Source organism: Phaseolus vulgaris, chromosome 8 (genome assembly GCF_051622355.1).
Source record: "Phaseolus vulgaris cultivar YP4 chromosome 8, ASM5162235v1, whole genome shotgun sequence".
Classification (NCBI taxonomy): Eukaryota; Viridiplantae; Streptophyta; class Magnoliopsida; order Fabales; family Fabaceae; genus Phaseolus; species Phaseolus vulgaris.
Window position 1 is genome coordinate 1,893,651 of NC_143505.1, and position 70,618 is coordinate 1,964,268.

General features: G+C 30.7%; 10 protein-coding genes across 18 annotated transcripts in view; 5 read left to right on the top strand and 5 right to left on the bottom strand.

Annotated features, from left to right (window-relative positions):
• Positions 1–3,227: 3,227 nt before the first annotated feature.
• On the bottom strand, positions 3,228–5,342 carry LOC137825858 (protein trichome birefringence-like 19). Its single transcript, XM_068631650.2, has 2 exons — positions 4,698–5,342; positions 3,228–4,073 (listed from the first exon to the last, which is right to left on the bottom strand). Exons 1-2 carry the CDS (start codon positions 5,166–5,168, stop codon positions 3,285–3,287), a joined length of 1,260 nt encoding a protein of 419 aa, XP_068487751.2. The 5' UTR covers positions 5,169–5,342; the 3' UTR covers positions 3,228–3,284.
• Positions 5,343–10,882: 5,540 nt separating this feature from the next.
• Positions 10,883–16,023, bottom strand: LOC137824047 (protein trichome birefringence-like 19). Its single transcript, XM_068629472.2, has 2 exons — positions 15,363–16,023; positions 10,883–11,817 (listed from the first exon to the last, which is right to left on the bottom strand). The coding sequence occupies exons 1-2, from the start codon at positions 15,864–15,866 to the stop codon at positions 11,011–11,013; spliced, it is 1,311 nt and encodes a 436-aa protein (XP_068485573.1). The 5' UTR covers positions 15,867–16,023; the 3' UTR covers positions 10,883–11,010.
• Positions 16,024–23,569: 7,546 nt separating this feature from the next.
• On the top strand, positions 23,570–24,098 carry LOC137826869 (uncharacterized). Its single transcript, XM_090294218.1, has 2 exons — positions 23,570–23,710; positions 23,807–24,098. Exon 2 carries the CDS (start codon positions 23,822–23,824, stop codon positions 24,017–24,019), a length of 198 nt encoding a protein of 65 aa, XP_090150344.1. The 5' UTR covers positions 23,570–23,710; positions 23,807–23,821; the 3' UTR covers positions 24,020–24,098.
• A 6,609-nt stretch (positions 24,099–30,707) lies between these two features.
• On the bottom strand, positions 30,708–37,349 carry LOC137824080 (protein FLX-like 2). Of its 2 annotated transcripts, XM_068629533.1 has the most exons (4): positions 36,512–37,349; positions 32,671–32,816; positions 32,472–32,569; positions 30,708–31,446 (listed from the first exon to the last, which is right to left on the bottom strand). In XM_068629533.1, the coding sequence occupies exons 1-4, from the start codon at positions 37,042–37,044 to the stop codon at positions 30,988–30,990; spliced, it is 1,236 nt and encodes a 411-aa protein (XP_068485634.1). In that variant the 5' UTR covers positions 37,045–37,349; the 3' UTR covers positions 30,708–30,987. The 2 variants fall into 2 exon arrangements, with proteins under 2 accessions (XP_068485634.1, XP_090150106.1); XM_090293980.1 differs by lacking the exons at positions 32,472–32,569; positions 32,671–32,816 and having other exon boundaries at positions 36,512–37,321.
• Positions 37,350–38,364: 1,015 nt separating this feature from the next.
• HBT (CDC27 family protein) lies at positions 38,365–48,361 on the bottom strand. 2 transcript variants are annotated; one of them, XM_068631247.2, is made up of 16 exons: positions 48,138–48,361; positions 47,119–47,191; positions 46,810–46,919; positions 46,470–46,516; positions 46,063–46,160; positions 44,175–44,476; positions 43,763–43,918; positions 43,138–43,345; positions 42,361–42,587; positions 42,152–42,217; positions 41,152–41,271; positions 40,295–40,371; positions 39,684–39,803; positions 39,375–39,594; positions 38,957–39,238; positions 38,365–38,770 (listed from the first exon to the last, which is right to left on the bottom strand). In XM_068631247.2, the coding sequence occupies exons 1-16, from the start codon at positions 48,240–48,242 to the stop codon at positions 38,720–38,722; spliced, it is 2,262 nt and encodes a 753-aa protein (XP_068487348.2). In that variant the 5' UTR covers positions 48,243–48,361; the 3' UTR covers positions 38,365–38,719. The 2 variants fall into 2 exon arrangements, with proteins under 2 accessions (XP_068487348.2, XP_068487349.2); XM_068631248.2 differs by having other exon boundaries at positions 46,285–46,516; positions 48,138–48,318.
• A 1,882-nt stretch (positions 48,362–50,243) lies between these two features.
• LOC137824390 (uncharacterized) lies at positions 50,244–54,896 on the bottom strand. Its single transcript, XM_068630026.2, has 6 exons — positions 54,653–54,896; positions 53,350–53,760; positions 52,790–52,935; positions 52,241–52,517; positions 51,362–51,634; positions 50,244–50,879 (listed from the first exon to the last, which is right to left on the bottom strand). Exons 2-6 carry the CDS (start codon positions 53,656–53,658, stop codon positions 50,394–50,396), a joined length of 1,491 nt encoding a protein of 496 aa, XP_068486127.1. The 5' UTR covers positions 53,659–53,760; positions 54,653–54,896; the 3' UTR covers positions 50,244–50,393.
• A 778-nt stretch (positions 54,897–55,674) lies between these two features.
• LOC137826260 (DNA binding / DNA-directed RNA polymerase) lies at positions 55,675–58,259 on the top strand. The gene is made up of 2 exons (XM_068632159.2): positions 55,675–55,757; positions 57,249–58,259. The coding sequence occupies exon 2, from the start codon at positions 57,251–57,253 to the stop codon at positions 57,968–57,970; it is 720 nt and encodes a 239-aa protein (XP_068488260.1). The 5' UTR covers positions 55,675–55,757; positions 57,249–57,250; the 3' UTR covers positions 57,971–58,259.
• A 1,047-nt stretch (positions 58,260–59,306) lies between these two features.
• LOC137826262 (uncharacterized) lies at positions 59,307–60,295 on the top strand. The gene is made up of 3 exons (XM_068632160.2): positions 59,307–59,553; positions 59,665–59,733; positions 59,977–60,295. Exons 1-3 carry the CDS (start codon positions 59,497–59,499, stop codon positions 60,049–60,051), a joined length of 201 nt encoding a protein of 66 aa, XP_068488261.1. The 5' UTR covers positions 59,307–59,496; the 3' UTR covers positions 60,052–60,295.
• Positions 60,296–62,128: 1,833 nt separating this feature from the next.
• Positions 62,129–65,346, top strand: LOC137825785 (uncharacterized). 6 transcript variants are annotated; one of them, XM_068631572.2, is made up of 5 exons: positions 62,129–62,320; positions 63,203–63,393; positions 63,956–64,054; positions 64,166–64,317; positions 64,851–65,346. In XM_068631572.2, the coding sequence occupies exons 2-5, from the start codon at positions 63,211–63,213 to the stop codon at positions 65,236–65,238; spliced, it is 822 nt and encodes a 273-aa protein (XP_068487673.1). In that variant the 5' UTR covers positions 62,129–62,320; positions 63,203–63,210; the 3' UTR covers positions 65,239–65,346. The 6 variants fall into 6 exon arrangements, with proteins under 6 accessions (XP_068487673.1, XP_068487672.1, XP_068487674.1 ...); XM_068631571.2 differs by having other exon boundaries at positions 62,130–62,320; positions 63,206–63,393; XM_068631573.2 differs by lacking the exon at positions 62,129–62,320 and adding an exon at positions 62,321–62,469 and having other exon boundaries at positions 63,206–63,393.
• Positions 65,347–68,783: 3,437 nt separating this feature from the next.
• Positions 68,784–70,618, top strand: part of LOC137823357 (proline dehydrogenase 1, mitochondrial) — a 3,012-nt gene continuing 1,177 nt past the window's right edge. Inside the window, exons 1-2 of one of the 2 annotated variants that reach the window (XM_090293877.1) lie at positions 68,784–70,383; positions 70,519–70,618. The exon at positions 70,519–70,618 is cut by the window's right edge and continues 546 nt beyond it. In XM_090293877.1, coding sequence (XP_090150003.1) covers positions 70,558–70,618 — 61 coding nt within the window. In that variant the 5' untranslated portion in view covers positions 68,784–70,383; positions 70,519–70,557. The remainder of the gene's footprint in view (positions 70,384–70,518) is intronic. The other variant, XM_068628459.2, reaches the window with a different exon arrangement.

Genomic DNA, 70,618 nt, shown 5'->3' on the forward strand with positions numbered 1-70,618 from the left:
TGAAATTTAATAAACCAATTGATTTCTTTATATGAGTATTCATGAATTTATGTGTTTTAATTGAAGTTCTATTTATATTAGAAGTTTTAAAAATATTTAGGTTATCATTTAATCAATATGATCCGTACAAAAAAAATAGTCATCGTACAAAATAAAATATGATTCGTTATTAATTAAGATTTTATTAGTCTTAAATTATTTAATAATTATAATTTTATTATATATATTATTGAGATAAATTAAAATGTACATATCAAATTAACAGTTTTGCAATATTATGCAATTACGTTCAATCACTTTCTCTTATATTATTTCCTTCCATTAGTTTCTACATCCAGTATAAAAAGGTAGAAAGAAGTGCGGGGAAGGCATGCAGAAGACAAGTGACCTTAACAACAGGTTTTCTTTATCATACTCTTTTTTCCCTTCTCTTCACACTAAGCTTACTCACCAATTCCTCTTATTACTACCAAATCGGTTGTTCAATTGTATAAATTAAATTAATAATTTAATCAATGTGATTATCGTACAAAATAAAAGGTAAAAAGTAATTAAAATTAATATGATTCAACTAATATGGTCATCATACAAAATAAAATATTATCATACTCCTATAATGAATAGAAAAAAAAAGATAAAAATAGTTTAAAGATCATATGATTTTTGAAAACTAACCATAACATTAAAATATACTAATTTTGAAGAAAAACTATTATTCTTAAAACGTGGAGATAAAATTACAATCTAAAAAAATTCAAAATAAAATTATAAAGAAGTTTATCCTAAAATATTTATGAAATTTATTTAAACAAAAATAGTTGGTAATATCTCATCACATCTATATGTTCTCACCAACTTTGATATAGTATATTAAGTTTTTAAAGTTATTAAAAATTAATAATATTTAATTACCTGTTAAATTAGTCAAGAATTTACATATATTTTAAACACCTTGCAATTTATTCCTACAAAGTTGACTTTACTAAAAAGATATTTTTCATTAAAACATGAGAATATTCCAACCAATCTCATTTTAAATTTAAGCAATATTCTAATATTCTAATATCCAAAAATAAAAAATAATATATATATATATATATATATATATATATATTACATAGTGTTGCTAAATTGTGAGTTAAATAATAATTTGATAGAATAATTCTATTAATAAATAAATTTATAATCGTCGAATACACGTGTAAGCCTGCTTGCGAGTTTTGTTTTATTCTCGCAATTTGACATTTCCTATTCGCATTTATCTTATCTCATTTACTTTACATTCTTTAAAAGAATAAGTTGACAAGAATAAATCATGAACTTTCACTTTCATTTCAAATTTGGTATTAACTTTATAAAATATCTTAAAATATTTATGACTTTACTTAAAGATTATTTACTGGAATGAAGTTCTTATCATTATCAATTCTTCCCCATAATACAGCCATTATAAAAATATCTTATTTGTTTAACTAGTGTTTAGTTATTCCAATTTAAGTACTGTGATGTTAAGTTTGAGTACACATAAAATTAATTGTAAGAATATATTGTTAAAAGAGTTTTTTTTTAATATAATACTGATAAAAAAAATTATAATTGAAAAGTATTATTTATATAGTCGAGTATTCAGAGCACATATATATATATATATATTAAATGAATATTTATTTTTTAATACTTCATTTCATATTTAAAACAATATAATTAAAATTGAAATCTGGAACTACTATCCCTTTTCTTAAATAGTTACATTCCCTTATAGCTTTTCTTTGGAACTTCACATTATTTTGGATGCCAAACAATATTTTTCAATTTTTTAATTTGAGAAGAGGAAAAAGGAGTGGCAAATGCTCCCTGCACCCAATCATTTTTAACCTGCACCCAACATATTTTTTAAATTTCCAAAAATGCCTTTAATTCTGGAAATAAAAATCCGGAATTGAAAATAATATATTTCGGAAAAATAAATCCAGAAGTAATTATTGAGTTTCGGAAATAAAAATCCGGAAACCAAAATTAAAATTTTATTTCGGACAAAAAAATCCGAAATTAAAAAATAATACATTCCAAAAAAAAAAATCTGGAAAAGAAATAATTGTATTTCGGAAATAAAAATCCAGAAACAAAAATAAAAAATCAATTCCGGATAAAAAAATCCGTAATATAAAATTTCGTTCCGGAAAAAAATATCCGGAACACATATTTTGGAAATTTTTTTTAAGGACAGTTTCGTCTTTTCCGCTAAGATTGGGTGCAGTGATATGGTGCAGGAAGCAATTGCCAAAAGGAGTTTGGGAAAATCGCAGCCCTTATTCAGACCAAGATGGGCCGGCCCAGGATCATGGTTTGCGCTTCTGAAGTGAAAATTTCAGGACATTTGCTTCATGTGCTATATAATTTGGGCTGTTTCTTCCTGCACCCTAATAAATGTCTTCCTGCACCCCATTTTGAAGAAGATTGTTTTATTCCTTTTAAAAATGACTTCCATAGTGTTATGGAAATCCAGAAATAAAAAAAATGTGTTATAAAAAAAATATTCTGGAATAATTTTTTGTCTTTCGAATTTCTTATTTGAGAAACACCCTACTTATGAAATCTATATTCCACAATCATTCCAAAAGAGTAATTTTGATATTTCAAAAAATGTAAAGTTATAGAGAAGAGACTCCCTATTATTTGGGACCTGCCCTACACAAATGTTTTAAATGCTCAAAAATTGAAATTTTGATTTGAAATGGAGTGTGAAGATTGGTTCTAGAAATCCCAAAATGATTTTAAAATGGAAAGCATGTTGGAGATCCCAAATCGGTCAGAGATTAGAATATTTCATTCTTTATAATTCCAAATCGGTAAGAGATTAGGATATTTCATTCTTTATAAGTGAGTGCAAACTTTATCTTAAGCCGATTTTATGAGGTTGAATTAGGCTCAAAATTCACTTCTTAACATAATATCAGAGTCATTTAAAGTCTATTACTAAAGTTTGTTAGACGTATTGTATCACCCGTTATCAGTCGTTATCGAACCATCCATAATATATATTTTTAGGACACGCGAGTTAGTGAGTTAGTAGTCTTGAGAGGGTAAAGAACAGGACATGAGAATTTGGATTTCTAGGAGAATTTTTTGAAAAGACTTATGAAGGTTTCTATCATTTTATCTCTGTTATATACTGTATGTTGCAAAGTGATATTGTGCAGAGCAAAAGCCAAATTCGAGACATCCATGATTGAAGGCTATGAGAAATAATATACCTTTTTATATTTTTGTAAATCTGATGTATCCTACACAAATCCCTGTAACGATGAAATAAAAGATTTGTGATTAGTTTTCAACTGATAGAACAAAAGCTCATTCCATGTGTCAATAGGGCCAGGCAAGCACCAATGAACACAATCACTGTGCGTGTTCTTCATTTCATGTCCCCACACATGGTTATTGGGATGTCCATCAGGCCTACGCAGCATCATTTCAGTTGTGTTCAACATCAAAAACTTCAAACCCCTCTTCCTTCCTTCCCTTCTCGCTCCTCTGAACTCCTCCACTTGAACCTTGTACGTCTCAAAAATGTAACCATCAAACTTCATTTCCTCCTTCCCATAAGGCTTTCTCCTCTCACAACTCCCTCCTTTGTTCCACTCAGAATTCTCGAAGTGTGCAGGGGAGAATGTTCTCAAAAATGTCACCCCCTTGTACCCTTTCATCTTTACTATGGTTCTCAGTGCAGTTCGGAACGCTTTTCTGTATCCATGGTAGTGACTCAGCTCTGTGATGTTGCTTTGCTCACACTTGTGGCACCCTACAACTTGTCCTTTTTCGTAGAACAATGCTGGCCGAAAGAACCACTGCCCAGCTGAGATAATGACAAAATCGAAGTTTTTCACCTCTCCACTCCACGATTCATCTGCCTTATCTAGATACAGATTCGTGAGGCTGCTGTGGACATCGCTGCTTCTAACCAAAAATGGGGACCATAGTGTTACAACTGTAAAGTTGTAATCCGCATAGAACCACCTTCTGAAATATATGGGATCTGTAGCATATCTACTTGAAATATCCTCAGGACGAGCAACCTGAAAGAGTGAATAAATCTTATGGAATCAAATTCTGATGAGGATTGTGACTTTTCTTTGCTTCAGATATGCACGTTTTGTGTGGTGAAATATGTACAACAAATATGTTACGTGGGTTATAACAAGTGAAAGAGAGTAAAAGTGGATTTGCCCAAAGGAGACACAAAAGCCTCTTTCTCTGGTTTTTGTTCCTCAAAAGCAACTAGTACTTTTCTTGTTCGTTAGGAAGTAGTTTTCATGCACTGGTCACACAGTAACAAGTATAATTTGTTAGTAGATTGTGATTGGAGAGATAGAGTTATTGTGTTTGGAGAGATAGAGTTATTATGATATAATAGAAACGGTTTTAAGGATTTTATCTTTACTTCTTTATATAATAATGTTATCAATGTCATTACGAGCTATAGAGTTACTATTAAACTTTTCAACTAACCTGTTCTGAAGTTGTTATCGAACCATCACAATATAAAAGGTTTAAGCAGCCATCGAGTTAGTATTAGACTTATAAAATCATTCGTTGTCGAGTTGTTATCGAATCATCCATAACATAAAGGTTTAAACAATGACTAGATATAAAAAATAGCAGAATTTAACATGTGGCATTGATTGATTGGTGATACTTACAGGATTTAGGAGGCACAACAAAGAATTCATTTGATTTCTTCCCACGGAGTCTCCAACAAAGGCCATGGACTTTCCTCTGACAATCTCTAAGAAAAGGGTTGCATCGAAGAGTGGAAGCTCGCATTCATCAGGTTTCCACCTCCATTTGAGGAACTCTCTGTCAGGTCTCCCAAACTTCATGCAGTTTTGCTGGTCTATTATCAAATCACAGGTCTCATTGTCATAATAAGCTCCTTTACTGTACGGAACCCACTCCCCAGAAAACACGTTGCATCGTTTTATCTCTGTCACGTTAAAATCATAGCTGCTTCTACTAACATACACCTCATTAGGAGAGGAAAAACTAGAGTTTATCGTAAGAGAAAACGGCAACATGAGAATGAGCAGGGTGAATGGAAGAAGGATAACAACACTCTTGAGAAGGTTTAGGTTTCCTTGTGCATACTTCCCCTTCCCATTCAGAACTTTCATGGCTGAGATAAAATCTGCATTCGAAGCTTTGTGAGATGGTTTATATATATGTGTTCATCTCTTGTATTTTGATGTGTGGTTAGCGTAAAGATAAAGAAACTGAGTAGCAACTATAGTGGCTTGGAATGTTCATATTGTGGATTTTATGATAGGTCATAGTTTTTGGGATAGAGTGATTATTACACATAGTGATAAACCCTTTAATTAAATAAATCTTTTTTTTTGTTAATTTTTTTAAATTCATTTAGGATAAGGTAGTAATATTTATTAAAAACATAAACAATAATTGTTGGGTTGGGTGACTTTTATCATTTAGGAAATATTTAATTATTTTCTTGGCTCCATTGAATATATATTTCATATTTACAGAGTTTAATGAATTGAATGGATATTTTTATGGTAGTAAAATACAGGTCCAAAACCTCAACAATAAAGTATTAGTTATTTTATTGACTTTTTTTAAGGTGGATATGAGAAGTTTTGATTAATCTAGGGAAAACTTGTCAACTATTTATCAAAATATAAATACTAATTATTATTTTGGATAATTTTTTACCATATAGTAAATATATTACTTTAATAGGTTCAATTCTCTTGAAGGAATAATTCAAAGCTTCAAAACCTAAGAGTGGTGATATTTATTAGAAGCAGAGCTGGCATGACATATTGAAGTTGCAGAGTAAATTGAAAAAATACCAGGTTCTTGTTTTCTTATTAAGGTAGGTGTGAATTGAATTTTTAATTAATGCAGTAATTATTTAATTAATTTTTTTCCTCTACCAAGGTTAGACTAGTTCTTATTATTTTATTTATTTATTGCAAAGTTTTGATTTTATTATCACCATTTTAAATTATTAAATTTTATCTCTTAATTTTCTAAAAAAATCAGCATTGACCTTCTATCTACAAAAAAATGGGAAATTACAAAGTCTTCATTTATTTATATATACTATATTTTTAGAAAATAGCATTAATATTTACTTTATATTATGTTAAGTAGTTCTGTTATATTAAAGTTAATTAGTACATTACATTAAATTAATGGTAATGAAGTAATTAAGTTCAAATGATCATTATTGTTAATATACTTTATCAACATAATATAATTTAATAATTTTATTGCCACTACTATTAGTAAGTATATTTCTTTTCCGTTAAATTTTTTATTTACTTTTAAATAAAAATTACTAAACTCAACACCAGCACTGAAATTTTTATTTTTTTTATCTTTAAAAAAAATGTAATTGTAGATTAAATTAGCTTTTCACTCTTCCTATTTATTTAGTCTTTTTTTTTAAATTGTTCAAAATTATAACGGCGTAAATTTAATTTAAACAAGTGAGTATATAGAAATTTTAAAAAATCAATTAAAGACCAAATTGAGTTGTTTAAAAATGGAAGGACAACAAAATAATTTTACCTTGCATTTAAATTATATATGCATTTTTTGTACTCTATAAGAGATGAAACATGCAAATGTGTTTGATGATTGAAAATGTGTTCTTAACATTTCCTATGATGTTTATAATTATTAATTACAATATACCTTTATCTTATTTTTTATACGGTTAATATAGTATTACGTCATTTAGAAATCTATATAAAAAACAATTTAAATATTATTTTTTTCAATTTATTAAAAAGTAAAATCGTAATAAAACAAGTTTCAAAACAAACCATACTTCAAATTCAATAACTGATTTTAACATAGAGTCAAAACAATTTTATGTGTTTTTTTATAAGCTCGAAATATAATTTATAAAACACATCAAATTATTAATATGAAAGTTAAGTGATAGAACATCCCAAATCTCATAAAAATATTTATGTCTATAAAAAAAGGGTTCCATTTTTTAAAGGTTAGTTACTTTCTTTTGCAAGTCTTTGTCGTTGTAATGGTAGGACATGGCTGGTAATTCTGGAAGCAAAAATTAAAACAAAAAAGAAATGGACATAAAAGAATAACCATGTGACACTAGACATCACCATTGAAAATGAAACATTAAAGCAAAATAATAATTTTTATATATTCACATGACAACTACTTGATAACAAAATGTTAAACTAAATAATAATTATAATACAAATAATTAACAAACATACTACAAAAAATAGTTATAAAATACTTGTATTGAATAATAAGTTGTCAATATAATAATTCAACATTAAAAAAGATGGCTGAAGAATTAAAGGAGTGTGGGTTCCAAAATTTCGACATTCATATAATTAAAAAAACTATGAAGACATATATAATATAAACAAGATATTAGCCTTAATAATTTGTGCACTCATTGAAATGAAATGTTATAAATAATAAACATAATGATTGGACCACATGAATAATTGGAAAATATTATGAAAAATAATTTGATTTACCATAGTTGAAAGTGTGTGGGTTCCTCTTGCAGACAGTAGTCAATTTATTGAGTTTCAATTTCCATATGGCATTAGTATGAAAGGAGTGGGTGCTTAAAAAGTTGAAAGAGATATTTAAAATATTATTATTTATAAAATTATTGTTTAACTAATTGAGAAGAAGGTGATGGAGTTGCCAGCTAAGGAAGAATAATGTGCAAATCAAGCCAAAATCCTAAACACAACTTAAGTGGTCCTCCATGGACAACAAAAACTATATCTTTATTTCACAAAAACTTCCAAAATGACAACCTAATTTCATTTAATTTATGTTTTTAAGAACAAATATGGTCGGATTTTGAAGGTGGAATTCGATTCAATCTTTTTAAATTGTCGTTTTTCGATGTTTAAATATGATAATAAGAGACGTTTCACCTATTGATAAGACTCTGACGATCAAGTTAGTGAGAACATTTAAAAGTATGAGTGTAGTGTCTATTGCGTGAAATCATGCTTACCTTTTGTTCGGGGTTTGAAAACCCTTTTATAAAACTTGTAGATCCCCTTTAACAACGACATAATAATTTGTTAATATATTCTCTTTATTGTAGAATTGTTGATATACAAAGTATTGTCTCCGATTATTTATATTTTTATTAAACTTGTGCCGATAAAAAACTTAAGTTATGCAGTTATATTAAATATTTAAGTTATTCTTTATTTCTTGTTATTTTAGCATGTGACATTAATATCTTCATTATCTGTTAAAAACGATTTCTTTAAAAATTAAAATTATCGGATTTGGTCTTGTTTGGGTCGAATCATGTTAATTGAGATCAAGTTTAGTAGACCGAAGGATCAGCACTAAACAATACAATTTACTTCAAAAAAAAATATTTCAAAATTAATGTTGTTGCATATAATTTAAATTAAGCCATAGTTTTTTTATTAGTTTAATCAGGATTAGTATGAGATCTTAGAAAAGTATACTAAACTTTACAACAAAATATTATTTTTCTTATTTAAACTAGTTCAATGTTTATAAAATGCGATAATTATTTTTGTGGTGTTAAAGGAGACACCTAAATTAATATTCAAAATAAAAAGTAATTAATTAACATAGTACCTGCAAAAAGAAAAAGTGATGGTTACTCCACATTTGCTTAGTGTGGCACATTAATTCTTCTCATATATAGCAATTGATATGATAAAAGTATTTGTGATGGATGCATTTGAAGGGGTTCAATCGATTACATAAAAGAAAGTGCCACGTTTTTGTTGTGGGTCTTCTTCTGTTATTATCAACCCAAAATGCAATCATGCAAAACTTGAACATTAGCCACTTGCTTTGCTTGATTTTATTGCACATCTACCACTCAATTTATGGTCCCCGTATTATTAATATTTAATATCCCACTTTATACTAAAACGCTATTAATATTGCTTTATTTTACAAAATATAAGTTTAACATCAAGTATTTATCTAACTAACCATATTCAATGACATGGAAAATTACTAGAAAATTATGAAATAAAAACTAAATTTAGAATTAGTTGTTATAGTGACTAAATTAGATACTATTTTCATATACTAAAAAAATGTTTAGTTTCTAAATTTGTTTCTAATTTAATCTCTATAACAACTAATTACTTTTTGTTTTTAAAATTAGTTTCTATTTTATGATTTTTTTAGTGATAGTTTTTTACCCTTTTATTCAAATTGGTATACGACATACAATAATTATATAAACAATTTTTTTTCCATTCTTGTAAAGTTTCAAATCATTTTAGTTTCTATAGTTTTTTATATCTATGTTTAATCCCCGTTTATGTTCCTTCATCAATATTAGATTATGTGAGTTTTTTTTTTTTTTTTTCCTTTTATCATCCATTTTTGGTTTTCCGATTAATATGGATAAATAAATAAAATAATGTATTGACACTATAAGAAAATCATGAAATATAAATCAATTTTAAGACGCCAAAATAATTAGTTACAATAGAAACTAAAATAGAGACCATTTTGGAAACTTAAAAAAAAAAAATTGGTTTCTGAATTATTTTCTATTATTGTTAAATAGTTTCTAAATTGGTATCTAATTAACAACTAAAGTTTTAACTACCAATTATTTAGTTTCTAAATTTGGTATAAAAAACATTGGTCGCTAATTAGATACCAATTTAGAAACTATTTAACAATAGTATAAATTAATTTAAAAATCAAATTTCTTTTTAGTTTCTAAAATGGTCTCTAATTTAGTTACTATTGCAACTAATTATTTTGGTTTCTATTTCATGATTTTCTTGTAGTGTGAGAAATAGATTTTTAAAAAAAAATATAGACCAGTAATTTAATAAATAAAAACATTTTTAAACTAATAGTATTTTTTAAAAATATGTTGACTCAGCTTGTACTTTCTAATAATTTCTCATGAATTTGTGAGGTTTGACAACTTAGTCTCGTAAAATATTTCAAATAGCTATGCTTGGCTTTTTTTTGGCCGTGCTATACAATTTTGAATTTCATATTTATTGTAATGCTATATATTAATCTGGTACCATGAAGTTCTCTCATTATGTTATCATGCTAGAAAACATTATGTAGTTCATTAAGAAGTTAACAAAGTGAATGATAGTTAAGTTTTTTAAACTAAAAAAATTGTGTGTACAGAAGATTTTATTGAAAACATAAAATTACTTTGGTGATCTATGTTTGATATCTAACTATTAATCATGCAATTGAAACATATATCAATATAATAAATAATGTTTAAGTAGTTGGATGTGCCAACTACCAAAGACTTCTTTAATTTGGGATCAAATTTAATCTCTTAAAAATATAAATTTAAATATAATTCATTCTTATAACATATTAAGAATTAAGTTAGGAACGTAACTCATCTTATTAAATTAGCTTGTAAGTGAGAATTATTTTTAGTTATATATTATCAATTGATGTTATCTTTAATTTATGTAAAATCTTTAACATAAAATAATTGATTGGTAGAGATGAATCTAGAATAAACTTTTTTACATTTACGAACAAGTATAAACTTTTTTAGTTCTACACTTTAAGCCAATTTTAATCATTTCTAATATATATCCTTTATTGTTTACACTGATTTGTTGCTTTTTTTTACATAAATACTGTGCATTATTCTTCATGGCAAGTATATATTTGCTTATTGAGGATCAAAAGAAACTAAGAAACAACTAAAACTACAAGGCAACATCTTTGAGTTTGTTCAAGTGGTCCTTCATTCTGAATTGTGCGTTCTGTCATTCAAATGGTCCTTACATTCTGAATTGTGTAAAGAATATTTCACTCATTTATGATAAACACCAAAAACATATATCAATGAACAAAAGGGGTGATCAAATTTGATCTTAATTTAAAAAGATTTACAATACATGTGCGCAATGAAGTTTACAATTACAAGCAAGGTTGCATAAATATCTGATAAATGTATGAGATAAAATTCATTTGTCAATGTGAACGCATATGAAGCCTCTGTTCTGCTGATCTCACACCCTCCATCTTCAACATTCCTAGCAGAAAATCACTCCATGTGTCTATAGGACCAGGCAAACACCAATGAACACAATCATTGTACAGTGTCACATTTTCATTAGGCAAATGACCATATCTACTTGGGTGACCATCTGGTCTCAACAATGATGCTTGTGTGATATCAAATAGCCTATATTTCAAGCCCTTCTTTCTGGCATCCTTTTCAGCAATCTTGAACTCCTCTAATTGAATCATATAAAACTCCAAATTGAGGCCCTCTAATTGTGTCTCATTGCTCCTAAATGGCTTGGTTCTGATGCAATTCCCACCCTGATTCCACAAGCCATTCTCAAAATGAGATGGGGCAAATGTCCTAAGAAACACTGTTCCTTTGAAGTTCTCTAATCTATTGATGGCCTTAAATGCAGTCCTGAAGGCCTTTCTGTAGCCATAGTACATGGTTAAGTCAGGGACATTTTCCAAGAGGCAGTAATGGCATCCAACAATTTTTTGATTCTCATAGAACACCATTGAACGTGTAAACCAATGTCCTCCATTGAGAATCACATAGTCAAAATCTTCAATTTGGGTTATCCATTTCTCATCTGGTTCATCAAGGTAAAGGTTGCATAGGCCAGTTGGGCCTGGCCCCTTTGAATCTGCTTCTGTGGATCTCACCAAATGAGTTGTCCAAAAAGAAGCCATGGTGAAGTTGTAACTTGGGTACCTCCACCTCATAAAATAATCATCTCTTTTATATGATACATCAATGGGCCATTCAACCTAAGAAGTTCAAAGAAAATGGTTGGAGAATGCTTGCACTAACAACCAAAGGAATATGTGCTACTTTGCCAAACAAAATAAAAGCAAACAACAAAGTGGTGAATGAGATAGCTTGTCAAATATACGTCATTGGCTACCAAACAAACATCAAGTGTCGTTTCTTTGAAATTTTACTATTATTTTACAATAATGCATGACGTGATGCGTACTTAATTCATATGTATTTTTTATTCATGTGGTAATCATAAAAACAGCAATGTATATATTCTTCTTTTATCAGCTTAAATCATGTACTCTGTCTACAAACAAAATTTTCAAACCAGAATAACTGTTATTTATTCAGATGCATTAACTAAGTGTAACGCTGTTTTTATTCTGAGAAGAAAAAGGTTTGTATTCTGAGAAACTATTGCAATATTGTTTGAAGTCGAGCCACATGCACTGCAGAAAGTTTTCACTAGCAGAAAAACTTAAAAACGACGGCTATTTCAAATGTAAAATGACAACTTTTTAAATGTTTTTTACCAACGTGTAATTTTATGTCCAAAAGTAAAGAAAAGTGCTATTGAACTGCATAACAAAGAGGATGATTATGGTAACTTTTACACTTCCTTATATTAATTTATCTCTTTGTGACATCTTGGAACTATATATGTACTACTAATTTTAAACTCCCAAGCAATTGCCAAATTCTGAAATTATTCTGTGTAACATCACCTTTAGAGGCATTCCTTTTAGCCTCCTTTATTATCCTAAGTCATGTTTTGGTGTTCCCAGTGAAAAGAAAGAACCCTGCATGTTACAAACTGGGAGGATCCAGCTCATAGGTGTGTTGTTTACATGTGAACTTTTCCGCAAAAGACACACAAATCGATGGCTAATCTCATTAATAATGCATTATGATATATTCACTTTTGTATTTGGGGTAAATAAAATAATTGAGTGGTCCCATCTGGTCTCTCATCTTAGATTCCCTTCAAACGCAAACTAATATGAAATTTTGTCCATGCATGAATATATGGATTTGGTTGGCCAAGCTTTAATTTGCCATTAATTTCATATTCAACCAACGACTTAGCCCAATGCCAAGTCTTAATGTTATCAAAGAGTATTTGACGTGCACCAAAACATCACTAGTTTTTCTAATTTCAGAAATGTGACCTCCCAACAAGATCTATTATTTTGGTTCAGCTTCAACAATTATTGAACTCTGCAGAACTTCTCCTCTCTCTCTTTTCTCCCTATCTTTCTTTCTAATAGTGGATAGAGTTTGGTGTTACAACTTTAACCTATAATAGCAACTCTTAATTGATTCATTTTGTTCATTTGTTCGGTAGAGGTTAAAGAATGATTATGTTGTTTTGTATAAGAGTTGGAACACTTTGAAACATCATAAATGATGAGTTAGGATACCGAAGTGTCCTTTTTACTTTATTTATTTTTTGAAAAAAAACTGCTCATTTTGTTACTTCTGTAACTACACTACACACAAGACCTCCATTTGCTAGAAACTTTTCAGAATTGTAGTACATCTCTACTTAAAAGTATTGTAAAAAGAAGAAGGAATATTATAAAAGAGGATCAAGACAAACTGAAAAGATTTTTTTTATAAAAACAACCAAAGGTAGTATAATAGTTATACTGATTCAAACCACCACATAGCTAATAGCCCTATGCAGATTGGTTGGAATGTCAAAAGACAATCTGACATAAAACAACAAGGAGATGGGGCACCTTGTGTTTTCCTTTTCCCTGTGTCACACAGGAGAAACGCAAGCAGATAGTACCCTTTAACACACACTCACCATAATTAGGTACATTCTATGTGTCATACACCAAGTTACAAGTTCTTATGTATTCTTCATTTGGTTTTCTTTCACAACCTAATAATTAGGTGTTAATTAACACCATCTTATAATTAAACGTGAAAGCTCAATTCTCAACCATTTCTACTTTTGGGTTTGGCAGGACGTGGAACAATTATTGCAGTCTGAAGTGCAACTTGACATAATACTGGTGTGTATATCTCAATGCAGAAGCAGATAGAATGTAAAGTACTGCTACCATCAACAGTGACTTAAGTCTTTTCTTGTTGAAAGTGTGTGACCAAGTTATAGCTTCCCACATAGGGTTATGGGGTGAGTACTGTTGAGTATCACAAGTATATCTGAGACGTCAAAATTTTCTATAGTGATTATACCGACACTTTGTTTCTGTATACAATGCTTAGTCTTAGAAAAACGAATTGCTATGAGTTGGACTGATAAACTTGGATGATTTTGGAGAATTTAGCAACACTAATCTAAGGTTATTATACATTTTTTTTATGTGGTAGCTAGAGCAGAAGTGGAGGAGTTGAATTGAATGTGATTGGCACAGTTTCCCGGGAAAAGATTCGATTCCTCGGCATGCATGCTCGTTGTTTTCACGCATGTTACTTTCCTTTGATCATTTACCTAATCCTTGAATTTCGTAATGGCTTAGGTGAACTAACCAGGGACAAGTAAAAAGTACAAGGTATGTATAATACAAATAGTATAAAAATGTGTACTATAAAAAAGAGAGAAGATGAAAAAAGAAAAAGATATTTGACAATTGTGATAAAAATGGTAATAAAAAGTGTTGCAAAATATTGTTATATGGATAACAACTCATCGCAGTGAGGCTGGGATAGAGACATTTGGAGAAAGAAAACCAAATACGAGCTGATTAATTGTATTACACAGCTTTCAAAAATAGTTTATAATTATTTGAGAAATAATTAAGATGAAGATAAAGTTAAGATAGTGATTTATTTGACTAAAAACTTTATTGATGTCTAATCTTCACGAGTCTGCAGACATTAGAAGAACAGTAGTAATTATGTCTGCTCATAGATTTGAAATCTCACCTTCTCCACTTCAAATTTTTTTAACTTAAAATATCACAAAGTTTAGATTTCCATAAAGGAAAGGAAAAGGCTACTATTATTTACTAATTATTAAGATATTTATTATTTGTGGCTCTGAATTTTAGGTAAGGATAAAGGCTTGCAATGTAATCAGATCCAAAACTATTTTTAAACTCTAGCTTTTCTTTTTAAGTATTATTTTGTCTGGTAGAAAAGTAGTCTCTCAAACTAGGGTCAAACGTTAAAATGTGATCCTTTCCACTAATATTTTAGTTCTTATTTTCAATTACTTATATAAGAAGTTATGAAAACACCAAGATAATAAAAATATATAATATCTTTATAAATTTAAATTAAAAAATTCATATTAAAAAGACTAACTAGCTGACAGGCTAAAACTTGCATCAGAATACTCTTGCAAAAGCTTAAAAGTTATTAATTATGAACCAATACTAAAGCATATATTTAGCAGAATACTCTTGCAGAAGGTTAAGAGTTGTTAATTATGAAGCAATATTAAAGCATATATTTGTGTATATATATGTATATAATCGGTTTAAAATGGTGGAGAAAACAAAAAATAGAAAATGGAAAAGAAAAGTAGTTGTAGATAGAAAGAAGCAGCTAATGTTCATCTGAGTAAAGAGAGACTTACCCTTGATAGGAGGCAAATCATGGACTGCATCTGGTTTCTGCCAACTGAGTCTCCAATAAAAGCCATGGATTTTCCCCTCATAATCTCAAGAAACTGGAAAGGGTTGAAGACAGGTAGTTCACATCCATTTGGCTTCCACTTCCACTTCAAGAAGTCAGAGTCTGGTCTACCATACTTCATGCAGTTTTGGTGCTCATGAATGGCCCAGCATGTTTTGTTTGTGTAATATGGAGCCTTTGGGTTTGGGAGCCATTCTCCAGTGAAAATGTCACACTTCTTGATGGAAGTTGAGGGTAAGCTTGCAGACTCATTCAGATCATCAAATGCTGAGGATGGCTTGGATTCTTTGTTCTTCAGTGATGATGAAGAGTATCTGAACAAAGGGTAGGACAGTGGTGTGACAGTGAATAGCAGTATGGCAAACACTGCAAGTAAAGTCACTTTTGGTATCATTTGTTTTGGGGTGCTTTTGCCAAAGAGAAGCTCTATAACTTGGAACTTCATTTTGGAAGGAGGGAGAAAGAGATGAGAAGAGAAGGGTAGGTAACAAACACATACAAACTATAGAAGAATGGAGAAGTTTTGCTTATATATAAAATATCTGTCTCTCCAAATTAACTTAGCTAGAGAACTTTATTTTATTCTTTTATATTTGGATTATGAAGTAAGAGGCTCGTATACTCCTCCCGTATAATTCTTGTAAATAGGGTAAATACTCTCTTTCTGTAGAATACACGTATCAAACATATAACACTTATAAGATATGTATGGTTAAAATATCAATTCAAAAATACTTATTGAATTTTTGATAATTTTAGAACAATTTTATAATTTAAAAAGAAAAATATATTAATTTTTAAAAAAATCAAATTTATTATATAAATTTTTATTATAATTATAAAAATAAAAAATAAATAATTTTAAACATATTTTTCTGATAAAATAAATTTAACTTATGTACATAAATATTTATTTTTAATTTATATATGTATCACGGGTGATTATGCAACTCAAGAAAGTTTCTCCATGATTAAGACTTTCTAATTACACTTAATTAAATTTTTCTATAGTTAAATACTTATTTTTCACATATGCATGAGATGTGTTTTGACAAAAAAAGTTTTTGGATTTTTGGTTGTCCTAATGTATCATCCCATGCGCTATGCGCAATGGTATATAATATTTGGAATTGTCTTTTTCTTTGTCCTACTATAAAACGTTATTAATTACCCAAAAACTGTTTATGGTAATTAATTTTTATAAACAGATAGTGTTTCTCTTCAATCAAACCATACCCCTTATTTCTAAAACAAAATATAATAGACATATTGAAATGTGTTCTACGTCCGTACCAAACCAAATAATAATTAGATGAGCAGGTAAATAATATCATTATAATATGTTCCAGTGTTGACTTATTGTGCTTTGCTTAGCTAATAAAAATCTGAAATCCGTAAAAGTGGGTGGAGAAAACAAGAGAAATAATTAATTAAATTAATTAATAATAAGCAACATGTAGTAAACAAAATATGAAAAATAAAAATAACTAACATAACTCTAAAAGAAAAAAATTAATTTCTCTGTAGGGTTAATTAATTTGCATTTACAAATTAATTACATAACTAAACTACATCGAGATTCATCATTCATCAAATCCCATACTTTCATCAAGGGTAAATTAGATAATTTAGTTTCTTAATTTGTTCTAGACATTCGAAGCATTTGACAAGTGACAATATATTCATCAGGAATATAATCAAGCTTGCAGATCAGAGTTTTAGATCCAGATCTGTATTTTTTTTTACATAATGAATTATAAATTCTCTTAATTTTATTCCATTGATTTTTTTTTATAAATATTGAATGGATTTTGTATTTGTTGGAGATCTCACATCGATTAGAAATTATGACATTTCATTGTATATAAGTGGGTACAAACCTCATCCTATCCTATGATCTGGTTTTATGAAATTGAGTCAGTCTTAAAGTACACTTTATAATATAGTATAAGAGTTATTTTTGAGTCTATACTCATTAACTTTATCAGGTTATCAGTTATTGAACTATTATTTACGTAAAATTAAATATATTTACTTTTGAATTTGATTTTTTTATTTTATTAAATAGAGGAAGATCACAGATTTTCTTTGGAAATTATGCAGGAAATCTTCTGCAATTTTTGCTGTAAATGTTATTATTAATGTTATTCTTTTTTGTATTTCTCCTAATTAATAATTTACACGACAAAGGTCAAATAGACAACCATAGATGATGAATGAGTTAAGAAATAATGGGTTCGTTAATCTTTGTCCATGCAATCATAACATATCAGAACACATGCACGAATCACAGGTCATGACCATAAACAATTATGCATAAGCTTGTATAGATGATAAAAATTTAATTTAATTAAAATTAAATGTTGATACTTTTCATATACGATCCTGAATGATAAATTTATTAATCAGTTTTACAATAACTATTTTAGAAACTTTCTGTATAAAAAAAATCACACAACTTTTCATTTAAAATCAAACTGTGAAAAGATATTAAAAAATATTATTCTCCAATCATTTTCCCTATTTTTTGTAAAATTAAGTGGGGACTAATTAATTCATAACTGATTTCATATTTAATTAATTGAACAATAACCTAATCAAAGCCAATTCCCCTTTATAAGCAGATCCAGTCATATAATTAATGTTTTATTAATTTGTCTATTTTTTTTATTAGAAGATGGAAATATAAGTAAAAACAGGTTTAATTAAATATTTGAAAATAGGATTGAAGACACAAGATTAAAAATATAGTGATAACTTTTGTAGTTTTGTAATATATTACAAATATTCTTCATTTAAGATACTGTGTTTAAACTAAACAAGATTATTATGAAGTCAAAAACAACTTTTTAATGGACTTAGACAAACAATTGAATTTTTTTGGTAATATTTTTTCTCTTTCTCTTACTTTCTTAACATTTAAATTTTAACTTTAATTGAGACTACATCTATAAAAGATTTTTTGACGTTCAAAAAATATTTAATATTTAAATGCAGTTAATATTGTAATAATGACGTATATTTATAACACATAATGAATTAAATCTAAACTAAGACACATGTGTAGCAATTAACATTTATATTATTTCATTTTCATACGATTTAATTATTCTTAATACATATTTTAATTAATACGTTTAAATCCATATTATTCATTATCAGTACCGACATATTTTAGCACCATTCGGTGATGATAATATAAACAAAACATATGCTTAAGAATATGAGTAATTTAATTTGGGAGTTTTGGAGTAGCAAAGTTGAAATAAGATAGTAATGGATATAAAAGAAAAGGAATGCACAATTACCTTCAATTCAATTTCCTCTGTAATTGATTATTCCCTTTGAAGTTTGTGTTCATCAATGGTGCCCAAGTCGTGTACAATTTATTACACCCAAACAAAATGGAAATTGGAAAGAACATGATTTGGATGGAAGAAGACATGAGTGTTTGGTTAGGTACTAGGACTAATCACAACACAATGTTTTACTCCTTTTTGTGACAACATTAATTCAAACAATAATTGGTGTTAGTAATAGCATAATCCAGGTTTAACGAACGTAGCTAGCTAGACAAGTACACTTGAGTTCAGTGCATGCACTTTCCAAATATTTACTTATTCAACTCTTTTTTTAATTATATTACAAATTTAAAAGTATAAGAACATTGCATGAGAGATAACTAAGCTATATCACAAAAATTAATACTTGAACTTTGTAAAAAAAAATTCAATCACTACAAGAAAATCATGAAATAGAAACCAATTTTTAGAGACCAAAATAATTAGTTGCAATAGTAACTAAATTAGAGACTATTTTAAAAACTATATAAAAAATTAGTTTCTAAATTAGTTTTTTGTTAAATAGTTTCTAAATTGGTATCTAATTAGCAACCAAGGTTTTAACTACCAATTATTTAGTTTTTAAATTTGGTCTTTAAAACCTTGGTTGCTAATTAGATATCAATTTAGAAACTATTTAACAATAATAGGAACTAATATAGAAACTAATTTTTTTTAGTTTCTAAAATTGTCTCTAATTTTGTTACTATTGTAACTAATTATTTTTGTCTCTAAAAATTGGTTTCTATTTCATGATTTTTTTTAAGTGAATCAAATATAACATGAAAAATAAGATTGTATGACTTTTCATATATATATATATATTTAGTAACAATTAAATAAAATATTATCAAATATTGAGTATGATAAAACTTTTGTATTGAAATAAAAACTATAAAAAGGTTTTAAAAGTAAAATTTAAAAAATTTAAATTAAGACATGTAAGTTAACACTACAAGAAAATCATCAAATAAAAACCAATTTTAGAAATGAAAAATAATTAGTTGTTATATTGACTAAAGTAGATATCAGAGACTAAAAAAAAATTGGTTTCTAAATTAGTTTTCATTGTTGATAAATAGTTTCTAAATTGATATATAATTAACTACCAAAGTTTTGCTACAAATAACTAATTTAGAAACCAATAATTTTGTTAATCTCTAAAATGATTCTTAATTTAGTCACTATAGCAATTAATTTTTTTTCTTCTTTAAAATTAGTTTATATTTAATGATTTTCTTGTAGTGGAGTTTTAAAAGTAATTAAAAAAAAATCAAATTTAACATTCACATTATTACAATACAGGTAATTGAATTTTTTTTGTGAAGACTTTTATGTATTTCTACAAAATTTATATTTAAATTTTTTTGTCCTGAAATTAATGTGGAGAAGGGTAGCAATAATTGAGTTGAGAAGGAACATGGTAATGAAGCTAATAATTAATGTGAGAAAGTTTAGCTTTAGACTTAAACTAAAGTACATGTTACCTCTTTCATTTCATGTCTTCTTTTTAGAGCCTTTTACGTTGGAACTCTTCAATATTCCATTGCATTACTCCTTTTTTTCTCACATCTTACCATAATCATTGTACCACCTTTTTCTTTTTGGTTTAGCTAGGAAGAAAGGATAAGGAAAGATACTGAAAAATAAATGACAAATAAAATATAAAAAAATTAGATGACTTTTAGGTTATTTAATTCTATAACATTTAAGAAAATTTTACTATTGTAGATGTTATTTTGTTGCTTGTATTGTAAAAGGATAAAAGGATTGGAACATCCTGAAGTATCCTATATGTTAATTTATTATGTTGCAGATGATTTTTTTTTACTAATATATTTCAAATAAAATTACATAATAAATACATTTTTTTTTATTTTTACACTCAATTAGCTTAAAATGAAACAAAAATTCATTTATTTATCATCCATTTATTTTACCTATAAATCAATTCATGTAATATATTTATTACTAAGAATCATATTCATCCATTTAATTTTGTAAAAAAAATTATTCTTATATTATTTTTCAATATTTAATAAACTTTGTTGTCAATAATTGACAGATTAAAATTAACCCATCAAATTTTCATGATATTATATCTTGAAAAAATTAAAAATATATATATTTTCAAAATTTTTAAAAAGAATTATTTGTAAAACTTGTTTCAGAGTTTTTTTTTTAAATAATCCTAATCAAATATTTAATGTGTTGTTCTCTTTCTCACAAAGTCTATAGAACTATTTCTATCACCTTTTTTTTCATTCACTTTCTTCAATTTTTCCTTCTTTACTTTTTTTACTATAGCCAAAAATTTTATTTCCAAAGATTTTGAACCAATATTCATCCCTTTTTCATTTTCCCAATCAGCAGTAAGGGCTTATGTTTCGAACATTTTTGTCAATCTTAAAGTGATTTTTTGAACAATTTTACCACCATTCAAGTCTTATATTTATCTACGTGTTTTTATAGAACAATGTTTAGTAAATTTGTGTGTATTCCTAAACTCATGGAATAAAAATAGAATAAGAGAAAGAGGATGAAAAGAAGAGAAATTCATTAATCTATTAAAACATATTATTTTTTGATCCTGTGCATGAAAATCAAATCATAGCATCTTTATATTATACTCTAATGATATTTGAGTCACTTTATCTTAAAGTTGGCCTAAATATCATATTATCTTAATGGAAAGAAATAAGGATACACAAACTTTAAATAAAAGAAAAGTGGTGAAAGAACTTTAATTGCAGTAATTTAAAAATTGAAAATGGATTTAATTTGAGAAAAACGTTCTGAGCAATAGAAAACCATATAAACTGGTTCATCTATTTCAGTCCACATATTACACATACTAGGCCCAATTGTTTTTCAAATGGGCTTCATTTCATAAGGTCACCATCCACATGGATCACAAGTGAATCTTAACTCTATAAAATTCTTAATTACCTCTCATTCATTTTTTAATTGATTTATTTTACATTTTATAAAGTTTATTTATATACCAAAAATGTTTATTTGATTTATCTATAATCTGTAATATTAAAAATACCTCCATTTTTTCCATCATCATTAGAAAAAAAAATCATATCGTGATTAAGTTTTTTCTCTACAAACATGTAAATAAAAATTCCCCCTCCTGTGGTACTATCATTATAATAAAATTCAAATTTGAATACTAATCATGTGATCACTATATTTTTTTTTTATGCAAATTATGCAAATTTCATATAAGATAAGTTTTTATGAGATTAAATTAGACTTAAAATAGAGTTTTTAATATGATATCAAAGTTATTTCGAGCTAACATTTATAAAGAATGCAAAACAGTTATACTTAAAAGTGCATTTTTTTTATATGATTTGATATATATATATATATATTATTATGACATAAATTTTCATTTGATACTATGATTAATATATAAAGTGTAAGAATCCTCTTTAGAGATTGGGTGGTTGTAGGTCAATAACTCATCCTTATCTTTGATTATTCAAACTAATTAACCTATAAAATACTGAATTTATGATGGTGACTTAACTACAAATCACACCGAATTTAATCTCCTATTTATAATTATGAATAATTGCCCACACTTTATAAAATTAAGAGCTTAATTTATGTATTAATCTGTTATTGTAAAATAATTTCATATAACAAATTTTTTATCATCATGCTGTATTTTAATGAATAAAATAAAATAGTTAATTTTTAATACATATATTTACAAAAATCTGTCACACTGATAGTATATATAAATTAAATTCTAAAACTAACGATTTTTTAAGAATTTGATAGTTAACCTTAATCTTTAAGATGTAGACAAGCAAACAAATGCCTTTTTTGGTACATATATAAATTTTAGGATTAAAACCACATATTTAAAGTATAGGAATATCCTTTCTACACAAACCAACACAGTCGCCTTTTTGACCACTTAATTGAGAGAGTTTAATAACTTAGATAATTATTTAAAAATACATTTATTTGATAATTTAATTATATAATAGAAATAAAATAAAGCAAATAAGAGATTGTTCATGTATTAAGAGACATTTTATTTTCAATTAAATTTTGTATTCTATCTTATTCTTTATCCACCTCACAACCTTTCCATCTACTTCTCCATGTATTTTTATATTAATTGTAGAAAATTTAGTTTTAACCTATTTAAAAATTTGAAATAATAGTAAAAAAAATATAATTTTACTTTTTTAAATAATTTTAGCTGCACTCTACTCTCGTATCTCTTTTTAATCCTATTATTTGTGTTCTTATAAAATCGTAATTTTTGATAGAGTAATTCCATCATTTAAAATATATGAAAAGATTAATAAGAATATTCTTTATATTTGACATACAAAAATAAATTGTTTATGTGACTTAAAAAAACAAAAAATATCTCAATTTATCTTAATCACCAAAATTCAACATAAATCATCACACTTTCTAACATAATTAGAAAAATATTATTAAAATTAAAAAAAAAGTATGAAGTTGCAATATTTGTCTCATCATCTTTTTAGGAACTTATTTGCATCATTTAAATATTACAAATTTTGGTAAAAAGAAGACTACTAATCAATTAAAACTTTTTTTAAGGTTCTGAATAATGATTAGTTAAATTATTATGCAGAACTTGAATCCATATATATATATATATATATCTTGACTGCTATATGCGTGGTTGGCCTTTCATGCTCTTAATGCTTAGCATTCCACACCAATTCTCACATTCACAACCAACCCCTTCAATTCATTCATTTTCCTTTTCCTCACTTCTTTCCTTTCCCCTCCAACACACAAACACACACTGTTTCTTCATTATTCCATATACCCTTTTATTCTTCTTTCTACAATAACTCTACTTTTCTCTTTTCAATCTTTTTCTGCATTCTCCACCAAGTGGGGTGGAAGTGTTCTGATATAAAACAAACAAGGCCACAAGGTTTGTTTCTCTTCCTCACCCTCTTGTTTTTTTTCACTTTTTCTTTGTGTTTATCAGCAGTGCTTAGTGTTTTTACATTTCACTGTTTTTGAGCAGAATTAATCAGCAAAGATGGTGATGATGGGTCTGGGAAGGTTGGTAGGGACTCTAAAATCCAAAATAAGGTCTTTGAAACTGAAGAAACCTTATGATAAGATGGAGAAAAGTGAGAGCATGAGAGTGGAGATAAGAAGCAGAAAGGCAAAAAAGCTTATTGAAGAGACTCTCAAAATTGCTGATTCACCAAAGTCCAGAACCTTCACCCTATGATGCTATGCTGCTACACTTTGTATTATTGTTCAGTGTATGTAATGGTAAAACTCTTCAATAATTAAGGTTCTTCTCTTCATATACATGTCTTTAACTCTTAGCCTTTTTTCCTTCATGCATCCACTAATTAGAACTAATCATGTTATGCATACAACTCTAGAACCTTTTTCTTGTCTTAGACTGGTACGAAGCATGCAAAGACTTTGCAGAATTAGTATGAGTTTGTTTTCTGAGGCACTTAGATAAAAATGGAAGGTGGAAAAGCAACAGCAAAATGGATTAGTATGAGTTTTTTAGGTCCATTTGCATAGATAAAAATGGAAGGGGAAAACACAGCAACAAAATGAAAATAAAGGTAAAAACTTAGGAGAAAAATATCTGTATTTATGCACTGTGTAGAAGATTTTCACTGAAGCTCCTTTCGTTTTCAAATTTATTGCTTATTAACATCAGGTCTGTTTTTAGGTGGCCCATCCTATAGATGAGTGCAGGCCAATTATGTCACCTTCACTTTTTTCCCTCTTGTTTTAAATGAACTCAGAAATTTTAAAGTATTTTACAAATAAATTTAAGAAAATATATATTTTCCATTGTGATCCAATTAGTGATTCACATGTTTGATATGCAAGTGTTTACATGGTTCAATCAAAAGCAAAATTTATATACAACTTTATGGGTTTTAATTATGTATTTGATGTAAAAGTTAAAAGATAAAAACACTATCAATCAATGTCTGAATTCAAACGCAAGAAAATCATGAAATAGAAATCAATTTTTAGAGACTAAAATAATTAGTTACAATAGTAACTAAATCAGAGACCATTTTAGAAACTAAAACAAAATTTGATTTCTAAATTAGTTTCTATTATTGTTAAATAATTTCTAAATTGGTATCTAATTAGCAACCAAAGTTTTAGAGACCAAATTTAGAAACTAAATAATTGGTAGTTAAAACTTTGCTAATTAGATATCAATTTAGAAACTATTTGACAATAATATAAACTAATTTAGAAACCAATTTTTGTTCTAGTTTCTAAAATAGTCTCTAATTTAGTTACTATTGTAACTAATTATTTTGATCTCTAAAAATTGATTTTTATTTCATGATTGTCTTGTAGTGAGATTTACATGTTAGTTTTTTTATAGTATTTACCTTAAAAACCACACATATCATGAATTTTGACTGGTGAAATTTTTTCATCAACTTATGTTCAAAATGTAATTTAACATATATAGGTAAGCTTTAATTTCTTTAAATAGAAAGAGTATATATTGGGAATAAAAAGCAGTCATGATTGTTAATTAAAAAGTTATATAATTATGATAAAATTAAATAAAAATGTTTAAATGATAAACTTTTTAATATTAAATAAGCATTAATGTTTTATTGAATTTATCCTCTAAAATAAAAGAGCCAAATCCGTGCACGTATATGGACTTTCTAAATTTAATGGCTGAAAATTTAGTTTCTTAAAAAGTATGGTGAGATTGATAGATAACGTGTAGCCATTCATTGAATATCCTACAAAGGATATATCATCTCGGCAGTTTTGTTAGTTAAGTGGATTTTTTTTTTCAAGAGATAAGGTAATAAATTTAGTGTAAATATTTAAACCATTGAATCCATTTTATATTTGATAAATAACTAATTATTTTTAGAAAATTTGTTTGAGAAGTTAAAATAACAAGAGTTTAATATATATGCAGAGTAAAAGTTTTCAATGGTAGTTTTATTTTTCCAAGAGATTTGTAGAGTGTGCTTCTGAAATCTATGCATAATAAAAAAGTTTAATGGGAGAACCCTTGATGTAGCTAACGTCCAACTAATAGATAAGATAACCCATCAAATTCAACCACCAATTCCCAAAAGGAAAACTCAAAAATAATTGTATATAAAAGTAGACCCAATAGTTCTATAACATAGAGTGTTACAAAGTGAACTTTAAGTCTAACTCAATCCCATAAAACCTGTTCATAAGGTTAAGGATTGCAACCACTTATATACAATGAAATGTCTTTATCTCTAATCGATGTGGGATTTCCATCAATAAAAAATTAAGAAGTCAAGATTAATAAGAGTTTATATAGATATTTTTTTAACCCATCTTTTTAGAGATAAATTTAGAGATAAAACTGTCACTGAACTCTGAATTTTAAAATACACAATACTCTATTTCAACGAACTTTCGGTCTGAATCATATATATATATGACCTATACACTGAAATATTTAAAGGACACCAAAGCATGCATTTTAACTTTAAAAAAATGGAGAATATGTCACAACTAAACACATAAGAAGTGTTTTATGAATATATAAACACAGAAGTTGAGTCAGCTAAAACGGTTTATTTTGACTGTAAATTGAAGTTGAAACTAAAAAAAGTGTTGAAGTAGTGTTTGTCAGTGTCTGGAATAAAATAGTTCTGAGATTTGTGGCGAGAAATAGTATATTAAATCTGTAAGTAAAACTGTTTATTGAAATGGTGATGTTAGAAAATTAAATAGCCGTGTTAGTAAGTGCAGTGGGTAGCCACCAAGAATAAAGTTGAAGGGTTTGTGATGTGGAATTTGGCTGCACGTGAATCATGAGATGTTGGTGTGACGAAGGAGAATGGATAGTAATTGAATTGCTTATGATTTGGCAAATGCTTGCCCATTAAAATGCCCTCTACAAGGACACCTTCCAAAGGAAAATGACTAAGCATATACTTCTTTTTTCCAAAGACTAACTCCAAATTTATACCAACCACAATCTTTTGCATTTACTTCCACCACTCCACCTCAACCCCTTCTACTTTTCTCCACTCTAATCTTATTCACACCTTCCCTTATAACAAGCCAAATAGTGTCAAGTCATGCTTTGTACAACATATTAAGGTTTCTTAAGTTGTGAATTTCTCCTTAATTTATGGAACGACCAATGAATCTTGATAACTGATTTATTGAATATATTTAATGATGGTCATTCCAAAAGTCTTGAAATTGTAACTCTCTTTTGAAAATGTGATAAACGTTAATTATCCACTATATTTTTTTAAAGAAGTCTTTTTCTCATTCTCTATATAAATGAGCAAGAGCAACATAGAGAGAAATGATATAATAGATATTCACTGTAGTGTGAGATTCGAAATCCTAGTGAGATGCAAGAGAGACATTGTATTACATCCTTGTTAGGTGAGATTAAGTGTTATCCTCACAGACTAAGAGAAACCAGCGTTGTAATCTTACTTTCATAGTGAAGACATTTTTTGTACTAGGTTCCGTAGGTTTTACTTCTCAAATTAAGAAAGTTTTTTACCTTAAAAATTATCGATGTTATTTTCTATTTTGCTATATTTTCTTCTATTTGTTTATTGTTTTTGTAAGTACCCATTTTGTATCTACATTAAAAAGGAAGAATTAGTTCTGATGACTTCACTTTTCTAATTCTAGGACTTCTCAATGAGTGTGTTTTTCTGCCTTTCTTCTTCAACTTCTTTCTCTCTTGTGCCATTGTAATTATGAACCCTGAAGAAACAAACAGTTATAGCAAAACAATCAGCAAAGAAACAGAAAAACCCAAATCAGGAACCAGCAGTGAACTAGCTAATAAATGACAGGGAAAGAAAACTCATTTTCATTGTGAATGTTCTCTTGGGATAGTGGGGGCCATGAGACCCAACCAACATGTTCTCTTGGTTGGAATTTGGATCATGAAAGCACAGCTCATGAAACAACGTTGGATGTGATGTAACTAAAAGGGATATATATATGGATATGATCACACAGGAATTCACACTGCTCCAACCTCAATGCATTGAGATCACACACTGAGATTAGTAATCAGACTCAAAACTAGCAACAAAAATATGCGACAAACATATACATCAAGTAGGAAGATTCAAACATTGAACATTTGGTTACTCCTTGTAACTTTCCTAATGCACCTTAGTTCTAACACTTTCATATGAGTAGTGATGTTAACATATATATTCACCAAAATATTACCTAACATTTTATAAATATCAATTCAATCTTATAAAATCGACTTATAAGATGTTATTTGTACCTATCTATAAAATATTTTTATTTGTTTTTATCTTTAATCGATGTAAATCTCCTAACTCTATAATTGTGATTCATATTTGCATGCATCAGATTCAGACACGTTGGATTAAGTTATCCATAAAGATATTTGATAGATTTGACAATGACAGAACATTAAAAACTCTTTAGTGAGAATCTGTGCAGTCTGAATGTATATTCTGTGCCTGTTATATATGGGCATGTACTTGAACTGAATAACAATCACAATCAATTGGAAGAAATCCTTATCGTAGTGCTCAAATGAAATTCAGTTTAACAACTCTTCCATTCATGTCATGATTTGCTTAATCTCATAACTCGAATACTCCAAACTGAGTTTCACAACAAATTAGAGCATCAGATTAATTAGGTACATCATGAGAGAAGCATAATGATGCTGCACACTTGTGCATTCATCATCTCTCATCAGCAAAACACATTTTCTCCTTAATGGATGACAATAACATTGCTGCTGTAGGAAAAGAGAAATCCAAACAACATATTTTGTTATGGATTAAACTTTAAGTAAAGTTGACCAAATTACAGTTTTAGTCCTTTTATAAGAACTTCACCAAATAATAAAAGAATATTAAAGGAACTATGTTGCTGTGATGAAAGAAAATATAATATGTTGTTGAAGTATCTTTTCTAGATTCTTCCATGTTAATTGCTAACAAATGTAATAAAGCTTATAACCTACTATATATCAATTCAGGGACCATACCTTACCTAAAATACAGCGTATATTTAAAGTGACAGATGCCATATATCATATCATGCCCAAGGTACAACACTGTTCATGTTGGGTTTATTTATGATTATATGCTAATTTTTTGGTTTCGCATTTAGGAGTTGATTCTAAATTTAAAACTTATTTTGGTGTGTTTATATGGCTGTTTAACATCTCCTATTCGCCACCATAAATGTCTCTGTTGGAAGCTTCAATCAAATGCATGCATATGCAACTTGCATCTAAACATGTGGTAGCTTTGTTAATAATATAGAGAAATTATGATAGATTTTACAAAGGCTCTTCCAAATCCACTCATAACGTTGAATGAAATGTCATAATCAGAAGTTGCCAACAACACATGTATAACTAAGTTATGAACATGCTAAGAACACCTATAAAGTAGGTGCTTGAGTTAGATGGTATTCTGCAGAACCGGATGCAAAGTGGCGTTCCTCCTCTCGATCTTCGGTGTCTCGGTCTTGCGATAAAGGTAATTACAATTATATTTTGATGTATGGGTCGAATAAAGAGTATATATAAGAGTAAAATGTCACAAATTCAGTATCCTTTAACCTTAGAGCGTATACCGATTTGTAAAGATTGTATTGGGCTCCTGGATTATTAAGCTAGATGATGTAGGTTCAAATATCAATCATAACTTTCTGGAATGTTTACTGTTTTATTAATTACGTTTTTTTTATTGAAAATGAAAATTAATTTTGGAGTCTAATTCGACATGCACAAGATGTTTTCAGAAAATAAGCTTTTGAGTTAATTTTCTATGGGAGTTAGAAGTCAACCTGAAAATGACTCTCTGATACTTAAGTAAGTAAGAAGACAAAGATGATAAATTCTTTATCAGATAATAGTTAAGAGTATGAGATAAAATATATTGTATTTCTTAAAGAGTTAGTATTTATAGATTGATCAGGTATGAACTATTATGAGTCTTTTGAATTAACTATATAACTATTATTTAAGATTAATTGATTAAAATTTATAACAATTATTAATGGAAAGTAAAGACTCGGTTAGATCACCCAAACTATTGATCATTACCAATTTATAGGCGAGCAAGTACAACACTACTTTTATTAATTACGCTACTGAATCATTAGTCATGAATTAGTCACGGAATTGGCCGAACACCGAAGAGATTTGGTAATTTCAGGAACCTCGGTGGGACAAATGTGTTTCATAAAAATTAAACTAATGATTAAGAAGAATCATACAGGTGAAACATCTTATGCTTATTGTGGTGCTAAAGTTGTTTTGTCTCATCGGTATTTAAAAAAAAAGTAATGAAAAAATACTTTATGAAAAATTACTGTATATATTATATAATGGTAAAACCTACTCGAAATATATAAAAAAATTAATGAAAATAAATATCACTATTTATTTATATTTACACGCAAGGAAGTTATATTAATAATAAATGGGCATAAATATGAGCAACGTTAAATAAGTCCAAATTATTCGAGAATCTATTGATATTGTTACGTAGTTATTTTGATAACCTGTTACGTAGTACGAAACGAAATGGTTCTGATCTATAAATAACTCTGTTGACCATAACTCTGGAAATGTTCTTTGGACCAATAATTATATACACAACATCCAACTCGGGATGTCAAGCTCCCTATTAATATAAAAAAATCCATATTAGACATTCTAGAGCTGTATTGCAATCTTAACAAAACATTCAAGTAAAAAAATTACACAAAATTCCCCAACCCAAGCATTGTAACTTTTTTTAAGGCAATTAGCTAAAATATAAAAAAGTATAATTTAAAAGGTAAAAAAAGGCTTGAAAATTGAACAAAAGTAGACAGGAATATGCATGAAGTAGATTGAAAAAAAAAAATTGAAATCATTTAATCGAAGGTTAAGGCAAGAAGTTAATAAAATTAAACCATCCCAAATAAATATATAGGCAAGTTAGATTGGTACTCTGTTACCAATTTCATGTACAGCAATTATACGCTGTGAGAATGCATTCCCAATAATGACGAACATTTGTTTCCCCTCTCGTCCACTATGCACATTACAATAAGATAGGACAAAACCAAACGTTCATGAGACAGACAGATGTTCCAACCATTCAGATTTGAATGACACTTTATAATTTTGAGTGCCATGAATGGCGTCTCCCAGACTCAAGGTCATCATCTCCTACCAGGGTTTACACCTCGAGTAGCTTCATATCCACCTCCACTACGAGCAGGCGGTGTTGCGGATCCATAGGGCATATTGTTCACCGGTGGAGCATGGCCATGAGGACCACCAACCCCTCTTGACTGTGCATCATAGCCAGATGCTCTCGATGAATCGTAAGCAGGTCCTCTCTGCATATCATATCCTGAACCTCTCTGTGGATCATAGGAAGTTCTTTGAGCATCAAAAATTGCCCCCCTCTTGGAATCATAGGTAGATCCTCTAAACGCGTCGTAACCAGTCAGCCTCTGTGTGTCGTAAGTAGGCCCTGCAGATGAACCATAACCAGGTCCTCTGGGAGCATCATAACCAGTCCCTGCAGGAGCTGGACCAGGTTGAGCTCCAGCAGAAGCAAGTGTAGTAGCACTGCCACCACCACCCCCACTGGCAACAGGGAGGGGACCACGTCCCTGTAAAACAAAAGCATTCGAATTCAAAAACAGAATCAACCTAAGAAAATGGCCCTCCTAATTAGTAAATCTTACATTATCAGCCACGTTTTTTGATACACAACACGGACATTTCAGATCAGTATTGGAACCGGAGTTTTATTTTTTGGCAACTCTATCTATAATTATCCCCAATTCAGGGCACAAATGCAAATGACCCTTCACCATAAATATGGATGCCTAATGCAAGATTAGGAGCTACAATATATTTATTTTAATAACTGGTTGTAATATAGAATTTGCATTCATGATTTTGAATCTACATCAGATTTTAATATCAATTTGAAATTCTAGTTTTATACCCATTGCTTGTGCCCAATCTAAATGCAAATTAAATCTTTCAATAGTTACACTATATTTAGCACTGTTTTTAGAGGAGCAGATGTTAGAATGTAGCAGTTGAACACAAAGCATCTATTGCTACCACTATATTATTCCAATTTTGTCTGCACACAAATAATACACTAATACATTCCCAATTGTTATCATGCAAAGCACCTACAGGCATGACAACGAGCATGATAATCCTATAGATTTTGAATTTCTTTATCATGGTAACAAAAGCTACTGTTTATGTTAATTCGGTACCATCAGAAAGGTGATTATCATAGATTAATGAGTAACAAAAGCATAGAGAAATCAGATAAAAGTTTTTGAATTCAGGTTTCTCCGTAATGTAGGAGACAAAATTAAACTCTAGCTAGGCATTTAGTTCAAAAAGTTCATCACACAGGTAGTGTAATAAACCCAGGAACACCTCATTACTTCCTGATACAAGAGGCAGATACTAATCAATTACCATTTGCAAGCATTATTTTGTTTACTATATTTAAGAACAAAGAGTTTAAAAAATAAATAAAAACAAGAAAAATCCACAGATTAATTTTATTAAAAGATTTGAAAATTAATAATATTAGAGAATGAACAAAATTACTGCACTCCCCCAAGAAACCCAAAGCAGCGTAACACAGGGAGGCATCACACACCTGCATAACAGAATAACCATCTTCATAAGCATTTTGTCCCACAGGAAGACCAGAAGCCTCGTTCTCATTAGTTCCAGAGGTGCCACCATATGGCCCACCTGAATTTTTATTACCAGTGATCAATCCACAAATCATGAAAAATTGAGGGCCAGGGGCTCTATTCTAACACAGAAAACAGGTATGAAAAGGAGATACGTACTAGTTCTCCGATCCACATTAGCAGTGTTTGTAAGCTCGGCTCGAAGTTTTTCCACTTCCCTACTCATAGAAACATAGTTCTTTTCCATCACCTGAAGTGACTCAAGGTGATCATTGTATAATTTTTTTTCATAGTCAAAAGTGGCCCTGCATGACCAGAACAAAAGATTATCAAGGGCACTAAACATAGCGGTCTGACACTATGCCAACATGCTGTAAGGAGAGAGTGGGAACAGAAATCAAATTGGTTGGCTTTGAAGTTGTCTTGAGAGAATTATGGTAAAAAGAGGCAGATTGAAAGTTCAGAGTAAATCTATGGTAAGAATCGACTGGAAATGATAAATGGGTTGCTGTTGGGATTCCAAATAGAAAGGCATGAGAATGGAAGCTTCACGATCAACCAAAACAGGAACCTACAGCTGCCAAACCCGTTTTTAACATGTATGTATGCCTACCACATCCTAATCACACTACCTGAACCAAGCCGGCCTAAAAGGTTAAGTATGGCTAGGTGACTCAGTATCTCTTGGTTGAGTAAATGCCCTGGCTAGTAGGTTGCTAGGCAAATCCATGGATATTGCTATTGAAGAGACTCCCAAGAGTGTCAATCAAAAAAGACAAGGGAAAAGACCTCAAGATTCAAGTTCAAACACTCAGTTCAAAACGAAATAAAACAAGCATTGTCTTCATTCATAATATACAGATTCCAACTACGGAAGTCATGCCATCAGAATCTATACTCAAGAAATTAGGATTTTCAGTAAAACAGTCTCCCGGATAAATTCAAACTAAAGAAATGTAAGGTATTAATATTGACTTTAATGAGATCCAAAGTACTCAGCTTCGATTAACAAAAAAGAAAATTTACCAGAGATATAAATTACACTGAGGAAAACTTGGGGAGAACTTTAGTGACTGATTAAGTTAGATAAAACAGACTGCAAAAAGGATGCTCAGTGACCAAGTCTCCACCATCATATGGATAAATGAAATGGAAACAGAAGGTAGATCAAAAGCAAGAAATTAGGTATCAACCTAGGGTTTGATTGTAATATACAACCAAGATTTATGGCAGATAAATAATACAACACATCTTGGAATAAAGTATTGCACCCTACTAAAATAAATCCTAATCTTATAAGAATTGAGTGAGTTTGTTTTACAAAACCACATTAAATTCCCAGGAATCATATTTCCTAGGAATATTATAGCTAGGAATGTTTTCTAAAATTCAGAATAATTTAAATTAAAATTCAGAATAATTTAAATTTAAAATAAGAAAAGAATGAAAGTTATAAGTATAATAGCAAATAAATTACCATATTCCCATGAGAATATCACTTTCCCAACCCCTTTATCATAGGAATAAAAACTACTAAAAACATGGAAATACAGGTTTCCTGAGAATAAATAAATTCCTAAGAATCACTTTATAACCTACTAACAAATATGGGAATAAATATTCTCACATTCTTATTCCTGGGAATAAAAGAAGCAGTAAAACAAACCCCCTAAGAGTAGCAGGGAACCCATTTCTAAAAGGTTGGATTCTTTAAACAAGAAATTTTATTATAATCCCAGCTGATGTGCAATCCACAGACATGAATCGAATCAGTTAGATTGGAAAGAACACAGCAATAATAAACAAACCAGGCTCAAAATTAAGGGGACACACTCGATGTTATTAAAAAAATATAAACTCCAGTTTTAAAAAAGAAAGGCGTACTACAGTTTATGAGGAGCTCAATGTAGCACAATTTATGGATAAATAAAACTATAAGAGAAAATGACTGTCATGGGCACATCTTAATCACGGGGAAATGGAGGAGATGAAGGATGACATGAAAGGAACACTATAAGATACACATACTACAAGATTACCTTATAAAAACAACAGAAAGGAAAACAATAATAGCAATACACACTCATTGGAGTGCATGAGCTGTCAAAGCTCATTCAAAGTCTGCGGAAGCCAAAGACAGATGACAGAGCAAAATCCATGAAAATATTTAGTTAATCATAACAACTGTAAGGGTAACAGCCCCATGAAAAACATAAGCAGGCATCGTAAGGTTTTTCTGTGCATTCATTTTTCTTTTTGATAGAACAAATTTCGCAAAGAAAAGAATCCCTCTAAAACTGATAAGAGACAAGGTTAAATATAAAAAAAAAACTCTTAAATTAGTCAACATAATTACTCCAGAGTAAGGGGACAAACAATAGATTAATAACAATATAAACACATGTTCAAAAAAATAAAAATAAATAAAAAATGAGCTATAGCACAATATATAGGAGCAGGGAGCAAGTGTTAGCTGGCATACTAAACACACATTTCAGGATAGAGGCTTTAGGAAGTCTACAAGCCTCTTTAATATTACTAGTACTAATCCCATATTCTTATTATGTACCACAGTTCAAGCAAAAAAGACTGCACCCTTGAAAAGTGAGAATTGATTCCTGAATGTGGTACAAGCTACAAATACGTTCTCTAGACAAATACATAATAACATTTTCAGAAACCATGTTAAAAAGACCCGAGGCTCTATCCACCTTTGTGTTGGATCTTCAAAGGGGAAACACCAAGGAGAGTCGCATCAATGAGCTATGAGTCAACCCATAAAGATACTGTAACATCACTTCCTACCCAAAACCGTAAGACAATGAGTTTGTGGGTCTTCTTTATATATTGCTCAACTTTGCATTTCATCTCAATGTAGAACTCAAACTTTGGTTCCCTAATACTTTGGACTACCACCTACAATGAATCTTCCAAACATGTACGTGGCCAGATGTAAATATCGAGAACAAAATCTCTATTGCTTTGGGGCACGAAGCTTAATGATAAGTTATAATAATAGAGTTCTAAACATTTGACAGAGCACAAAGCTTCAATCATAACACGAGGACCACTATTGCATGTGGCCTTTCACTTATCTCTGATTTCAAACATGGAAAACCCATCATGAGTTAGCAAAAACCCTCAGACATCAAAGAAATGTTTCTATCCTTGTAAACACAGGCAAAACAAGATTTTGGAGGAAGGAGAACCTTTTATAACTGTTAGAATAGGTACTAAATGTAGTTAGTAATTGTATTGGAAAACAGCTATTTGATGTACCTATAAGTTATTTACTTATTAGCATTAATTACCTAGATATTGCTGATGTAATTTTTTCTACAAATAACAAAGATCAGCTGAATGATAATCAATCTCTTAAGCTCTTCTTCTCGTATTTTAAGTCTTAAGTATAACATTTTGGTGTAACAAAACCTGTCCAGTTCATTGGTTCCTTATATTATTACCCATCTATCAAATAATTTAAATGATATTCACTTTCTCTAATAATCCCAATTCCTCCATTTGCTACCACTCTTCACAATATTTTCCACTAAAGAAAGTTCACACAAGGAATTTCCCATTTTAACTACCTTATTTGTTTTTTTTTTCACTACTCCAAAGATATGTTATGTTATCAGGTTATATCTCCATCAAATGTTTATAAATGTTAAACAAATAGACACAACTACCTCTAAACTTACCAATTGCCACATCTCTACAATATCCCACCCTCCGCCACGACTAACAAAGAAACAAAAAACCACATCGTGAATTTTACAGGCATAATTGCATCGCATCCCTTATAGAGACAGCTAGCATTCCAAACCACCTAGTCCGCAACACAAGAAGAGATGTCTGTATAGAAAACAACATTTAACCAATGCTTTCATATACGTAGTCGCTTCTACACCATCATCACAACACTTTTTCTAAGAAGACCCGTTACACACCACAGCATAACTACACATCTAACCCTAAAAAAGAGGCAGAAGAAGGATACCTGCAATGCTGATACTCCTGTCTGAGGCATTCAAGTTCAGAGATAAGCGCAGGGATCTGAACAACATCAGCATGAACCCTCTGCAGTTCCTGAGTCAAGTGCTGCGCTTTTGAAACAAGCTCATCCCTCGACACAACAAGGTTCTGCGCCTCCCCACGGGCCTGTTGCAGCTCCAGTTTCACGCCCTCTGCGCTCTGCGCCTCGCTCTCCATCTTCGAGATCTTCTCCAACTGCGCGCGCACCTGCTGCTCGCGCTCCCCCTTCATCGCCGCTACGTGCGCGTGGAGCATCTGCAGCTCGTGCTGCGCGGCCGCTAGCTCCTGCCGCAGTGCGCCGTGCGTCGCTGCGAGCCGCTGGTTCTCCGTCGCCAGGCGCTGCATCTCCGCGTGCTGCGACGCAAGCTTCTGCTCCATCACCTGTGGCGGCGGGAGTAGATCGAACGGCGACGCAAGCGGGTGCGGCATCAGGGCAGGACCCGTCGGGATCGATCGCCGCAGATGCGGGGGCGGCGGCATGCGGCCTTTGCTTCCCATTGCTGAAGATTACGGAGTGATCGTGAAATTAGGGCACAGAGAAAATCGAATATGAAGAACTAGGAAATTGAGGTGATGAAGAATTGAAAAAAGGGAAATGGGAATAATGAAGAAAGATATAGAGTGAGAATAGGGGCAGAGAGAATGTGAATCGAAGAGGGTTTCGAAATGAAAGAACCGCAAAAACCCTAATCCAATTACGACAAAGGTATTAAGCAAGATGGTTTGGTCACAACAACCGGCCTCTACGGTGTGGCATGGTTCCAAATTTTCGCTTTCATAATCCACATTTTATTTCTCAATATTTAACTGATTAAAATTTTGTTTTTAATTTATAAATAAAAAATTATTTAAATTTTAAAAAATATATATAATTTAATTCTAAGTTAAATTTGAGAGATTAAAATAATTTTTAAAAATGATTTTTTATCCTTCAAATTTTCTCTATAAAATTAATGAAAGAGATTTTTTTCTTTAATGTACATAAATTCTTTCCGTTGTAACATTTGAGTAACTGCATTTTAAATTAAAATAGTTGTCTTTAAAAAAACAACAACTTACAAAAAAAAATTGTCTAAAAACTATAAAATATATTTAATATTATTTTCACAAAATTATATATTAAATTATATTATTCTTAAATTAATTATTTATAAAATTAATATAATTATATTTTTTAATATAATAAAAATGTAAATACACTAGCAGTGCACGTATTTTCCCTAAAATTTAGAAAATAAATTATATTATTGTTAATTTAGTCAACTAAAATCATATTTTCCTATTTAAAAGACTGAAGATTATAATTAAATAAAAATAATTATTATTTTTAAATTTTTATATGAATCAATTAACTCAAATTTTCCCATAAACCGAAACCAAAATTACTTATTTATTGTCTGTGGATGATTAATCAATCCTTAAACCACTTGGTCAACCTAAGGCCTGTGTCACTAATAAAGTAAAAAATCTATCATAATGTACATAATAACATAAATAATGTACATTTAACAAAGTTACATTATAATTATTGACTATAACTAAAACATAAGATATTATAACATAAATTTCTACGTGTAAAATCTAAAATGAAGAGTGTCAATGACTGAATAAGTAGCACGCTTTTTTGTTCAAGTTTAGTTTAGAATGTGTGCTAATAATAGGACATTCTGTATGTAAATATGTTAAGAAATATCATTTTCTGTCTTGGAAAATGTACCCATTGAAAGCGATTACTTAACTGATATACTTTACCCTACATTTTGCAATTTTTAAAAATGAAGAAAAAAAAACTACTGAATTTGCTGAGAAGTAACAAAATGGCAGTCCAAAATGAACATTGATTTATTAACAAATGAATGGATTGACTAAAGATACATGTAGATTTCTTTAACACAACTATTCGTACACGTTAAATAGGAGCTTCTTGGCACCTCTGTTACATCATGTCATCTCCTTTTAGTATGTGAATCTCGCACAAAACTCTGATCACTTAGAGAGATCCTTCTTTTGGATGGGCGAGATGGCTGCATTTATAAATACTTCTCAAGTAGCTGTACTGCTTCAACGAACAATCTTGCCGAAAGCACAAGCACAGCCAGCCAATTCCTTGTATCCAAGGATTCAAATGCAGGGTAATTTACACAAGCTAGCATTATGCACTTCATACATCTAGCTACAAGTTGTCTTCCATCTCGTCTGGTACATGTAATTTCTCAATGGCAGCCTGTTAAAGATGAAGTTTCCAGTTGCATAAGAAAATGTGACAGCAAGTTCCAACAGTGTAAGAAAAGAATACAGACATAACTGAATTTTCGCCCAACCAATCAGAAAGCATAAAGATAAGTTAATGCAAATGTAGAAGCTGTTGACCGGTTTACAGCAAAACTATTGATATTAGAAGCTAAATCACCTTGATTGAAGCAGCATCTGTTGCAGATGGTTTCAAATCCAGAGATATACCGTAATGAAGCATAGCTCTCTCATGCATGTTACGCCTTTTGTAGATCCTGCCCATCAAAGCATAAACACTGCTTTCACGAGGTGCGTACTCTTTAAGCTCCTCTAGGACTTCCAATGCCTCCTCAAACTTTTCCAAGCTCAAGAGTATATTGGCCTTCTGATACATTGGAAGGGGATTCTTTTTATCCGCTAAAATAGCCTTCTCCATTATCATCAGTGCTTCTTCGCTTCTCTGTCGAGCATACAAACAGAACATAATTTCAGAGTTCTCGAGATACTACAAGATACAAGCCAAGGACAAACGGAGTTTTTATTTTTGTATGTACTAAACCCTAAACCCTAAGATCAGTAGAATAAGAGGCACTTACCTTCAAAGCATGCAAAGCAGTACCAAGGTATGACATTATTACAGACGAACGTTGATTGATTTGAAAAGCCATTCGAAAATGATGTTCGGAGAACTCAAACTTTTCTTGGCGTAGATATACCATTCCAAGTCCATACCAAGCATTATAATGCCTTGCATCAACCCTGAGCGCACTCTGGTAGCATTTGATTCCATTCTCAAAATCTTCTAGTGCAACATACCTGTAAGTAGCGATGAATTAGAAGACCACAAAGAGTTGCAGAAGTTACTCAGACTTGGGATATAATGTAAACAAAAGCACTGGTCATACTCGTGTCCACAAAGGGTGTGTGCATACGCAAATCTGGGATTCAGTTGAACAGCTCGCTGAAAATTCTTCAGTGCAGTTTCATGATCCTTTTGCAGGCTGTAGCAATTACCCATTGCACACCTGCCAAAGCATTCAACCACAATTATAAACCCAGATAAAATGATAATAATCATAATAGAAAATCCCAAAAAAGCAGAAACATCTACACACTCACGGTTGTCAAATAGCAGGCAATGACAATAAGTATACTTCATGAAAAGGTTTAGAAAAAACATAGGTCAGGTAAGAAAAATAGTGATGTACACAATTGGGCTAGATATGGAAGAACTCGTATGTCAAATGGAAGTAGGTAAGAATATAGATGCTAAAGTTATCATATATGTCTGAAATGTGGCATAAGCCGACAACAAATGCACTTGCAAACATACAGCAAAGTTTTCACTCACCTCACATGGACATTTGCCTACACAAAACCATGCAATTTAAAGCATTCTGATAAAGTAAACATGGATGATAGCAAGTAGAAATGACTTCTAAAGGAAATAATTTAAAAAAGAAAAATATATAAACCAGTACATTTTGAATAATCAGCAAAAACATATGAAGCCTACCAAGACTGAGGAGCTAAACGATCAGTGGATATCAGTTCCTGAGCCAGGTAACTTAACTTCATATCCTCCTTTAGGTGCTGCACCGGAAATAACTTAGTCACTTGGTCAAGCAATAGGCATAACAATTAGACATTAAATAGAAGCATGAAGCTAAGGAAAGACAATAAAACAAAATAGCTCTAGCAGGCTGGCTATGTCACACAGTAATTTCCATGGTGCTTTTGTAGCTCCTAGATGAGTGCCATTAAAACAAGGAATTGTTTATATAAATAGCCCATAACATCAGAGAAGCGTTAGACTAAAAAATTCGCAGCATAATTTTACTGCAGGCTGATATTATTAAATATAATACTTTTCTCCAAATGGTGCATCAGACTAGTAAGCAAAATTATCTCTCTTTGGATTTCATCCTCAGCTCCCTAGTATCGTGAATTTGCTATCACTAATAGTGGCATATTTTTCTACCAAGAGGCTCTATTAATTGAACCACCTACTAATCCAAGTCCCAAAGGCAAGAGAGGAAATCAAATCACATGCTTTATTCATACTAGAAACTTAGAAACTGAAAAAACGTCTCATTGTATAATTATTGTACCTTGGTATATTTTAGATATATCAGATAATCTCTCAAGAGTGATTTTCATATCTATCTTCCTTATTTAAGGATTGGGATAATTAGCATAAATATGGGTTAGTATATTACGTTTTGAAACACACCACCATCATTCAGATTTTGTTCTGGCTTTTCATTCTTCTCCTCCTAAATCCCTCCAGGTTCATCAATTCAAAGAACATCTATTATTATTATTATACAATATATGATATTACAGAAACTAATGAATGTAATATAAACTCACATAAAGAACTGTTGAGTATACATCCATTCCTTCCAAACTATAAGGCATAATCTGACGAGCAAGGCCAAAGGCCTGCTCAGCTTCTAAGTAATCAACCAACTCAAAGTACACTTTTCCAACCTGGTTAAAACATCCAAGCATCATATTAGGAATAGTTAGTAATGTGCACCGTAATAAAATATGAAAAAAAGAATATGATAAATCCCTTGTGTATATTGAACACAAACGGTTATATTTATATAGAAAAAGAAACATATGGGCTAAACCCATTACATAAATAGAAATATCTAACAATATCTATAATATCTCCTAATATCTAATAATAAGAACCTCTAGATCAAAAACCATCAAGAATAGAGCAGGTCTGGGCTTATGTTTCTGAAATAGATGTGTTTGGTTTGCAGATGTCAACTGAAAATTATGCATCTTGTTGAATTATCTCAAACTGCCGTTTCATCATTTTCAAGATAAAAAGAATGTGTTTGAGTTTGTATTTATCAATACATCCAATCTCATTATTTATCCCTTTTCCTATTCTCTTACTTTTTTTCCAACTAGACCCCAATTTCAACATTATTTAACAACCTTGAAAATATCAAATAGTTCAAGTGCAATGAAGAACTACGCCAGTAAAGAAATTGATTGGAACAAAGAATTTAAAAGATGCTACAGAGCACAATCAGAAGGAAAACGAAAATAACTATGAAGAGAGTATAACTTTAGCCAAAATTTTACTCTATTTGAAACCTAATTTCCGGTATATTCTACAATATGTCAGAAAGATTACAATCTCAACGACTGTGGATGAGAATATAAGGAATCTAGAAAAAAAAAATTAGTTGGAAAATGGAAGTAACTCCATGAAGGAAAAATCTTTCTTTTCTAGGTACAGCCAACAAAACATTGGAATATAGCTTCATAAATCTGAATGTTGTATAATGCTAAATCAATACACAACCTATAAAAGACCAGCATTTGCTAGCAGAGCAACCAAAATTACCTGGGAAAGAACCCACCCAGTATTGTAATGCTTATGTGGAAGTTTCATGTAGGTATCCAGTGCATCCTGTTTCACATACAAATGAACATGCATTAGAAAACTAGTTCTTCTATCATTATTCCTTTCTTTGTAAAACCTAATAAAAAAATTAACAAATAGATAAATACAAATTTATATATCTTTTAACCAAAATGATAATGAATTAATACCTGACAACTATATGAGTAGGCAAGTCTACAGCCTTCACCAAAAATTCTGAGAAGGGTCAGAATTTCTGAAGCACCAGAAATGACTTTTGAACCACTCACTGTTTGTCCACCAATTGGAAAATTTGTTGCTTCTTGTTCATAAGATTTAGCATCCATGGTAGGAGTAGAACTAGGTGTTGATGATGTGACATTTAAACGAGAATCATCAAGAACATCGTTTCGAGTTCCTAAAGATAAAAAGGAGGATATGTTAATATTAGCAGTTCAAAAATATTTTATATATAAGAAAATTGGAATTAACATTATGTAAGAACTTGGGAGTCATACATTAGGAGAGCAAGTATAACCAGTACAGCATCAGTACTAGTAGAATAAATAGTATTGTTACCATTTTATAATAGATATAGCATATAATACCTGAATGTCACGATCAATATCATTATTTAATTATCTATATCTATACTAATTCAAATTTGGTAATTATTAATTATTGCACAGTATACTGGTATGTCTGGTATTTGGTGTAGCCAGTGACCAACTATAGCCCTTTTGGGTTAGCCACTCTGAACTGCTACCAAGGATTGCCAGCTATGCTTATAAATTTTTGAAAAGGCAATAGCATAGAAGAAAATTGCATAAACAAACACAAAATCTTTAGCCGGGTTGCATTTCTTCATGAAAAAATAAGTTCCACAGTTTCAAAACAATCATCTTCACAAAGGAAAACGTAAATACAATAGAAAAAGTTGTCTTCTATATATAGAGGCTCATCATTACCTTCGTCAGCATTTTCGTTGGCCCATGACTGCCCTTTACGAACTGCCATAGAACGAAAGGCCATACTGCTAAGCTTTGACCCTCCAAGATACTTAGAAGAATTACCAGTTCCATTTCCAGATACAACTGTCGCATTAGCATTTAAACTTGCATCACTGGATAGTCTTGAGCTACGTCGACCAGAATCATTAAACAATCTTCCCGAAATCTGAAACAATTAAAAACAGAAGAACAAAAAATAAAGTACTAGGAACAGAACAAAATGGAAAAAAAAATAAAATGCAATCTATAAAACTACAGCAAACAACTGAGAGTTTTTTTTCTAGCAAACATAAAAATTTCTTTAACACCAACAAAATTATTTATTCCATTAACTCACATCATGTCAAATATACTTAGAAGTCTACTATTACATAAAAACTAGAATGTATAATATAAACAATAGAAAACATAGATACTGAGGAGTTGCAGATAATTTAAGCAACCAAATCACGTGCATGCTTGGTTTTTATTATGTCAGACTGGGGGTGGGAAGTGTTTTGGTCAAGATCTCTTAACATGTTCTCAGTCAAGTGATGCACAGGAAGCAGACAGCAGAAATCTGTGTAGCAATAAGGTCCCCAACCTTACGTAGTTTTCCTTCATCCACAACCTTTCTTCGAGGGACTTGAATGATAGAGTTCACCAATGACTTAGGAGAACTGTCAGTATTAAGTGTGCTCAGATTTTGGCCATTGGGCTGCATATTCCTACACAAAGGGGGTGGAGCAACACCTGACAACTACAGAAGAGGTGAAAAAAAATATCAAATGTTGTAAAGAAAATTGGGCATGAAACACATTCAATAAACCAAGAAACATCCATTCATATTTACAGAATAACAGGGCACGTTTTTACCAATGTTTCTGATTCTGACTTATTAACTAACCATTTTCAAAAATCAAAATTACAACAATGACTCAAAAAATTGGCAGTTTATCCAAAATATTGAATAAAAATTAATATGTATATATGATATGAAATTAGATGCAATTTACCTGTGTTGCCATTGGAGATGGGGTGTTATAAAATGATATGTTGGACAGACCACTATTTATTGGTTGAGAAGTTCCTCCTAAAATAGATGCCCCATGATGATTTCCAGGAATATCCTTCAGGCCCTGCATAAGTTTCAGATGCCTAGGACTTGTGTCTTCTGAGGCAGAGTGTTTAGTGTCAACTACATTACAATCCTCGGCTGATGACTGCAACTTAGGGGTGGTCAAGCAATGTAGGTATTGCTTTTGTACACAAAGAGCAGCTGCTTCACCAAAAACTGCAGTCGCATCTTCAGCAGCACCTAAATATTCAGAAAACAGTATAGTGATAATTGATGAGGACAATAACATAATTAAGGACAAAAAAAGACTAGAAGTCTACAACTCAGATATATTAAAAATTTAATATAAACAGACATTAAGTCTAGTTTTGGCTTTTAATTAGATACAATCAACCTTTACAATTATCCATTTGTAGTATTTTGCATCATCACATAGAAACTGTGCAGTTTTTAGAAAGTTATAGCTATTCCAAACTAGTCCAGAGTGATAGGTAATTTGGTAGCAACATAAACATTAGTCAACTTGAAAAACAACCTTTTATGTGAAGTTGTGAAGTCACATTCATCACTAAAAAAAGTTTAAGAAAAAACAGAGAGATTCATTAAATTTCAAAGTAAAAAAAATCAATCCATCTAACAAATTATAGTAGCCAGCAATTTGCAAAAACAAACACTTCCAGACCTGGCAAAAGAAAGGTAAAAGTAAACTTAAGTTTGGCCCAAAAAAAGCAATTAAAAACACAAGTAAATGCATTTGATCAGAAAAGTGGAAAATTTATTCATTTGCTAAGTTTAAAATGAAAATCAGAGTGTTATTTATTTTAGAAACATATTCATGCTTGCTATGCATATATTGTGAAAAGTTGAATAATGTGTTAGTACCAACCTCACACAATCTAGAATTCCTAGGCAAGGCAGTGGGGTATAGATACGCTCATAAAATCAATTATAGCTATCAGAAATCAAATAATGAATAGTAATCATTTCAATGCAAAGCTATACTATTGCAATCTTTACAGCAAAAGAACTCTAGAAAAACATTAAAACTTCAGTTTGAATATCAACATAATATTATCTTTATGATTATTGGATATCACTTGCACACAAAAACTCAAATTTGAAAATTTAAGTTTATATATACACACATGCACACAGATTAGTCCACAAATGTACAAAAGGACGCAGGCAATTTTTTTTCTCACAATTATTTAAATATCTAATCTAACAATAAAGTTTAACAAAAATATTTACCACTAATTTTAGGGGTAAAACGAGATATTGAACCACCACCAGAAGGAAATTAAGCAAACATCAGCTCAAAATTCTATTTTTTAGTTTTTGTTTTCTTCAAATTTATATATATATAGGTCTTGATGAAGGGAGACAAGGTCCACACCTGCCCCCCCCCCCCCCCCCCCCCCCCTTCCTTGGATCCATCCATATATATAAATATAGATATATAACCCGGAAATCTTCCAAAAAGTAATCACAAGCAGTTCTGCCCATCAGAAACATCTATATATTAGAAAGTGCATAAAATTGACAGATCTCAAGAGTCAAAACAAAGAGCATCAAGGTGGCACTAAAGAACATAAATACATTTTTAAGTGGTTATGTTGGAAAAAATCAAGAGTTAAAAGCAAAGTGGGATATAATGATTTCTAAAGCATTAAGATTCCAAGGCCACTTTTTCTAGGTTTCCAGATCATCACATGAACAGAATGCTTAAATGATAAGCATTGCGTTATTCTGATACCATATCATTGCCTATTTAAAGGAGGGTGGCAAGCTTTCCCAGAGAGCAATTTGAATATAATAATACAGACCTAATATGCACAACTCCTCATAAGCGGCCCACATTAGAGGATCCATTGATAGTGCCTGCTTAAAATGATGAATGGCACTTTTCCTTCTGTCAGTGTATCTGAAAAGAAGAGTACCAAAGAGAATTTAGAAGGGTGAACATATCAAATGTGGCATGCTTGCACATACAGAGATATGTGAATCATACACACAACTATATAGATATGCTTGCACTAATCTTGTACCTTTTGCATAAGCCACAAAGAGGCAAGATGTGAATATAAATTTCAATTATGTCTGCTTTAATGTTAAGGATGTACAATTATAATCTGCTTTAGCCAGGATCAGACCATTCCCTTTTAAATAATATAAAAAGAAAATTTCAGGTAAACTGATAAAAACTATATGGTAAGTAAGACTGGTTAGCAACCTGTAAATCAACCCTAACAGATAATGACCAGCTGCCCCATTTGGAACCTACAAAGAAAGCAACATAACATAAGAGTCATTCTACTTCTCCTAGCAAATGTATTATTGACAAATTATAAATAATAAACAACTTAAAGCCAAGCAGCATGCTATAACTAACTCATACACGAATAAAGAATTCAAGAAAAATAAATTTGATAAGGAATACACAAAAATAAAAAAGATAAAAACATAACCAGTGATTTGAGACAAAAAAAAAATGCTAAGACCTCAAAGACACCATTAAAAAAGTTTGGAAAATCATTCTCAATTTAAAATATATTCTGAATAATGTTTTGTACCTCTACACTGGGCTCGCTAGCAGGACATAATGCTGTTTCAGCTTCACTAAGAAGATCCATTTGAAAGCAAGATATTGCAAACAAGTACCGGGATTGAGCCATTTGTGCCCCTTCAAGCATTAAGACAAAATGAATAACAAGAGATACATAATGAGAAGCACAACTATGAGGTGATAGCAAAATGAGGTAAGAAAACATTAGCTATTAAAAAAATCGGGAGAAAGACAAGGAATGATTATATTTCAACCTAACAGGATTAGGAATGAGATTCCAAAACTGGTCAGTGCATATATATTGAAAGAAACATACCCTTTAAGATGTGATATGCAGAATAAGCTTGATTATTCTGCAAGTAACATCCCGCCAACAACTGGAGATTTGTCTGTACAGTATCCAAAAAAGATAGTTATCAAACAAAACTATGAAGAGTAACAATATCCTTCCGAAAGCAACTTTGAATATATACGCACACATATTTCTAAAGAAAGGACCACAAGTAAACAAGAAGAAACACTTAACAAAGTTAAAAAGATAAAAAAAAACTTCAGTTGAGCATGCCCTATGATTCTTGGGCACAAAAAATAAGAATACACATCAATTCAAAGTGAACAAAGTCTAAACATCGCACTGGGACATACATAGATATAAATATAATATAACACATAACAAGAACCAAGTCCAAACTTCATAATGACTTTTTTCTATTTAACTAATTTCTGCTTCAGAGTTATTGTAAGGTAAGCAATTCAAGGAACAGGTCTCAGTTCGTAAGGGCAGCACAAAATATCTCCTCACCCTAAACCCTTTCCTAAAACAGCTACACGTAGTAAACAGTCCTCACACGAAAAGAAACCCTTTCACTGTTACCAAACAGAGCGAGCACACACGCAACTTCAAACTTTGGAAAAGGGAAAGCCATCATGTATAAATACACCACTCTCACAAAAAAACATCAAGTATAAAGTATAACGAAGAGCCAGATAAACTATAAGCTTAGAATTACCAACGCGAACCCAATTTAATCGTACTAGTGCACTGTGAACAAGGAGGGAAAATTTTTGCAGTCCACATAGATCGTGAAGCTAAAAGAGGAAGTCGAATCCAAATCCAAATTCCACCAAAAAGAACCAAAAAACCAACTACCACTACATAAACTACAAAATGGACTTGAATCAAATAAATAGCTAGGCATGAAACCAAGAGTCACCGATCTCGGAGATTACAACGGTGAAGTTTTCGGAGCTTATAACAGAAGTAGAGAATCTTCCATTTCCCTTTTCTGGAATTTTGCGAGGAAATTTGAAGGAAAATGAATAGGGGAAAGGTACCTCGGTGGGGAACTCGGCGCAGAGACGGTGGCAGAGGAAGATGGCGTTGGCGGGTATGAAATGCCGAAGACTCTTCTGCACGCAATCAACTAGTATCGCTTCCATGGCAGCTTCCGAATTCGATTCAGAGAGAAAATGGAGGAAACTAAAGGGAAAAAAGAGAGGGTTTTGGTTTCGGTTCAAAATGAAACGAAATGAAAATACGAAATTGGTAAGGCACGTGCCTTGTCTCCGATTTCAAAATAGGTCACGTGACGTTGTTGATTTCAAATGTTCCGTTGCTAACAGAAAAAAAAAAACAAAAAAAAAATGAATATAGAAAATTAAATAAATAGGAAATAGAATGTTAACGTTTGAATGGATGGGTGTGTGATGTTCACAACCCAATTAATTAATTATTAAAGGTTGGCACCACAAGATAATTTTGGACTGCACTAAATATATATAAATAAAAAATCAAAATATTCTTAATGAAATGAAAATTAGGATTTAAGTAAAATGTGCACTCAACTCACACCCAATCCAGCAGTATTACATCCTTTTTTCTGTGATTATTGTGAGAAGGCAGCGCGCAGAGAAGGAGACTAAGCCACCGGAAAAGGATTGAAGCGAGCACGCGCTCCCTCCTAATAGTGATCACACAAAAAAAATGTGCAATATTGTCGGGTTGGATGTGGGTTGGATGTGAGTTGGGTGCACATTTTACTAAACCCTAATTTTCATTTCATTAAAGGTATTTTGGTTTTTTTTTTATGTATAGTGGGTGCAATCCAAAATGATCTGGTGCAGATAGAATTTGCCTTAATGATTTACTTTGCAGTTGCTTTAAAAATAAATTTGGTGACATTAAAAAAATAAAACAAAAAATAAGCTCATTATGTTGATTATTCAAAGCTGATAAAAAAAATTAAAAAATGTTGTTTATTCAGTAAAATAGTGCAGTTTCATTTGTTTATTACCGCAATATACAAATAAATATTATTTCTTCTGCTGCCTTAAATATGATTTTCACAACTTTATCAAAATGATTTCAATTTAAATACTAAAATATATATTAAAGTTGTATTATAATTGAACAACATATAAATGTCACCATCACAACATACAACTATTTTGTTTTTCTCACTCACCCACTTTTTTTTTCTGTATACAAAGAATAAACTTCAAGAGTAAGAAGTCTAAATCATAAAATCCCAAAGAGTAGAAAAATGTTATTGTTTTTTTTAATCATCTCTTTCAGCCACTTCAATTGATCATGGCTTCATCAAAATCATAAAGAATCATCAAAATCATGGCTCACATTTATAATCATGGTTCACACTTATAATCATGGCTCACATTCATTTATTAATCAAAGTTAACAAAAAAATAGTATATACTATTACATTAAAATCAACATTTTAACAATGGATTGGATAGTATCAGAATCACAAAATTGTGTTAATTAAAACTTAATGTATAATGTAATAAGTTAAATAAAATAATAATTTATTTTAAATTTGTTTATAACAATTAAAGAAATTGATAATTTCACATTAAGTCTTTAAAACAGTTTGCTAATTAATGTTTTATTTACTGAGAATTGTTTCCAATTTTATTTTGACCAGGGTTTGTACTAATTCGAACCAAAGCACTCATTGCATTTTTAGTACTTTTCAAACCCTGCACTTAAAACAACAATTATGTATCACCTAACTAAATAATTCTTTAAGGAAAGTTTCTTCATGCATTTGAAATATCAAAATTATTCTTTCACAGTTTTAAGTGATTCTAGAATAGGAGTTACATAAGTAAAAAATTATTTCCAGAATAGATGTTAGAGTGTTTCCAGAATCTGGAAGACAAAAAACCATTCCGGAATATCCTTTCCGGAACAGATTTTTTTGAATTCTAGATTGGTAAATCCAGAATTAATAAAATGTGTTTTAGAAAATATGTTCCAGAAATATCCCCAAAAAAACAATCCGAAAAATATTTTTAAAAGGGATAAAATAGTCTTCTTGAAAAATGATGGGTGCAGGAAGAAATTTGTTAGGATACAGGAAGAAACAACCTTCTCTGAGTCATCCAAGGGCTAAACCTCTAATTCTTAACCCAATATACTCATTTATAAAGTCCACACCCTTTAAATAAATAAATAAAACTGTTTATGCTGAGTTTACATTGTTTTCAAAACAAAACTTCTTATTCTACATAGCATAAAAGTTTCTGAAATCACTAGATGTCAGTGAGAGAATAACACTCCTAAGTTCATGGCTAAACAGTTTCCTCATCTAAGCTGATGAATTTCTTTATGATTCCCATCATTTCTCCCCCAGGGAATCGCCCCAGACACCCTCTTGCAGCTGCCACTTCATTTAGCTCATAAACTGAATCACCACTGTGAGGTTCACAACATTTGTCTCTTCTCTCCTTTGTGTCTAGATCATTAAGCAAGTCTTCACCAGACCTGACACTGGGAATGGGAAATGGGTCAAGAGAAGTTTTCTGAATAGTTGATTCCCCAATAGCACCAACAAAATCTTTCAGCCGACATATGGTGAATGGAACTGATTCAAAGCTGTGATCACCATATTCTACTGGAGTAGAGTGATCTCCTGTGACACAAAGGGAAAACTGATATTCTCCAGATTTTTCTGTTTCCCAGAGAAGCCTTGCCAGCTGCCCCACTGCTGTATCCACAGCTTCTAATGCTTTGACCTTGAGGATGCTTGCCTTGTCGTGGCCAGCATCATCTATTGCCTACAATAACACATAAAGTCTCATCGCATAATCCAAAAAGCTAGAACTAACTATGGCTCACAACAGTATAAGAACAAGGAGAAATGAAGGAGCAATGGCAAAAGATAGAAGATTTAACTCTGATATTGAATTGCTGTGTGATGTAGTCTAAGAGTCTAGGAATGCTTAATATTTGTATTTTCACTTAAATTTTCCTGGTTTCAACACCATCTTTCGATAGTTTTAGCCTTCATCCTTCAAGAGGAGAGCATGCAGCAGCAGCAGCACTAAACAGGAGGTATTTTGTTTGCAATATGCATCATACCCTTTACATTAAGCTGGAGATTCAATTACAATAAACACTTCTTAATTTCTTTCTGCATCGCAGCAAAAAGATGGTATACAAAACTCCCCATCTATAAAGTGGGATTCTGGAACAGATAGGAGGAAAATTGCTGAAAAGTAAAAGCAGATAATAAAAACAAAACTAGAAAATTTATGACCTTAATATGAAGAAATCCAAAGTCATAGCCATCAGAGCGACCTGCTTTAAACTCATCCTCCCCAGGTACAAACACTTTGGGGCAGGACTGCAGAGGAGCCGAGAGTGCCTTAGCTATTGCAGATGCTTTTGATGTTAGTAAAGTTCTATAGTCCCCAGTTGCTCCAGGGGCATCTAGAATATCAATTCCGAGTGATAAGCCCAGGCCAGCGATTATTTTCGTCGGAGCTACCATGCATGGCCGCAGACCATGTTTGTTTAAAAATGGTGTAACCTGTAATATATAATTTAAACTGGTAAATGCATACAAATGGACACACATTAGCATTTATGACCTGGATCCAAGCTCATCGTTTTTTTATCAACAAGAAATAATAAATAAATATGATTTACTTAAGGGGTGACCCAACCCTGTAATATATACGATGATCCAAGCTCATTGTATTATAGTTTCTGCTTATTGTCTCAGACAGGATATAATCAACAGACCAACTGTCATTTAACTTTTTGTCCAAGTAATAATGAAGACTGTAGCACATTCAAGGAATTGAATAGAGCACTAGAGTTAAAGAAAAAACCCACTTTAGTGGCCAAACTCAAAAAACATCACAATTGCCTCCTTCAGAAAGTCAACAATATTTAAAGACTGAAAAGGCAACATACTACAAAAATAAAAAATGAAGGAAACTCAAAACATACAAGTCAATATTGTTATTTATTTTATTTCTAATGATTCTTTAATGATTGCCACATATTTGATGGGCTTTCCTTTAAAGAAGCAGAATATTTAAATGGATTTAGATGTACCGCTTTTTCTATGCATCACTTTAATGATTGAAAGATAAATGAATCAACTATGAAATAAACTGAAAGAGCAGACCTCAATTCGAATGCCACAACCTCTTAAAAGGACTACATTTGCTATATTCTTCCCTTCTGCAAAACGTTTAGCATTCACAGGATGAGAAACCAGAATTTTTGTTATTTCCTTGGACAATTCATTAACAACAGCAGCAGTATTCCTTGCTTCATGAGAATCATCTAAAGCTTCTGCTTTCAAAAGTAAGCGGTTGTCTTTTAATGGGTCCGTTCCTGATATATTTCCACTCAAATTTGGTCCTTTAACAACTACTCCACATCTATGTTCTGTTGCATACCTAATAAAGGAATAGCCAACACAAATACAGAACTGTTAATTCTTTTGGTAGATAAGAATCATTAAGTTAACTATGCAAAAATCTTGAGTTCCCCAACTTGTAAACATTTAGTAGCCAATTTTACTTGGAGTTTTTAAATTTGGGAAGAAATCTTCAAGTCAAATAAATTAGAGCGCAACAACTAACCCTTGAAAACTTAATTACCCAAGATAAGTGGTAACCTACATTAACAATTAACCATTAAATGCTAAAGCAACCTTAGGCATCTTCACCTGACTCTGACTTCATATTGAGGGAAAGATGGCAATTTCAATCCATCCAGGGCAGCACAAAGTACGGGGCCTTCTTCTTCAAAGTGCCTGTCAGCTCTTCTACTGGTGACTATTCCAGTTTTCTCATCAAGAGTAGCAAAGTTTGACTGCAGGAAAATGTTGTATGAGTGATTAACACGAAATAATGCAAAACAAAATCACTTTTAGATAAGGTTAAGAATTAACAACTTCAACATAACATAGAAAGAAAGCACAATCTATGAAACAAATTTATCAGTAATTTTAGAAACTTGATCAGAATACTGATGCCAACAAACATTGTATGGTAAAGCATTTTGATAAAGCTGCAAAACTTCAGACTATTAAGGTCTCTCCTACATTATCTTTGAAAAGACATGAAGTACCACCTTGTACCAAAAAATAGATTTTGAAGTAGAATGTCAATATGAAAAGTTAGGTTTCCTAGCTTTCCTAAGAATTTAGAGGACTGCACCCACCATTATATTCCAAAAGAAACCATGATTAACTTAGAAAAAAGTGAAATAGGGTTCTTAACCAACCTTAAAAGCAATATCACCAGGTGACATGGCCAATCCTGCCCCCATGGATTCAAACGCTCCTCGACCGCGATAATAAACCCTAGGATCATAACCTAACAAGGACAGATGAGCAGTGTCACTTCCACAAGCTAAGCCAACCTCAACAGGGTCCATTAGTCCATTAACTCCAGCAGATGCTATGGCATCCAAGTTCGGTAGTTTTGCGGACTGAAGAGGAGTCTTGAATCCAAGCCTTGGCAGTGACACATCAGCCAACCCATCAATCAGCACAAATGCCACTCTTTTCTTTGGCACCTGTGGACTGCTCATTCTGCTCCTTTTTTCCTTGCTTCCCTCGGGTTATAAATAAGTAGGGTTAAACAGCAAATAACAAATCACTCCAATGATGTCTTCACTGCCAATGCCAAATCCCTGCGACAATAGTAAGTACCATATACACAAACATTTAATTTTTCAGCAACTTGGCTTGACAACTCAACCAATAACATTCAACCATGAGTCTTTTCTTTCTCTCAAAAGGGGAAGAACAAACTTTGTGATCTGCTATAGAAAAACAGGAATAAAACCCGAGACAAAAAGAGAAAAAGAAAAATCCAGCAACAAAATTGAAACTTTATTTCAGTTTTGTGTTCAATGTTCAAATTGGAAACTTGGACGCATTCCCTATTCGTTTCAAACATTAATAAGTACAACTGCATCAATATCACACTTATGAACTTGTCGTGGTGGACATGCAGAGAAATGAAATTCAATCACTGAATTTTTATTAACTCAAATTAATCTTAATTTATAAAGAACATCTTTTACAAATATTCAAAAATTCGTCCCAACATTATAATAACAAAATAAGGGGTTCAAGTGTCAACAGTTTCCATAACAAATTTAACTAATTAGAATATGAGTATTAGAAGTATATAAGCAAACTAAAATATCATTTTACTGTTTATGTTTTTAGTAATTTCTATGTTTAAAATTTTTGTTTTGATTTTTTAAAAATTAAAAGAGAGTCAATTTTATGTTCATCCAATCCAACTAAAATGAGTCCTGATCCAGTAGCATTAAATGCATTCCCAACAAATTAGGTTGTGAGCATCCAGCGTAGGGTTGAAGAAGCCCAGATAAAGAGAAGAAGAAAAGGTAGCGAGATATTGGAGGTGGCACAAATCAGGGGCAACCCAATAGCAAAGAGGCATAACAGAGTGGAAATTTGTAAGCTTTGGAGCAAACAAAGGCGCAGATAGAAAGAGAGTGATCTACGATTGAAATGCGAAAAAGAATAATAAGGAAGGAAAGAAGAAGGAACCTGAATACAAAGAGAAAAGTGGGCAGAATCAACAGGAGAAACGCTTTTGGGAGATGAATTGAAGAAAGAAGACGGAGACGAAGATCTGACAGTGAAAGCCTAAACCTTAAGCAACTGAACCGAATCAATCAAATTCAAAGTTTTTCTTCCCTTTCTGATTACGCACCGTTTTGATGCCTCCTTCTGAATCTTCTTACCCAAGATACTAGTAGTTCTATCTACTGTTATTTTTTTTATTTTTTTTGAATAATAATAATAATGTATAACAACTGAATTATAGAAAATTGGTTTAATAGAAAACAAATAATGATTTTAATGAAGATGATAGCAACATTAATTGCATTCTTTTAGTAATTTGCATGTCACAGCCTTAAAAACGAGAGGTAATAATAGAAAATTGTGAAAACTATATTATATTAATAATTAATTATATATAATTGACTATTGTTAATCTGTTTTTGTTTAAATAAAAAATAATTGTTTTAACAAAACAAAAGATAAATGTTTTTTTTATGTTTTTGTTTACTTCCTACCAAACATACTTGGTTAAATTATGTTGTCTTTAATTGACGTTATTATGTAACAAGTAAGTTAATTTCAGTATGTAAAAAAATTAGATATTCCAGATTTTCGGATAAATGATTATTTTCCTAGATATAATATTTTATTGAAATTTAAATTAAATAAATCTTATCATCGTTTTTTTCATCAAATTGTAATACATGAATGCTATTTTAAGTTAAAACATTCACTTGTTATTATTTTATTAATAAACTTGATAATAAATTTTTAAATGAAACTATTTTAATTTTATTCTTTTCGTATCGACTATATAATTTTTTAAGAATTTTATTACAAAATTTTAAAAATTATGAGATTTAAATAAATTGTTCCATTTAGTAAAGATAAAATTGCTAATATACAACACAACCAGTCATAAAAATATATTAAAAATAGTTTTTCATTTTTTTTGGATAAAATCAAAAAGGAATTTTTTGGGTGAGTTGTTATAAACATAAAAAAAAATATAAAGCTTGAATATCTTTTTCTGCACTTTCATTCTCCATTGATGCAGAGTAGCAACCTTATTCGTCCAACCAAGCAGGTAATGAATCAAAACCACCTTAACCAACCATACTTCACTATTACTGTCTCTACCCACTTGCTCCTTGCTGACGAATTTCTTAAAAATCTCTACTTTTTAATGTTTTTCTTCTTATTCTGTAGTTTCATGAGCTGCAAGAGCCCAAAAGATAAACCCCAATTTTTTCATCTGCTGAATTCCTTAAACTTCCAGGGTTATCTTCATTCTTGTCTGTGTATCATTAACTTAGATTATGTTAGATAGTTAGAATAGGAAACAATTGTTTGTGCTGCCTAACACTCTCAATCACTGGGCTCTTTTTTCATCCTCAATTGAGCCAATGAACTATCCGCACCTAACTAGACTTGGACTTGGTATTTTTTCCTTTATGTAACCCTTTATGAATTATAATTGGATTTGGACTATTTCATTCTCAGTATAAGGTGTTCATTTTCTAGCTGAAGAATGTGGGAGGTGTAATGATTCGCAATTAGGCATATTCTGAGATACATCCTGAGTGTGATTAGTCCAGCAAAATTGTTGCTTCGAAGTTATAACAGGCAAACATTTCTTTTTCATTTCACCATGATTTACAGGCACTGGTGTTTTTAGATAAAAAAGATTTCTAGTCATACTGTCAGTTTCAGTATTGCCTGGAAAATGAAAACTGCTTGACAGATGCCTTATTATGAATTTATTCTGCTGCTTGGAGTTGTAACTGTGTTAGATGTTATTGGAGATCTCATAATAACTAGGGATATGATCAAAATGGTGAGTAATTGTGTATAAGTAAGGGAAGGGAAATCTTCTCTTCAAGAGCTAGCTTATGGGATTGAGTTAGGTTCAAACTCAAATTTTATGATAGTATGAAAGTCTTTCTTAGTGATTATTGTTAGGCTTATTGGGTCACTTGTTATTTGACCATCATAAGTCCATTTACACATGTCTGGTCTTGTAAAGTTTATGCTCGAGATGCTTAATCTTTGATGTGAGGGGAGATAGTAAAAATAATGTATATAAGTGAGGGATAACCCTCACCCGAAGAGCTATTTTTTTGGATTGAGTTAGATTGAAACTCGAATTCCAAGGAGATGTCATTTTGGCTGCAAATTTTATATTGATTTTCCTGCCGTGCTTATTAACTTTTTACTATTTTTGGAAACTGATGGTGCGAAGTGCTGCATTAAAAGTCCAGGTTCATGGTTTTCTTGATTCAGGACTAGTGTTTACACTTAGGGAATTGCATATGTATTTACTCTTAATTGCAGCGTGTGTGTGTGAAATCTGCTGAGTGCTTTCTTACTGAAGCAATTCATCAAATCTCTAGTCTTTAACTGTTATGTTCAAAAATTTAATAAGATCCTCTACCACGATCCATGCAACTTTTTTAATTTTCAATTTGCTCTTCTGAAAAGTATTATTCATTTCAAAATGTGAAGTACTTTCATTTTTCAATGAACCGTTTGAGTAATATAATTACTGACATTGTACTTGCTAATTTTCTGTTATAAGGAATGAGTCAATTGCAAGAATCTTCTTCACTTAAACGCAAACGACAAGACTTGGCTTTGGTGTCGGGATCTATGACAGATGGTGAACGTGTACTGTATAATCTCATACATAGCAAGAAAGACATGGGAATCTGGACAGGAGACATGAAAAGAGAAACGAATCTACCTGACAGCATAGTAAAAAAATCCTTAAAGTTGCTTCAATCCAAGAATCTGATAAAGGAGGTTGTTAACATTCAAAACAAAGGTAGAAAACACTACATGGCAGCAGAGTTTGAACCTTCCAAGGAAATCACTGGTGGGGATTGGTATACTCAAGGAAGTCTTGATACTGATTTCATAAACCTTGTAAAGGAGGTGTGCTTGAAGTGCATTTTCAGGCAGAAAGTTGCCACACACGATGGAGTTTTGGAGTGGAGCAGAAAGAGTGGTGTCTTCACGGTTGAAGTCACAGCACAGCAAATAGATGAGATTTTGCGAGCTTTGGTTTTGGATGATGAGATTGAAGAAGTGAAGAGCACTGGATTAGGGGATTTTTCATCTGTTCCTGTTGGCAGAATTTGTTACAGATGCAAAAGTAAAGGTGGCAACAGAGGGGAACAGAAACCTGGTGCCATGGCTTCCATTCCATGTGGAGTTTGTCCACGAATAAATTTCTGTACCCCAGATGGCATTATCTCCCCAAGAACTTGTGTCTATTATCAGAAATGGTTGGATTTCTAAAGGATTCAAACAACAATTCTTAGGTTAGATATGACCCTCCAAGCTTTCACTCTCATCTTGCAGCTGTTGTATTTGTATTGTAAACTTGTATCAAAGCTCCTGCATCAAAATCAAAGCCTTCAGTGAGGGTTAAAAAGTTCTGCATATAAGGAGTGTATTGGTTCCTACAATTTTCTGAACTCATGAAAAACAAAACAGAGAATGAAAATTTGATCATTAAACCTGTTTGTACCAATTTGTAAGCATGTTATAGTTCCCCCAAGCAAAAGGGTGTGTTTTGTTTTGTCCACTATAATTTTGATTCATCTTTCTCTCTGTTTTTATTTGTTAATAGTTGTTCAGAAGAAAATACATGGTGTTTGTTGGTTCAAGTAATAAGGAGTTTTTTTTTTCTTGTAAGCCTAACATCAAGTTCAAACTTTGGCAGGATGTGTCTGAAATAGTTGCTGAGAATTAGATTATTACGATCGACAATAATCCTTGTCAATTTTCTTTAGGTAATTTTGTTGAAAATTATTAATTATGTTTAGATGCAATAAAAAATCTTTTTTCACCTGAGAAGAAAGTATACATTAAACTAAAAGAAAAAAAGGTTAAAAAATAATCATAAATTATAAAATAAAAGGTTTAGATTAAAAAAATTATTTAAGAATTTAATAAAACTTTATGCAGTAATGGAATCTTTAAAGAAATCATTAAACAAACAAAAATCTACAAGATTTCAATTATAACATCTTAAAATATCTTTTTCTATTTTAATTAAGCAGTCATGCCAGATTGAGATGATTTTATTTTGATGTTTATATATAGTGCACCCATTCATATATATTAATGTGTTCATGATAAATCAGAACAACAATGATTGTTACTAAAAAAAATACATACAAACAATAATTGGAGGAAAAAGAAATAGCACAATATACATAACATAACCCTTGGTTGGTGTATTATATCTTCATGCATAAACCCATAACTTCCATTGAACGGCAACAAAAAACTTCCACATTTTAACTAGAGAGAGTGAAGAAAATAAAGTGAAAACAAGGAGATTTTGTTATGCACTTCTATAAAAAAATTCCCACATGCACCCAAATTTTGATTTGAGACAGTTTAATCCTTAATATTTGTACCAAGTTTCTTCAGCTAATTGAATGTTTTCTATTTGCTTGATTAAATTGCATTTTATCAGGAGAAGGTACGTTTAAACTTTGTCCTTGAAGTTCATGTACCTTTGCACATTCAACAGTTATATGCTTTCTATTTAGCACCATGGATCCATTCCAATTAGCCTAAGTTTTAGGTTCCTGACTAATTATGGTTTAACTGTCAATTTCAGAAGCAAATGAAGTGCCTGGTCTTGAGCCAAATGTTTCTCACCTAAATGGTGCATGTCATTACATGTGTTAGTTTGAGCCACTATATATACATGCACCCCACCATTGTAAGTTACATCTCATATTAAGAAGTATTTGCTAAATTACCTTCTGCTTTTTCAAGACCAAAACTCAACACAAGCAAACTGAAAAATGGATCAATCTCAGAACTTGAGCCATCAAGCTGGTCAAGCCGTGGGACAAGCTAAGGTGAGTTTTGCACTTATACCATGTGTTCAATATATTCATATCCTTAAATTTTTGCAGTACTTTCTCAATATAGTGGCATGACAACTGGGAATAATGTTATTGATGATTCAGGAGAAGGCAGGTAACATGATGGACAGTGCAAGCAATGCTGCTCAATCTGCCAAAGAATCATGCCAAGAGGTGAGAACATTTGTTTGAACAATTCAGTTTTGTTGTCTGTTTATAATAAAGTATAATCAGAACCACTCTTGAAAAGCAGGATTGAGGTAATTTTATGTTGGTGCAGTCAAATTTATTTTACAAACAGTTTGGTTTTTTATAGAAATAACTGAAGTTTAAGAAAAAAGTTTTCCATGATGTTGGATTCTTTAGAACAAGCTCAAAATTATGGAGGATTTTGATGAAACTGTTATGGTGTTGTAGACTGGCCAACAAATGCAGGCAAAGGCACAAGGAGCTGCTGATGCTGCAAAAAACGCAGTTGGGGCTAACAAATGAATCTAATGAAGATCTCTCCAAGTGGCTATTTATGTCTTTCAAAATGTGGTTTTTTGGCTTTATGTATTTATTTTCTTTTGCTATCTTTTGCTTTTAGCATTTTTTTTTCACTTTGTAGAGGGAGGAATAAGATTGTTTGTGTATCAGCCACTTGAATGAAGGCCTTTTTGTTTAGAATAATATTTTATGGTTTATAGACAACCATTTTTCAATAAAAAAATGCAGGTTAATGCTGTTTCTGTCCCATTTTTTCCTTCAAAATTCTGTTCTGTCTAACTCTATTCCAATGCTATTAAGATGAGATAGCAGATTTTATCCCAAATACATGTAAGAAAATCAAAGAGTTGGTATTGAGATAAAGTCAAATAACATAAATAAATTTAAACCTCATCTCACATACCAATTTTGTATTTCATTTCCTAACATGATATTTTTTAATCATTGAAAATAGATATTAAAATAGACCAATAAATTACTTAAAAAACCCATATTATAAGTCAAGTTAGAAAAACAAATTAAACAATGTAATTCCTTATGGGAAAATAGTTTCAAAAATAAAAGTACTTTATATATGTGTAAAAATGACATTTATTCATTATACAAATTCTTAAACTTCTCAAAAATGAAAATGCATTATATTTTTGGTAATTTCCCACGGATTTATTTTGTGAAAAACATTATAGTCTTTCCCAGGATGTTTCCCACGGATTTGGCCTAATAAATTCTCACTTTGCCAAAAACAAATCCATGGTAAACATATATATTTTTAAAATAAATCAAATAATAAAGTTGCTAAATTAAGAGAGAATATCTTCAAATACATAACACCATTGAAACATTTGACAGTAACATATTAATAAAACTAAATTATCAAATCACTATTTTTTTTCTATATGTCACCACAAAAATTTATATATTATAGGTATGTTGGATCTAGACCGTATTTATAACCGATTTAACAACTTAATTATTTTTTTTAGTCACGCTTCTTTTTTTTTTTTTTTTTTTTTTTGGTCTTTAGATTTCGATTGATAATGTATTTCGATTGACAATGTATCGGTAAAAGGTTTTCCAACAATCAAACAAGTGTTCCGTATTTGAGTGTGATTAATTTATTGACTAGAACATACCTTATTTGAGTGTAGTATAATAAAGTTTATAATGGACTCTATTGTTAATGGACCGTATTTAATACGTATCATAACTTATCAAACAGTCTCCGTTAACAAGTGACGGTGACCCAACCTATATATATATTTTGTTTAGTATTAATATTGTTGTGGTTTTTGGTTGCATGTAAATGCAAATAATAAGTATGCATTATTTCTGGTATCTACTTCTCCTTGGAGTTATAAGAAGGGTTCGATGAACCAAATTAATATCAATTGCTGGAGTGAAAAATGAAAATTACAAAACAATTCACCATAAAACATTGACATGTATATTAATCACCAAATTTACAATAATACCAAACTCAGCATAACATAACCGATTTTACGCAGGAATAAAAGAACATGAAATGATATGTGAAACCAAAATAAAAAATGAAAAAATAAGTAAGTTTTATGAGTATTTTTCATTTCACTTTATTTCTCTTTTTAACCAAATACTCTTGGGAGTACGCAGTGAATTAATATTTCAGTTTTTGTCATGAATAAAGACCTTTTAATTTTACAACTCATTTATTTTTAAAATTATAATGTTCTCTAAAAAATATATAAGATCCTTTCAAATTCTATAAATTTTTAAAGACTTTCAAGAATTTTTACTATATAAAATGTTAAAATTTTCAACCAACGATATTATAATTTTTTTTCAAATAAAAACAGATTAACAATTATCAATTATATATAATTAATTATTAATATAATATAATTTTCACAATTTTTTATTATTACCTCTCGTTTTTAAGCTGTGACATGAAAATTACTAAAGGAATGCAATCAATGTTGTTATTATCTTCATTAAAATCATTATTTGTTTTCTATTAAACCAATTTTCTATAATTCATTTGTTATATATTATTATTATTATTATTATTACTCCGAATAAGAAAAGACGGTAGAATACTAGTAGCTTGGGTAAGAAGATTGGAGAAGAGATCAAAACGGTGCGTATTAAAAAAGGAAAGAAAAACTTTGAATTTGATTGATTCGGTTCAGTTGCTTAAGGCTTTCACTGTCAGATCTTCGTCTCTGTCTTCTTTCTTCAATTCATCTCCCAAACGCGTTTCTCTGGTTGACTCTGCCCCCTCTCTCTTTCTATTCAGGTTTCTTCTTCTTTCCCCTTATGATTTTTCATTATTCTTCTTTTTCGCATTTCAATCGTGGATCACTCTCTTTCTCTCTGCGCCTTTGTTTGCTCTAAAGCTTACAAATTTCCACTCTGTTATACCTCTTTGCTATTGGGTTGTCCCTGGTTTGTGCCACCTCCAATATCTCACTACTTTTTCTTCTTCTCTTTATCTGGGCTTCTTCAACCTACGCTATCATAAATATAAAACGATTTTTTTCTCCTTCCTCTTGTGTTCATCTCATTGTTCATGATTGTTTAACGTGCTACTGGTTTAAATCCATTATTTTCAAACGGGTATTACTAATCCCCATTTCTCTACCTTGTTTGTGTTTGTCCATGTTAGGGAAGTAACTAGAAGTTCATGTTGTTCTTTCTTAAACCCCCGTGGAGCACTGCGTTAATAAAATAAATGAAATTGTTGTGTTATGTTTATTCATGTTTCAAACATCGCTCTTTATTTGTTTGATGCTAGCTAGGGTGGGACAGGGTTTGCGGTATCAACAAATTGGGAACTTGGATAGGTTGGGAGAGTGAGGTTTTGGTTACCCCATGATTTAGCAGACTGTTAACTTTACATCTGAACTGGAATGGATCTTGGCATTGGCTTGGCTTGTTATTTTTTAGTTGGATGTTTTCTTCATGTCATGAGACGTTACTCTTTTGTACTTATTTGATTTAGTGCATCAAGTGGTTATATATCTGGTACTTTTTGGTGGCTCTGGTTGTGTGGCCTATGTAACCACAATTGCAGCTGGAGAGTCTAAAATATTGTTGCAGCTGTAGACTTTTTTTAAAATCTCCATAGAATCTAGAAAAAATATATTTCTGAGTTCTGATTGTATGCTTTTTTATGTAGCAGCAAGAATGTATAACAATGTTGGGATGCCACCGGGGGCACCTCAACTGCATCCTCAACCTCCAACGAGCTCACAACCTAATTTGTTTGGGAATGCATTTAATTCTGCTGGATCAGGACTCATTCGAGGTGGATTGGGTGCATATGGAGAAAAAATATTAGGGTCAAGTTCTGAGTACGTCCAAAGCAATGTATGCATCGTTCTATCATTTTTTTTATTGAATCATTTAATTTGACATTCTAATTCGCGGTTGGCAAAATTATATCTGATTTTGTTTCTCTGTCATTTCAGCTTTTTGTATGTTTAGTTTCTTTCTTGTTTTGCATTGTCTTCCTTGCATCTAAATTGTGTGTGGAAAACTGCGTTTTCTTAGAAAACTTAGAATACCTCTTCAATACAGTGTTTCTAAGCTGTTTGGTATATCATGTGAACAATGCTTATCTGCTTATGATCAGAAACAATTGTACCATACAACTTTGCATCTTAATATTTGCATTCCCTTTTAATTTTTTAATTTCAAATGTTCTGCATTATTGCAATTCAATTTTGAATCTATTTCATGTATGGCATATGCTCTCAATGCAATAATGTTTACATTTCAATCAAGTCAGGTTCCTTTGATTTTGGAGAAAAACCCATGCAGCTGAAAGATAATTTTGAATTTCCTTAGTTAGCACGTAACTTAATTATAGATATTATATGTAGTTGTGAATTCAAAGTTTTTTTTAATATATTTATTTGTTTATCTACAGATAAGTCGGTATTTCTCTGATCCCCAGTACTACTTTCAAGTGAATGATCACTATGTTAAGAACAAATTAAAGGTTGTTTTGTTCCCATTCCTGCACCGGGTAAGCAGCAATAGTGTCATCCTTTTTCACATTTATCTAGTTGAATTTTCATTTCATTATCTTATTCTATCTTCTTGCTTGCCCTTATCTTTTTTTTTTTCTTGTGTTCAGGGTCATTGGACTAGAATTACTGAACCGGTGGGAGGTAGGCTCTCTTATAAACCACCAATTTATGACATAAATGCTCCTGACTTGTACATTCCATTAATGGCATTTGGTACCTATGTTGTTCTTGCTGGCATCTCACTTGGTTTACGTGGAAAGTAAGTATAATATCTCCTTAATCTTAATTGCTGAAGTGATCAAATGTATTTTCCCTCAAACTAAACTCAAATTTAGCTACCTGGACCCTGCGTGAGCTTATTTTTGCCTGTATATACTATCTCACTGTTCTTTAAAAGGGATTTTTGCTTGTTGGTGGTGACGCCAAGGGAAATACAAATAATAAAAAAATGATACTGTATATTATCAGAGTTGAACATTGGCACCTCCCTTTTTGTCTGGGATGTAATAATGAGTCTTTTTCCTTAAAGAAATTCAAGTCCAAAAATTATCTTTATTCTTGTGTTCCAAACTAAAACATGGAATTTGATTACAACTCAGACAAGTAATTATCTTCTATGGTATGAAGATTACTAATTTAATTTTCTTGATTGTTATTTTAATAATTACATAGACGGATATTGAAAACTTTCACTGAGAATTTAGTTTGGTTTGTAGTGCTGAGTTTGTTCCATCTCCACATGCTTTCTAGTTTGTCATAGTTTTTCAAACATGCTTTTTTCTTTGTGGGCAGGTTTAGTCCTGAAGCTTTGAATTGGCTATTTATCAAGGGACTGGTTGGTTGGTTTATGCAAACAGGGCTGCTTAAAGTTACTTTACTTTCATTGGGCACTGGAGAAGCACCTCTATTGGACATTATAGCATATGCTGGGTACACTTTCACTGGCTTGTGTTTGGCTGTTTGTGGAAGAATGGTGTGGAGTTACTCCTACTACTTTCTGATGCTGTCAACCTGCTTGTGTATGGCAGTGTTCTTGGTTAAAACAATGAAGAGAGTCCTTTTTGCTGAAGTAAGGAGTTATGATTCAAGCAAACACCACTATCTCTTGCTCTTGATTGCTTTGGCTCAGTTCCCATTATTCATATGGCTTGGAAACATTACTGTCAATTGGGTAATATAGTGATATCATTTACACTGTACTTAGGAGTTAAGAAAGAAGTACTTGGTGATTGTTTTGGCTGTTAACTTTGGAGAATAGTAATACAAAGTCTCTTCTCTCTTTATTGGATATCAAAGATGCATAATCATGGTATTCCCCTTCTTCAGATGTATTATATGATTTTTAGTACCTTTATTTTTTACAGTAAATTACTTTAAAAATGTTATTTTTTTTAAAAAAAATATATTAATAATTAACTAAATTTATTCTATTGCATCAATTAAAACAACTACAAACTTTCTTTCTTCACATTTTTCACTTACTTTCATTCAATTCAAACAATCTTTCTTTAATTTATAATCATATTTATTATTAAATAAAAAATAAAGTGAAATGAAGATTACCCTTTTTAAAAGTTCTTTTTATAAAACTTTTCGTTAGTGTATATTTTAGTTGAATAATATGACAAATTGTGATTTTTTTGTAATTATTTATAAATAACAATAAAAGATGGTGCATTATGATTTGGAAGGAAAATAATAAGAGAAAAAAAATATATTAGTTCTTTTTCAGATTTTATAAGTTATTATAATAGTATAATAATAAATAACAAGGTGATATAATGTCTGTCTCTTAAAAATGTTGATGAGATAACTGTGATAGTTTGCTAATAATCATATATTTTCAAGTAAGAAGCTGATTTATATATGTCATAAAAGCAATATTTTATAATTACTTTTTATACTAATTATATTTGGTGTGTATTCCAGTTAGATAACATAGTAAATTAGAGTACAAATTTTTTATTATTTATAAATAATTGACAAAGTTTAAATTATGTGATATTAAAATGTTCCTAGAACCAAACCTGATTGTGTTAAAAAGTTGTTTTTGTAAATAAATGATGGTCTGTGAAATCAAATTTTATATTAAATTAAATTATTGACAAGTTAGAATTGATTACAACTACATTATTTTTTAGTGAATCATTGTGATATTTGTTTCTACAAAATAAAATATTACATAAACTTCTTAATATAAGAAAATAATTATTTTAAATTAATATTTAATTAATATTTATTATATTTTACTTATTTATTATTATATATTTTAAATTAGTTTTTTAAAGCCTAATTAAATCATCTTCGATAATTAATTTAAATATCAATTTAAGAATTATTTTATAAATTTTTATTAATAATAAAAAATCACTCTAAATATAAATATTTTTATTAATAATAAAAAAACCACTCTAAATATGAATAACCACGTAAATAAAAAATATTATGAACTTCATTTATCCAACTAATAATTTAGAGTTTTAATTTTTTCCATTATTTAATTATACATTATTTATTATTAAATTGCATCATTAGATTCTAAAATATACCGTTGACCATATATTATTTATTACTGTTTTTGCTAGCTAGACAATAATCTTAACAGAAGAGTGTAATTAATATCATTATTTATTTTTAAAAGTTAACAAAATCAATTTTAAAATCCACTTCGTCCCAATAAATTTATTAAATAGACAATAATTTAAATATAAAAATATCAATTAAATAATTTATAAATGTAAAAGCTTCTGTAAAACATTTGTAATTCTAATTGTATACCTTCAATAAAAAAATAAGAGATAGTGAGGTTAAGGCGTTTTTATATTAATATAAATTCATGTATGTTTTATTAAATTTGTGTTTAATTTGAAATATATATTATTTACTTTTATTCTTTCATATTTCTATTATTTAGTTTAATTATGGTTTTTATTTATATATATTTATTGCATTTAATTTATACCCAGTTACTTATTATGTTTATTAATTTATAATTATATCATTTACTTTACAGTTACACATTAGTTCTGATTTTATTTATATTTATATAATTTAAATTATTTCCAATCAATATTGTTTTTTTTAAATTTTATAATTATGTTATTTATTTTTTTATCTATGACATTAATTTTTTTATTAAATTTAGAATTATATGATTTAATTTGTTTATATACTACGATCCTCTTTATTAAAACCATAATAAATTATTTAATTTATCTTATCATTATGTTATTAAATTTATCTCCATTTACGTCCTATTAATTTGTATTTTTGTTATTTTGTTTATTTGAGATGTACTTACTCATATATCATTATTTATTTAAAGTTTTTTTTATCAGCATTTATTAAAGGTCTTAATTTAATTTTGTATTATTTAAACATCATTTTTTATCATTTGAAGAAAAAAAAATAAAGTAATTTTTTTATTTAATGAACTTGGATTAAAAAAAAGTTAATTATATATTCTATTATTAATTTTATATTTTTTTATTTGTTTGAATGATGTTATAAAATATTAATTAAGACGAATATCACATATTTTATAAATAGTTATCATAATTTGGTATACTAAAGAATGAAAGGAAGAGATCATATTAGAGGGTAAAAAAATATTTACCATAGAGCATAATAACATTTTGAAGTAAAATATTCATATATTAAACTTGAGATTATCTAAATCTTGTTAAATATCATTAAGGTTAGGTGAATATTTTGATAGTTTAATAACATTTTGAACTAAAATAATCATACACTAGACTTGAGATTATCTAACACTTATTCAACATTATATTAAGATTAGGTAATGATTATATATATTTTTGTGGACTAATAAATAACCAATATTCTTAAAATAAATAATTATATTTTTTAAATAGTTTTAATAAAAAATACTTAACTATTTAATCACTTTTCAAATAACTTTTATGTTTAGTGGATAATTGAAAGTGGAATATGAATCACGTGTTTAATAAATTAAGATTCAATTTTATGATTGTAAGTCAAATTTTAAGTCTCAATTGTCTATATTCTATGTTAATTTTACTAAAATTAATATGTAAGACTTATATTTTTTTGGAAATTCTTCACTAAAATATTGTCAGACTCGTGAAAAACTTGTTTTAACGCTTTTAAAATATATTAAATATATAGATAACCCTCCCTCCAACACCATATTTATTTTCTATATAAAAAAAGTGCGATTAGTTAATGGAAATTTTTTTTGTTGACATCTAAAATGTAAAATACATACAAATCATTATAATAATACAATAATGTTTTAAATTAAAAAATAAATAATTAAAATATTAATTTATTATTGTATACGATGTCAATACATCACCACTTTTAATTAATAGGTAAAGTTTAAATTGAAGTAGTAAATTGATAAGAAAAAAAAAGAAAAATCTCTTTAACATTACCAAACATATATTTAATAAACATTTATAATAATATTTTGAATTAAAAATAAAAGAAAAACTAAATAAAATATTGTATACAACTCTTATATATAATAAAGATTAAATTTATAATTAAATAATATAAAAAATATTAGAAGTTATAATATGTTGGTATAAAAAATATGGATTGTGAATAATATATTTTTTAATTTTAAGAAAAATTGGTGAGAGATGAAGAGATGAGAACAGATGGCAGAGTACGTGTTGAGTGATGAGAAATAAGAGATAATGAAGATTGGTATAAGGTGGATCTGTGTCAGCACCGAATGTGTCTGAAATATTTGAGGCTTTCGTTTCGTTCCTACAGTTACGGTCACTTCAGAAGACTAAGAAAAACACAAACACAAACGTGTGTGGTTTTACGAAAAATAGGTACTATGAAGGGAGAAAGAGAAAGAGCACGTTGCATGGTGAGAGTCCTATAAAAAGGAAGAGAAAGAAGAGGAAGAGCAGAAGTAACATTTAGCATCTCACAGGGCTTAGGAGTCCCAAAGAAAGAGAGAGAGAGAGGAACCAAACACAGGGAGGAACAACCCAACACCAACACCAGCCCCAACAAACACCGTCTAACGTTGTTTGTTACATGGCCACCCGTGTTATTCCACCAAGAATCCTAAGGAACCTCCGCTACAACACTGCCACAAAACCCCTCAAATCCGTTCAACCTCCTCTCTCCCCGTCTCTCTCTCCTTCTCCTTGTCTCCCACCCCCGACCTCCACCGTCCTCCGCCCAGCCGCCACCCCTGACCTTAACTTCCACGACGTTGAAAAGCTCTTTTCCCACGTCCGCACCACCTCGCTCCTCCGCTCCGCCGCCGTCCTCCACGCTACCGCCGTCGAGCCCTTAGTCGACTTCGGCTCCTGGCTTCTGCGATCCAACCTCGTGAACGTCCCCGGCCTCCGTGAACTCATATTCGCCACCGTCCGCGCCACCTTCTACGACCACTTCTGCGCCGGAGAAGACGCCCCCACCGCCGCCTCCAAGATCCAAGAACTCAACCACGCTGGCCTCCGCGGCATGCTCGTTTACGGGGTCGAGGACGCCCTCGACAATGACGCCTGTGACCGCAACTTCAGAGGGTTTCTCCGCACCATCGACGTCAGCCGATCTCTTCCCCCTTCTTCGGTAACCCCTTCTTCGTTTTTCTCATCCTTCGCCTCTACTTTTATTCATTGAAAATGTTTTTCACTAGACAAAAAATTATACGAATCAGCATCAATGCATACCCGTGATCTTGATCTATCTTTATACAGAAGCCCCTGCAATGTATGTAATGTTCTACCATTTCTGATGCATTCAACACATAACATGGTCTTTAGCTTTTATTTCTGTCATGTGTCACGTTGAGTTCATAAAATGTTTTGGTTACTGATCGTATAAACAGGACACCGTTTTCATTACACCAATTTCATGCAATAGATTGTTTGACAGGTTGCATAAAATCTATAAGAGCAATGTTTTTTCTTCTGTTGTTGTTTGTTTGTTTGCTTGTTTGTTTTTGGGTTTTTGCATGTAACAGATGGGCAAGAATGGTGTGATCTGGAAGTGACTGACAAATGTACTAAATGGCATTGTTGAAATGAGAAATGGAAACGGTTGCTTGATTGGGGTCCTATCTTTGCTCGTGAGCTAGCTAGCCTTGATGTGGTGACGTACATGGAATAGGAGTGAAATCTAGTAGCACTACTGTTAGATATGATGTTATTGGAGAGGGAGAAAAGATTGGTGATTTCACTGGTGTCACAATTGCGCGGTGCTTGAAATGGGGTAGAGCGGAGTGTTGGTTTTTCTTCAACAACAGCGTTGATCGACTTGACTACTAAGCTACTGTCTAGAACCATCGGATTTCCTTGTCAATTTCCTTTTGGTACCACCGAACAAGTAGACCACGCAAATCATGTGGCTGCTTGTGCTTTTTCCTTTCTTTTCACGTGGAATGTGGTGTGTTTTAGATGTTGAGTGGGGATGATGATGATTCTAATGAATTTGTTTGATGTGACAGGTGAGCTTTGTGATCGTGAAGATCACTGCAATATGTCCAATGAGTCTTTTGGAAAGAATGAGTGACTTGCTTAGATGGCAGCACAAGGATCCTTCTTTCA

Coding starts and splice junctions, on each gene's coding strand:
- LOC137825858 (XM_068631650.2), bottom strand. CDS start 5,168: ATGAAAGTTCTGAATGGGAAGGGGAAGTATGCACAAGGAAACCTAAAC. Junction 4,074..4,697: donor TGTTGTGCCTCCTAAATCCT/GTAAGTATCACC, acceptor TCACTCTTTCAG/GTTGCTCGTCCTGAGGATAT.
- LOC137824047 (XM_068629472.2), bottom strand. CDS start 15,866: ATGAAGTTCCAAGTTATAGAGCTTCTCTTTGGCAAAAGCACCCCAAAA. Junction 11,818..15,362: donor TGATTTGCCTCCTATCAAGG/GTAAGTCTCTCT, acceptor TGAACTTCTTAG/GTTGAATGGCCCATTGATGT.
- LOC137826869 (XM_090294218.1), top strand. CDS start 23,822: ATGGTGATGATGGGTCTGGGAAGGTTGGTAGGGACTCTAAAATCCAAA.
- LOC137824080 (XM_068629533.1), bottom strand. CDS start 37,044: ATGGGAAGCAAAGGCCGCATGCCGCCGCCCCCGCATCTGCGGCGATCG. Junction 32,817..36,511: donor CAGGAGTATCAGCATTGCAG/GTATCCTTCTTC, acceptor CTGGTCATGCAG/GGCCACTTTTGACTATGAAA. Junction 32,570..32,670: donor TAATGTGGATCGGAGAACTA/GTACGTATCTCC, acceptor ATAAAAATTCAG/GTGGGCCATATGGTGGCACC.
- HBT (XM_068631247.2), bottom strand. CDS start 48,242: ATGGAAGCGATACTAGTTGATTGCGTGCAGAAGAGTCTTCGGCATTTC. Junction 46,517..46,809: donor CTAGCGAGCCCAGTGTAGAG/GTACAAAACATT, acceptor CTTTCTTTGTAG/GTTCCAAATGGGGCAGCTGG. Junction 39,595..39,683: donor CACACCCTTTGTGGACACGA/GTATGACCAGTG, acceptor CGCTACTTACAG/GTATGTTGCACTAGAAGATT.
- LOC137824390 (XM_068630026.2), bottom strand. CDS start 53,658: ATGAGCAGTCCACAGGTGCCAAAGAAAAGAGTGGCATTTGTGCTGATT. Junction 52,936..53,349: donor CTGGTGATATTGCTTTTAAG/GTTGGTTAAGAA, acceptor ATTTTCCTGCAG/TCAAACTTTGCTACTCTTGA. Junction 50,880..51,361: donor TTGGATTTCTTCATATTAAG/GTCATAAATTTT, acceptor GTGTTATTGTAG/GCAATAGATGATGCTGGCCA.
- LOC137826260 (XM_068632159.2), top strand. CDS start 57,251: ATGAGTCAATTGCAAGAATCTTCTTCACTTAAACGCAAACGACAAGAC.
- LOC137826262 (XM_068632160.2), top strand. CDS start 59,497: ATGGATCAATCTCAGAACTTGAGCCATCAAGCTGGTCAAGCCGTGGGA. Junction 59,554..59,664: donor AAGCCGTGGGACAAGCTAAG/GTGAGTTTTGCA, acceptor TTGATGATTCAG/GAGAAGGCAGGTAACATGAT. Junction 59,734..59,976: donor CCAAAGAATCATGCCAAGAG/GTGAGAACATTT, acceptor ATGGTGTTGTAG/ACTGGCCAACAAATGCAGGC.
- LOC137825785 (XM_068631572.2), top strand. CDS start 63,211: ATGTATAACAATGTTGGGATGCCACCGGGGGCACCTCAACTGCATCCT. Junction 63,394..63,955: donor CTGAGTACGTCCAAAGCAAT/GTATGCATCGTT, acceptor GTTTATCTACAG/ATAAGTCGGTATTTCTCTGA. Junction 64,318..64,850: donor TCACTTGGTTTACGTGGAAA/GTAAGTATAATA, acceptor CTTTGTGGGCAG/GTTTAGTCCTGAAGCTTTGA.